At 34.1% G+C, this 72,089-nt stretch overlaps 2 protein-coding genes across 2 annotated transcripts; one reads left to right on the top strand and one right to left on the bottom strand.

Annotated features, from left to right (window-relative positions):
* Positions 1–19,919: 19,919 nt before the first annotated feature.
* LOC121267595 lies at positions 19,920–22,048 on the top strand. The gene is made up of 2 exons (XM_041171542.1): positions 19,920–20,227; positions 20,440–22,048. Exons 1-2 carry the CDS (start codon positions 20,103–20,105, stop codon positions 21,794–21,796), a joined length of 1,482 nt encoding a protein of 493 aa, XP_041027476.1. The 5' UTR covers positions 19,920–20,102; the 3' UTR covers positions 21,797–22,048.
* A 1,642-nt stretch (positions 22,049–23,690) lies between these two features.
* On the bottom strand, positions 23,691–44,136 carry LOC121267594 (probable E3 ubiquitin-protein ligase LOG2). The gene is made up of 3 exons (XM_041171541.1): positions 43,161–44,136; positions 24,601–25,096; positions 23,691–24,016 (listed from the first exon to the last, which is right to left on the bottom strand). Exons 1-3 carry the CDS (start codon positions 43,652–43,654, stop codon positions 23,900–23,902), a joined length of 1,107 nt encoding a protein of 368 aa, XP_041027475.1. The 5' UTR covers positions 43,655–44,136; the 3' UTR covers positions 23,691–23,899.
* Between the last annotated feature and the right edge of the window lie 27,953 nt (positions 44,137–72,089).

Here is a 72,089-nt window from a genome sequence, read left to right as displayed (position 1 = left end):
TATTGCAAAAATTAAAAATATGTTGTGTACCGTTCAAACGGGTCATTACTCATTCAAACAAATATTGCTATCCACTCAAACTTAAAATTAACCGTTCGAACGTTATACACATTTTGGTTTGAATGGTAAAATAAACAGATTGAACACTTTCACGGACGTTCAAACAATAACTGGGTCAAGCTCAGCAATGGCTGGGTCGACTCAGCCATTGTTAAAAATGAAAGGAATTGGTGGATTCCTTTCGTTCTTCTACAAATCACAACAATACAAGGCTGGAATGAGCATAAAGGCATCCCGACCTTGTTTTTTCGGCCACCTACGATGGCCAAACGGTGTTTTGAAAAAAAAAAAATCAAAACCTATTTGCAACCCCAATTATATCGAAATACTAATCTATTTACATGTAAAATAATATTAAATCGAAAGCTATATGACATATCTGTTGCGGGTTCGAGATTGGTGGTTGAAGATGACGTTGACGATGACGTGTGGTAGCTCTCTTGTTGGGTTGCAGTGGAGAGGAAATTGGAAATGTTCAAACGGCGCTAGGTTTGACCCCCCACCCCCAACCTATTATACCCTCGATAGCAATCGAATGTGTATTATTATGTTTGAACATCTTCTAAAAATAATTTACCCATTCGGACATACACTTATCACGTTCAAACGGGCCAAAAACATTTAATTAGTTATTCTTATATATCATATGAATATACTATCTATATCATTTATATTTGTGAATATACTTATATAAATATACTATAAATATTTATATATTATATACATACTAGATAGTATATACTATATAATTATACTATATATACAAACATTTAATATATATAAATATACCTATATAAATAGTACTAGTCCAATATGTATGAAAGAATATTTCTGCTCTTTGTGATGTTTGATAGCTTCTTTTGTTAATAGTTGTATCGATTCATAATTATTATTTAAACTAATAGTTTTTTCTACTGTTTTAATAGTATAATTAGTAAAAAATGATAATTTAGAAGAAAAAGTAGAATATTTATATATTTGATTTTTTGGAACATTAGGAATTGTCCAATCTTGTAAATTTATTTCTATATTATTATACTGTAATCTTCTTGGTTGATGTTATCAAGTTCTATGTGGACACTAGTAGTGGATTCATTAGGTTTGAATAAAGAATTCATTGAGACAGGATTTAAAACAAAGATTTCCTATATCCAAAGAGAAATAAGTAAATTAAGGACTTAAGAGAACACCACCGGAACCACCCTTAAAGCCTTATAAATTTTTACTTTTTTTTTTATAAAGCAAGGATACTCAAATGTATTCTTACATTTTTTAATTTCTTTTCTTAAGAAGTTGCAATGATCCTCTCATTCTTCTATTGATGCCTGTCTACTTTGATATATATGATATTTAGACATCATTAATGTATAGTCTTGTCTCATTAATTGTTGTTGTCTCTTAAGATCTTTTATATTATTCATCAGATTTTCTAATTCAAGCCTTAAATTATAATCCAAACATTTTAAATCATAAAGATCACGAGAACCAACATTATGAGCATAATAGTAATCCATTATAAAATATATCATTCAAAATAAAACAGCAAAATAACAATAAAATATCAATATAATAGGCAAGATAACAAAATAATTATACTATATATACAAACATTTAATATATATAAATGTACTTATATAAATATAGTATATATACCTATATTAAGTCCATAATTATATTATGATATACTATGCTAATAATAGTTTAATGATAATAATAGATACCAAAGAATATTTCAAATAAGATTATATGAAGGAATAAAATAATCAGAAAATATTAGTATTTTTCTCGACTTTTACAAAAATAGAAAGGGACTATACTCAAGAAAAATATTATGAGTATTTAGAAAAAATACAAATTAATTTACATTTCTTTACATGGTTTGAGATCTATAAATCAAATCAATTGTCTACTATAAACATGATTACTAATCAATTGATTAAAGAAGAAAATAATCAAATTGTTTATGAAGAATACCCCATTTTAAAGCCATCAAATTCAATAAAAAAAAAATACTCAAATATTGGCTTTACAAATAAAAAAAATATAATAATTCAGTAGAAGTTAAAAACATTGATAATATAATCCAACAAAATAATTACACCAGTTTATATCTAAACACCATGAGTAAACAATTAGAAAGAATTGAAGTCCAAATATCTCCTATTAATCCTACTATTAAAGAAGCGAAAGAAACCCCCCATGAGATCCCATCTCATCTAAAAACTATTTTTTCTAAAAAAATAAAAATGATTTATTAGAATAAATCTCTAATAAATTAGAAAAATTAACTATTAGTAATACCATATCTGCCTCAAAACAACCCCATATTAATGTATTAAGTAAGACCGACTCACATATATTATCTGATTCTGAAATTAGTAATATTGAAAACCAACTTAAAAATTTAGATTTACAAATAAATAAGATTAGAGGAGATCATGTTAATAGTTTTTCAGTTAGGGATTCTAAACATCATTTTTTTATTACTCATAATTTGTATTCGAGGCCTACTCCACCAGATATGCAATTCGAAGAAAGAGAACATATAGTAAGATCTGCTTTTGCACCAGATGTATTATATGAATAGAATATAAATGGATTATCTGAGTATGAAATATTAAACCATTTCCAAGAAATGATTATTGTAGCTAACGTCTATAAAAGTAATAGAAAAATTGATCACCAAGTAGCACACATTATTATTACAGGCTTTGCTGGCTAATTAAAAGGCTGGTGGGATCATTACATTTCAAATGAACAAAAGACACAAGTATTAACTGAATATAAACATGATAAAAACATGCAAGTGATTAAAACAGAAAATGGTTTACCGTTATAAGATGCTGTAAATACTTTAATATATATGTATTAATCAAACACTTTAATATAGTATATACTAATATACTATATACCATACTAACACTAACACTAATACTAATACCAAACTATACTATACTGATATACACTATACTATAATAATACTAATACTACTACTACTTATGTATACTTATATACATATATAATAATTATATTATTATATACTATACTTATATAAGTATACTATAAATTGGGTCTTATATATATACTTACTATATAGATTATACTTATGTATACTTATGACAGTGTTATATATAAATACTATATAGTATAAATATACTATATCTCTTATATATTAAAAGCAGCTATCTAAATGAACAGGAATGAATAGTGATCTATGGTTGACACTTTTTTTCCACCAAGACCCCTGGTGGTTGGGTCTTATTATAGTTTTGTCCTTTTATGTTTTACTTTCCACATGTGCACTTTTGTTAGATACAGTAATTACATTTTCTATCTGAAAGAACATGAATGAATAGTAATTTATGTTTGACACTTTTTTCCATCAATGCCCCTGGTGGTTGGGTCTTATTACGATTACATCCTTACTTTTATGTTTTACTTTCCGCATGTGCACTTTTGTCAGCTACAGTAATTACATTTTTACCCTTGGTTCATGTGTTATATGATTTCTTTCTTCCGCTGCTACCTTGTTTGATTGAATATTATTACACTTTTGCCCCTTATTGGTGCGTAATGCCTGATCGACTTCTCTCATATATTTTGTTTATGTCTCCAATTCTATTCATTTCTTCTTCATACAATGTCGTCTCGTCCCTGTATGATCGAATATTACTCTGTATTTTTTGTGTCCCTCATTTGTTTCCATGATTTCTTTTGTTCTTTCAGTGACGATTTTGGTTCTTGTTTGTTGGGTCTCGCGGATCCGGTTGGTCTTACTGTTTCGTGGTGTGATGTTGTCAGCTGAAGGGATGTTTTGGCCTGTTGATAGAAGGGATGGAGAGTAGAATCGTGTGTTGTGGTTTTTGAGCATCGATTGCGGAGCTTTGAGACTCGGGTGCCGAAGAGGAAGAAAGAATTTATGTCGTGTGTGGTGTTTGAGGGTTGTTCTTCTTTGTCTTGGTCGCTGGTATGCTTTTCTAGATCTTCTTGTGGTTTTATTTCTGCATCTTTTTTTTTAATATTTCTGCACCTTCATTTGGTTTCTGCATCTTCTTCTTCTTTTTTTGTTATATAAACATTTCTGCATCTTCTTTTGGCCAGCTGTGATTTCAACTCTTTGAGCAAGTTTCTTTAATTTTGGTCGTCAGTTGTTGTCTTTTTTCTGGTTGTTTATTTTCATTTTTTTCCTGGTTGTGGGTTATTTTCGTTGGTTTCAAACTTTTTTGAGATTCTGGCTGTAAATAGCCTTAAGCTTCTTGGCCTTCTGGGAATCCCATCAGCAAAATCTAGAAGATGATGAAAAATAAATACCCCACAATTTGGTTAGGGATTTCTTTGTAAATCTTTGTTTGATCGGGTTAGGATCCTTCCACTATTTTTTTTCCATGAGTTAACTTAATCTATTGAAAATTTATAATATAAAAACTATCAAAAAGTAAAAACTTTATGATCATCTCATTGTTTGGATATTTATAAAAAAATTATTAGGCCTTCTTTTTTCCAAAACCTTTTATTTCAGGATGTTTCTTCTTGTTTTGCTAATGAATGTTGATTCAAAATTTTGGATCCTAACTTTTTTTTTTTCCCCCACGGGTTAACTTAATCTATTAAAAATTTATGATATAAAAACTGCCAAAAAGTAAATACTTTATGATCACCTCTTTTCTTGGATAGTTATAAAAAAAAAATATCAGGCCTTTTTTTCAAGGCGTTTTACTTTAGGGTGTTTGTTCTTGTTTTGCTATTGTTGTTATTTTTTTTTCCAGAAAGTAAAAGAAAAATATAATGATAGTGTATTATAAATTTAAGAGTGCAAGAGATTACCCTTTCATTATGTGGTTGTAGTATTGCTTCAACAACTTCCTCAATAGTATTGTCATGCCAATACTGTTTTATTTAAAACTATTTTATTCAAAAAATAACATCTATCTTGTATAAAGCCATAACCATAAAACCTAACAAAGCTGAAGAAAATTTGGAATCCAAGGCTCACAATCTTACAAATTACATCATCTTATTTGTTTGGTCGTGAGCGATGCCATGAGGTTCCAATTTAAGTAGACAAAATGTGTTTTAGTGAATCATTAGGATGAACCTAGATTACGTAATTTCAAATTAACACTAAAATATTTCATCATTTGTGCAAAAAAGCAAAGAGACCCGGTTGGAAAGCAATTGCAATTTTATGCCAAGTGATTGTTGATGATAATAATGATGGTTCATTTTTGTCTCATGGAAACAACTCTTTCAGAGACATGCTTTTTTTAAATTCCTGTTGTTTTTCCCTTGCTTTGACACTAGAGATTGAGAGACAAAAACAAGTGATGCTACATCAGCAGATATTAGGATAAAGGTCTTACGAAGCATTTCTTTTACACTTGAATCGATGAGAAAAGACATAAACATGTTTCATTTAATAGAACATGATGTTTCTTTTTATGAGAACAAAATTGAATATAGAGAAATAAACAATGAGTTTGCAGTCTTGATACCAGAGGAAGTTCTTTTGGCTTCAACGACTCTTGATCTTGAACAACAGCATGCAAATGAATCAATTTTGCTGAAAGTCCTTCAAAATGAGTCTACTACATTTTTTTATTGACAGTCTTGGCGGAACAAGGAAGACATTCCTATATAAAGCACTCCTCACTATAGTGAGATCAAGAAACTTAATTACACTTGCAACTGTATCATCTAGTATTACTACTTCTATTTTACTTAGAGGTCGAACAACACATTCAAATTTCAAAATTCCATTAGATCTTGACAAACATAGTACTTGTAGTGTAAGCAAACAATGTGTTCTTGTCAAATTGTTACGTTTTGAGAGGTTAGTCATATGGGACGAAGCACCTATGTCTAGAAAAGAATATATAGAAGCATTGGATAAAATGTCACGGAATATAACTAATTCAAGATTGCCATTTGGTTGAAAAGTTATTGTATTTGGTGGGGATTTTTGTCAAATCTTATCTGTAATTCGTAAAGGCACAAGACAATAACAGATTGATGCCAATTTAGTATCATCATACTTGTGGTCCACTCTAAGTAAGATTAGATTGAGTGAAAATATATGAACACGATTCAATCCAAATTTCTTAAATTATTTACTTCAACTCGGGAATGGAACAACACCAATCACAATTGAGAACAAGATAAAATTTCCAATGAAATGTTTATTCCTTACAAAAATGATGCAAAGTTTTTAAATAATCTAATCGATGCGGTCTTTCAGGATATTGGGAGTTATTTAGAAAACTTATCCGAAATGACAAATCGAGCTATCTTAACACCAAAAAACAATTCTATCGTTGAGATAAAATATCTTGACACCAAAGAGCAATGTTCATTCAAAGATTTCCTAGTGAAGTTACACAATACTATAGTTTCAACAAAACAATTTATGCATCAGAGTAAGGCATTATGGAAATTTTTTAAACATATTGACACCGAATGAACTTTCACCCCAAGAATTGTAACTAAAAAAAATTGTCCTATCATGTTACTCATAAATGTAAATCCTTCAGAAAGCTTGTGCAATGGAACGCGCTTAATTTGTCACAACTTTGAACAAAATGTCATTGATGCTGAAATTGCAGTTGGTCACTATCGTGGGAAAAGAGTTTATACCAAGGATTCATTTCTTGCCAAATACAGATGAAAATTTGGTTTTTTTTCATTTAAAAAAACACAATTTCCTATCAAACTAAGCTTTGCGATGACAATAAATAAGACACAAGGGTAGAAATTAGATTTTGTTGGTGTATACTTGCCTCAACCTGTATCTTGTCATGGGCAAGTTTATGTGGCATTGTCAAGAGCCAAAACTTCTACTTCAATAAAAGTTCTTATAAAACTAAAATCAACTAATGACTCGAAAGAAACTCAAACAAATAATATTATTAATAGAGAATTACTAACACTAGCATATGCATCATGAACTTCCGTGAGTAATGTAATTCCAATAGATGTCTTTGTTTGAATACAATATATTTTTCCATTGTGTATCTTTTTCAACTTCTTATTTTTTAATTTATTAAAATTTTTTCGTCTAAATTCAATTGTTTATACTAATATCTTTTTTTTTCATACATGGGTAGCCTTCAACATGCCGACTATCCATACATCAATCAAGGGCATTACTCCAGTACAAGAAATTGAAAAATCAAGATGATTGTTTCAGACAAATCTCTCAAACGTACTACACAACATTCACTGGCAAAATATCAAAATATAACATTGATAGATCCCGAGGTAATACATTGACATCATTATTATATTTGAAAAAACACACTTAATGTTTATATTGTATTCTTTTACATGATATGTCCAAAATAAATATATTTTGTCCTTACAAAATACATTCATTCTAACTATATTATCAAATTAAATCTTATTCATTGAGTATGCTTCCTATTCAATATTTATATATTTATATACTTCGTTGGACATTCACCCATTAAAGAAGCATTTTACAATTTATGGTGGTAGAGGACAAGCTTGAATGTGTTTATTCCAGAAGCCAATGGGTCTTGCATACAAGCTCTATCTCTTCCTTTTTGAATTTCATTTGGAAACAATTCCTTTTGCCCAACACAATTGGAAAAGTAATTTGATTTGTAAGGTTCTCATATTGTGTAGTAATTTCATCAGTAATTTCACCTAATCTGAGTCATTGAAAAATGACATATTCTTGTTCAAAGACTAGAAAATCTAGCTTGAGTTTAGTGCAGAAACTATTTGGTGTTGTCCTAATAGGGTAGTAACAGAGTCAATACACTATAGCTAGGGTTGACTTTCTAATTAATAATGCTCAAAACATAAAAGTTCTCTATAGAAGAAGATAATAGCACAAAATAATAATAAAAAAAATGTATTCATTACATACAACATAAATGTATTGGTATTAAAGTTTAATAGCTTAGAACATAACAAACTATTTCATTTTAGACAGATTTCTATGCATATTATGAAACATTCATCAATTCATTTGAAATTATGTTTTTACTATAAGAAATAGGAAAAGTTCAAAATGAGCATAATTGTTTGAATAACAAAATAGAGCCTCCAGTCAAGGCATCAGTGTAAACTGAAGTGTAAGTTCAAAATTAGTTTGTACATGACTCACCCAAAACAAACAAGATTATATAGTTCAAACTGTCCAGAACACCAGATTCTAAGGAGTCTTCTCCTTTCCCACCCCCTTTATCACTTCTTATTATGTGTTTCTTCTTTTGTTCACCATAAAGGAGTGAAAATCAGTCCAAATCATCAGATCTAGTATTTCATAAAATGTTTAAACTTCAGGACCACTCCAAATCATCAAATTTAGTATCATCAGAGCTCTATATTATACACCTAACCAAGACACACATATCTTTGATTAGATTTTCTTACATTTCATCATATTTAGAATTCATATTTCTTTGCTAAAATGAATTGCTAACTTGTTTTTAGTTATATTGATGGAAAAGGAATGTACCTTTAATATCATTGAACTTGCTCCGATATTCCATTCCTGAAAATTTCTTGAAACCAACTTCTTCCTAGAACTAACTTCTCACAAACTTATGTTTCCCACATTGGTTCCAAATGAAAAATTATATTACAAAATACTCATCAATTTATGCTAAAAATAAGGCATTATGAAGGATTTTTTAAGCACATTGACACCAAATGGACCCCATAAATTATTACTAAGAAAAATTGCTCTTATCATGTTACTCAAAAATGTGAATCCTTCATTAAGGCCTATGCAATTGAACACGCTTTATTTGCCACAACTTATAATGAAATGTCATTGATGCTAAAATTGTAGTTGGTCATCACGGTGGGAAAAAAGTTTTCATACCAATGATTCATTTCTTGCCAAATATAGATGAAAATATTAGTTTTCCATTCAAAAGAGCACATGTTGGTGTCTACTTGCCTCAACCTGTATTCTGTCATATTGGAAACTTTATGTGACATTGTCAAGAGCCAAGACTTCGACTTCAATAAAAGTTCTTATAAAGATCAGTATCAACTAATAACAGTGAATAAACTCAAACAAATGATATTGTTTATAGAGAATTACTAACACTGGCATATGCATCATGAACTTCCATGAGTAATCTATTTCCAATATGTGCCTATGATTGAATACAAATTATTTTTCCATTGTGTATCTTTCTCAATTTCCTATTTTTTAATTTATTAAAATTGTTTCATCTAAATTCAATTTTTTATGCTAATATCTTTTTTTTCTTCATGCATGGACATCCTTCAACATGTGGACCGTCCATACATCAATCAAGGGTATTATTCCAAGTACAAGAAATTGAAAAATCAAGAAGATTGTGTCAGACAAATCTCCTGAACATACTTCACAACATTCACCGGCAAAATATCGAAATCTAATATTGATAGACTCCGAGGTAATACATTGACATCATTATCATATTTGGAAAACACATTTAATGTTTATATTGTATTCTTTTACATGATATGTCCAAAATAAATATGTTTTGTCATTACAAAATGCATTCATTCTAACTATATTCTCAAATTAAATCCTATTAATTGAGTATACTTCCTATTCAAATGAAGTTGTCGTCTATTTTCAAAATTTCTATCTATTAAACTAATGGTTTTAAAATACATTAATTTCCCACTAATTTTTTGTTTTAAGCTATCTTAATAATTGAAGTTCAAATGATTCATTATTAGGTGATCTCAAAATGCATATCGTGGTTACATATGTTTGGAAAAATAATGATATATCATCTTTACATTATATAAAATCATAGCATAAAAGTGGTGATATATTTGAATTCCAAAACTAGTTGATAATTAAATAATGAAAAACTGGCATGTTCCTAATTTTCATTCTACATTTTTGTAGTATTTATTTGGTGATCTATATCATATCTATTTATTTATTTTAAAACTTATAGAATTTTAAAAAGATAGATGGAGGATATTTTTTCTTTATCAAATAGATTCATCCACCATACCCTTCTAAAAGTAACTTACCTTAGAATTAGACCTCTTAAATCATGACACATGTTCTCCAATAGACACAAAAAAATAACCTCTATGCCAATCATACTCATACTGCATGACACATCCACACATATTCACTTCCCATCATACTCATACTGCATACTCATACTTATATTCATACTTCCTATCATATTTTGAGTATGCAATATACACATGTCCAATATCCACTTTCCATCATACTCATACTCATACTCATACTTATACTTCCCATCATACCCATACTTAACTTGAAGGAAATAATTGAAATTCTAAAATTTATTCAATTCAGGGCTTAACGTGCCTAGTTTGAAGAACTACTCATGTTTGTATTCGATTCATTGTTTGGAAATCTGGATTTATGAAATTGGAGATGTAATGACTTATATATTCGTTGAATTTTCTTGTTGGGTTGTTAATATTGATATGGTAGTGAACTATTGTTTTGGCATTATAATGTATTTTGCATAGGTCTTTTTTAACCTGTATTTTAGTTCTTCGATGGTCTAACTTTGCTTTTAAAATTAATTAATTTGGCTTTCCCTAATTGGTTCTAGAGAAACTTGAAAAATGAGAAGAGCATAGTTTTTAAATCTTCTAAGCTGTGTTATTTGATGTCTTTTTTTCTTTCTTTATTATTTTCATATTTATTTTAGCTTTCCACGTCGTGATTTGTTGTTTGTTACTTATGATTGTGTGTTGAATCACTTCAAACTTTTAAAGAATTTATTATGTTATGTCCATGAAATGTTGGTTAATTTTACTACTGCAGAATATTTTTTATTTCTGTTCTGGTTGAATTTCATTGAAAAGTTTACCTATTGAAAAGGTTTAATAATGAGCATATGATAGGCCTAAATGGTGGAGTATTAGATAGGAAGAAATGTAGGGGAGAGTTTAAGGAAATAGCAAGACAATGCATGCACATATTGTGAGTTTAAACTATGTAGAATTTTCTATTGTGTGTCTGCTTTGTGTCTTCTGTTTTGGAGCTTTTGAAGGGTTCTTATTATGATTCCAGTTATAAGAATGTGAACATCTTAACATTTTAATATTAGCCTTCAAACTAAAAAAAATTAGAGGATAAGTGAAGAGAAAACAGAAGGTAAAACTTTTTAGTGATTCATGGTTCTGTTGCTGCAGATCTTGTTTGGATCCGTTCTTATAATGTATCTCCATTCTTTTGTTTAAATTTTCCATCCGTCTCCTTCTATTTTTGGATAACACAAATCTTCTAAACTAAATTACTTTCTACTATGTGGGACCCTGTCTAGGTTACATAATTCTTTTATGACCCCATTGCTCCTTCAAATTATAGATTGCTCCACTTTATGTATTGGAAAAATTATTATGAGATCTAAGCAATACTTTTATATTTATTCATCATACTTTATATGTTCTATATTAACATGCTCCTAAATCTTTGATAACCATGCTTCAACACCAAATTCATTTCATGCATGAACATTTACTATATATCCAAAACGTTATAGCATTATGTTCAAACAAAAAATGGATCACACAACTGGGTGTAGACATAGATCAACTTCAAAAGCAGCGCCACAAAAAATTCACTGTTCTCTCTATAAATGCTTGAAAGAGGAGAACACACTACCTCTAGATGCATAATCCCCAAAACTTTTTAACCGACATTTCAATAATGAAGAAAACAATTCTATTATATTTAGTCGTTTAAGAAACAAAATGTAGTATGAATTTGAAACATGATCCTTTATTTCCCAAACTTGCTTGGACCTATGGTTTGTTTTTATTGCTATTTAAATTAGTAGTTTCTAATTGGAATGAGCTATATTATCCTCGTAGACCTTGTCATTAAATTTTCTTTTTCTACACTGGATATTTATATTTTAGAACAATTTATTTTAATGTAATACAGGGCAAACGTGCCTTGCACATAGCCCCATTGCTAGTACTATATATAAGTATATAGTATACTATATATGAGAAATTATATAGATTATATATGTTCGAACGATATAATTCTATGTTCAAATAGACATATATATCATTTGAACCCCTCAAACTATGCTGGCACCAATGAGAAGCAGTGGCAGGATTATTTTCCGCCAAGTGAGGTACATATAAACACGTTTGAATGGTTTGTAAGTGGTGTTCGAACGGTTGTACGCTGAATCGTTCCAAGTGGGAGAAATTTTCAGCCTACATTATTTTCGTGTTCGAATTTAAATACGTTCAAACGCAAAAATAGAAAATAAGACGTCCAGAACTACATAAACCTCTCTCACACGATGTAATTTCAAAACTAGCAAGAGACAAAAAGAGAGAGATAAAGTGATAGAGAGAGAGAGAGCGAGCGAGAGAAGGTGAGCAAGAGAGGGTGCTATTGAAATGGTTCTTGAAGTTTTTTGTTTCTCTTCTATTTGGTAAGATTTTTAAAGTGTTATCTTTCACTTGATTATTTGTTTTTGTAATATTTTGTTTGTCATCCATCCAAAAAGTCTTTTAGTATTTACTAATTGTGGTGTAGGTGAGTTGTGGTGAATATTGTTGTTTGGATGTGCTATTAAGGTAAATATTTACAAATTATTTGTTTTGTTTGATGTGAAAATATGGAAATATATATTGTTGTTTGGATTTGTGATGCATATTATGAAAAATCTATCACTTTTGCATGCTCCCGAAATGGTTTTTGATGAAAAACACGAACCTATGTTGATTCTGGAAACTGGACATATATCGTTTAAAGGCTATATAGTAACGTTTGAATGGTACTTGTTACCGTTCGAAAAATGAACATATGTTCAAACGGCAACCGGTATTAATAAATTTAGGAAAATAAGTTTAAACTTAGAAACATATATATTTTTTAAATTTAAAATAACTAACAATATAACAATACGTTAATTACTAACTATTAATCCATTACCATATCATGAAATGAGCAAAGATCTAAAAACTACAAAATTTTTCATATATATAAGAAATAATAATTATTTTCCATATATTAGTTGAAAAAACAAAATTTACATTAATAAATTTAGAAAAATTAATTTAAAACTTAGAAACAAATATATTTCTTAATTTTAAAATAACTAACAATATTTTATACGATGATTAATAACTATTAATCCATTGCGTATCTTGAAATGGGCAAAGATCTAGAAATTATAAAACTTTTCATATATATAAGAAATAATAATTAATTAGGATCCTAGTACTAGCTGAAAAAACAAAATTTACATTAATAAATTTAGAAGAGTGAATGGTCTACTGAAACTGATACGAATAATTGATGTATTTTGTGTTCACATAACACTTTTATGAAAAATCTTTTATGTGATGTATGTATCAGTGTTTTGAAATCATGTCACCCGAGAGAAAGGAGGTTATCATCCCATCTCTACCCATGCCTAGCTTTTCAACTGACTCACCACTGAGATTAACTCTCCAGACCAAGGTAAAAATTGGATATAATATTGTTTCAACTGAGATAAATCACACATAAGCATGCTAAATTCTAACTATTATTTCTTTCATGTGTACTATAAATATAATTTTTTTAGAGCTAAATGTACAATCTAGTCAAGGCCGAGGCATTATTAGAGGTGTGACATTGGAAAAATATCGTAAAGTTGGTAAGATTAAGGTTAACATTCATGACGATCATATTGGAGGTAAATGAGAACCTTCTTATGTGGGTACTCTTACAGAACTTATGCACTTTTAGCTACGAGTTCATGACATAAAGTTTCCCAAGATGTTAAATAGCTTATTAAGAAACGTTGTTTACTAATTACTTAATTCATTTATCAAATTATTTAATGTCTATGCAAAATATAGAATATGCAACGTATTTGTATGTGAGTCTTATTTTTTCAATGATGATTTCGATCCAAATTTTGGTCGGAGGGAGGAGCGCAAGATTGTTGATGAACTTATGTGTAATGCATTCCGGAAATATAAGGTCAGATGTCATGAGTATTATAATATGTTTAAGAACAAGGAGGACGCATGCCAAAATCCTTTTTAGGATGCTCGATCTTCAGATTGAGAGAAATTTTGTAATATGTTTAAAGTAAATAAATAACTTGTTTTACATGTCATGGTTTATTATTTCACTTGCTAATATTTACAACTTTTATTCAGGAGCTAAGTAGTAAGTTCTATAATAATAATAATAATAATAATAATAAAAGATCGAACTTGAAAATTCATCACTATGCAGGCTCAAGATTTTTCCATCCCCTCTTGAAGAAGTTGGAAAGTTTATTTTTTACTCAAGTTTATTGTTTGTTGATTTCTAATGATTTTATATCTATAAAATATTTTTCGTGTAGCAAGACTCAAATAGAAATTATGATTTGACAAAATTATATGTTATATTACATACTAATTGTAATGGAGAGTGGACTCATCCTGATACCCGTGAAAATTATGTAAGTATTATTATCTGTGTTAATTAAACTTATTTATATATTTGTGGTAATATTAATTATTTCTCTTATGTGTAGGAAAAAATGGTTGTCGACCTGCTTGCTGAATCTGTAACTGATCAAAATTCCACAACAATTGATGTGAAAATTTTTACTAAAGTTCTGGGTCCATGTTCAAGCTATTTGAAGAGTTGGATTGTTGCGTCAAGCCTTCTAGCTCGTACTCATTGTCCAATAATGCCTCTAACACTTCTAGAGCATTAGAGGAAGCGAGGTTAGAGATCGAATAATTGAGGACAAACCAACATAAGTTAGCGGCCCAACGAATTGACTTGGAGATGCGATTGTAACCATAAGAAGAGCAACAAGCGAAGTTTAGGAGAAAATTGGAACTCCAAATGCAGATACTTATATAACAATTCAGGCCTTCAAGCAACTAATTTAATTTATAAATAAGATTTTTATCTGTCTTTTGTATTTTGAAAAGTACTATTTTATTTTAGTTGGTTTGAATTTATTAGACTACTTTTATATTTGTTGAACATGTACTAATGTATTTTAAGATGTTATTTATGTGTATTATGCTTATTATTAATGGGTTGAAAAAAATATTATGCTGCTCGAACGCAAAAAAAAAATTCAAACAGTTAATAAGTGCCAACCATTCGAATGGTGTAATAAAGACATTTGAACGTAATACATAAATTGCGTTCGAACAACCATCGAGCAAATCAAACATTACATAACCGTTCGAATAATATACTAAACGTTCAAACAAAATTGAATAGTAAAATGTTTGAACCTCAAAATTGAAGTTCGAACTATCAACTACATACTTCGAACCGAATTTATTCAATCGAACAAATAATCTAACCCGTTCGAACTTTTCGATTGTTTGAACGTCTAAATTTGACCGTTTGATTGCCTTTTTAAGAAGAAATATAATCGTCCCAAAAATAAAATTTCGTTCGAATGCTATTGAATGGTTTTCTCCAATTTCCTCCCAAAAAACCTTTGGGATGGTGATATTGGGACAAATTTGCTACATTTTTTTTCTTCCCAAAAATTACTTCGGGAAGAAACAGCAACTTTTTTGGAAGAAAATTTTCGTCCCAAACAAATCAAACTATTGTAGTAGTATTATCAGATACTCTCAGATATTTTCTTTCTAAACAACACTCAAATACAAAAAAAAAAAAAAAATCAAATATTTAACATTTTTATATAGTCATTATAACTTTCGCAAACTTCCAAGCATAACACACAAAACAATTCAACTTTCAAATTTTAAAATAAAATTTATATAATTAAACATTTTTTTTAGTTTTATATTATTTTTATTCAACTTTTTCTCTCTCATTTCTTAAAATCTAATAAAACATCTTAATTCAAATCATTTCACTATTATTTACTACTTTTAAGTGTCCAGACAAGTCCTTAATCTATTAATACTATATTCACATCAGGTGATTTAACATAATTTAAATGACTTTTTATAAATATCAAAAGTCACAAAAAAATGATAGATCAATTAGTTTTCACAAGTCATAAGTTGGTTTAAGAAAAAGGATAAGGGAGGGATTGAAATGGGAATTATTTCCATAAAAAATCAGCCATAAAATCTTCCTTTCGATTCTAATATAAGAATGCAAAACAAGTCTTATTCTATAAATTATAGTTAATAGATATTCAAATTTTATTTTCTTATCAAATTTTATTTTTTATTTTTTAGAGAAGCGGTACCAGATCATTTTATTTATATACTCTCGCTTTTGGTAGAGAAATATCGTATACAAAACAAGAAAATGTCTTGGAGATTACATATGAAATCCCGTAACCAAATCCTTTACAAAACATTATATCGCTATTGGACTATGTACAAAAGATGTATCATAGAAGAAGAGAAATTATATTTGCAGTTATAGAGTGGGCAAACTTCGAGCAATCTCTTTGAAAAAAAGTGAGTAAATATGGAATTCACATAAAAAAAAAAAATCTTTTAATAGTAGACCCATCTTTTTTTCAAAAAGATTGCGTAGCACATACGCATTTAACGACTGTATCTAGCATTATTAAAAAGAACATAACAAGAAAAAGCAAGTTTAATGTCTCAATTGAAGTAAACAAAATCCATACAAAACCCAACTTAAATACTGAATATTAATGATCTAATGGGGAGGGGAGAGGGGGGGGGGGGGGGGGGGGGGGGGGCTGTGTGAACCAATGTTTTGAATACCGTACCGGACGTCGTACCGGTCAAGGCACTGGAACGAAATATTTCGGTACCGGTACCGTTTCGGGATAGTCGATATATGAATAAATTATATATATATAAATATATATAAAAATTATATTCTAAAATAATAGTCTATATATAAATAAATTATATATAAATACATATATATATATAAATTATAAATTATAAATAATCTAGTCTGAATTGAGGGTTAAAAAATAAGCTTGTAGTTTGAAAAAATGAAAAGAAAAAAAAAAAAAACACAGGCCGAAATTCAGGCTGGTACGACCGGTACCGGCCGGTATTTTGGCCGATACGGAACAGGTATAGTACCTGTACCGGCCGGACGGCCGGTACGATACGAAATTTAAAACACTGGTGTGAACTCCAGTTCCACAAGATCAATTCTAACTTTGTCCTTGTGGTTGAGATTGAGAGAAAAAATAAAAAGTCAAATAAAATAATATTAGCATGTATTGGTTGTTTTTTGCATAAAAAGTGTTCATTTTACACATTGAAACAGTTTTTAAGTTATTAATGTGCTAATATTCTTACTTGTGGGTTGCAATTATTCGATAAACAATCCATTGGGTTAGATGTAAATAAATAATACCCTAGAAGATTATAATAAGAAGTTTTATCCTCGTATGCCTCAAGAAATTTGAATGACATGTATTGAATTGACATATGATAAAACTATATATAGATACAAAAAAGTATGCTGTAAAAACAAGACTTAAGAGAGAAAAAGAAAATTGCTTGGAGAAAAAGAAAATTGCTTGGGTTTACTCAATCAATGTAAGTTAAAAAAAAAAAAAAAAAAGAATACGTTGAGAGTACTTTGGTATGTTTGACTGTCAAACCCATCTCAACTATCTCAAACTAATTATTAGCGGAGACTCACAATTTTTTAAATTTATCATAAAAAGTTACACATCATCTCAATTTGATTTATATATTTAAACACATATATCAACCTGTTTCATATATTCAAACACATCTTAATAAGACCTACAAAACACTAATATTATTCATGATCAACTCATATGATCTGAAATTATTTCAACACTCAAATGGATATGGATGGTTCATAGGAAGTTAGGAAGAATGATGGATATTGGGTTATTAGGAATAGGGCGGATGTCACTTGTATTAATGGTACCTAATGATGTAAACGTGTCGAGAAATTATACAATCATTTATACAATTATATTTTAAATGAACATTTTTGTAAAATAGCTTATGAAAGTAATTCTATTTTACCTAAATATCATTATTTTATAGAGTAATACTATACACCATACTCTTATTCTATTTTGATCATACTAAGTAGTATGTGACACATTCATCACCATTAGATGATAAAGAAGCATGTAATAAATGATTATTTAATAGTGATAAATGTGTCACATCATATTTAATGGGATGAAAGTAGAATTGTAGTATGGTGTCTATAATTTTCTTATTTTAAAACATGATTATAAAAAAGTTGTAAAAGAAAATTTGCACATTGTTATAAATACATGCATGAATTTGGTGGTTGACCATTTAGCCACCTCTTAGAATTCTAGTTTATACTTTATTCAAGTATAAATTCTTGGAATTCCTAAATTTATGAATGTATCTTATTAATTTATTAATCACAATTTCATATTAATTATCCTTCTATGTCTATAAAATGGTGTCTTGAGCATCATTTGTACATTCTAAGAAATTTAAAACAAATAATATTAAGCTCCGGAAGAACTAGTTTTACGTTACAATTTTCCAACTCTCATGCTACTTTTAGGCCTTGTTTGAGTAATGAGATATTCTAATATATTCTCAAAACTTTTTATAATTTCCTCTTCAAACATCACTAAAAAACGAAGGATAAAAGATAATGATAGGCTTACTATCTCCTACCACCCGTTCACTACTCACTTTATTTTTTTTTTAATCTTTTGTTATTATTATTTTTTTTAATGGTTAAGGAAGTGACTACTAGTAAAATTGTATATATATTTTTTAATTTTTTCTTATGATTAAAGATGTTAAAAAAATACTTAAAATAAAATAACAAAAAAAGAAGATTTTCAAATACACTACTGAGTAATGAACGGGTGGTAGGAGGTAGTAAACATGTCATTATCTAAAAAATAAAACACCTTTAAATTTCAACTTTTTAACTTTTCCATTTAATCTTTATCCAAATACAAAATGCTCCGTTTAGATTGCAAGATACTCTCATCTCATTCCATCTCATCTCAACATCTAAATACGACATAATTTTAAATTTTTAAATTTTCATATAATTATTATAATTTTTTTAAATTTTTAAATAAAATACAAAAAATAAGATAAATGTCTACTGAGACCCTTTTCTTTTTCTTTTTTATTTTTTAACTTAGTGATTAAGTAAATATTTCTTTTAATGATGTTTTAAATTTTTTTAAATGTTTAAGAATATAAAAAAAAGTGTATGAAAAAAAGGCATTTAGTCTTATCAGGGGACATTTTGTCTGGCTACATCCTCAGTGTAGCACGAATTTGAAAAAAAAAAATAATTTTTTTAAATTTTAAAATAAAAATAATATTTTAAGAATATTTTAATTCTATAATATCTTTATTCAAAATTTTCTCTCCTTCTATAAAATTCTATAAGATATCTTGATTCAAATTATTTAATTATTATTTACAAATTATTTTACTTCTATTCACATATCAATTCATCGCTATTTGACATAATATATTATGAAAAATTTAGCCAGATCATTTGGATCAATTAGCAACACTTTAGTTTCTTATTATGAAAATCAAAGATCAAATCTCTCCTGTCATGTATAAAAAAGAAATATGTTATGAAAAATTTTATTTATCATATCTATGCGATACATTTTTTTTATTATTTTTTATTATTTTTTTCTTTTATAAGATATATGGCATATAAATAATGAGTAGAGGATTTTAATTTATTTAAGAAAGAATATATATAAAAAAAAAAAATGTAATATACAGTGTGCATGAATAATGATTAGCAAGTTGATATAATTACTGACGTCCCAGTTGGCTCCACGCGGTTTCTGTCGGAATGCCGAGAAATAATTGAGACTCCTACGTCAAAAATATGACACGTGTACAGTCAAGCTCAAAAGTACTTTCCAGCCTACTGCCCAGTCACCAGTGCCCTCCACCGACAGCCACTTCGATAATATAGTCCCGAGGCTCACTCTCACTTTCAACTGAAACACTGAATGGAACTCTAGTTCCCAATTTTTCTATCCAACAGTTCTTTAATTTAGGTTTCTGAAAGTACTCCACAGCCGAATCCCCATTGCACAGAATATAACGTGATTGATTAAATGTAGATGTAATGTAGAATTCTCTTGCTAATGCTTCGTTTCGAGATGGGTCAGACCTGGTTCGAGCCAATGCTGCCGAGGGTTCCGAGGAGGCTCTGGTTAGGGTTCCAAAAATCAATGGGTGTCCTCGTGGGTGGGAATCACACCTCCTCCAGGTTTTGCACTCGTTAATTGCCTCTCTCTATTGATCTCTCGATCTCATTTCGGCTTATTACCTCTCAAAGTTGCATTCTATTACTCTTGAGTTTTGTCACATCTTCAAGACTTGCTCTTCGATTTACTCAAGGATCGGGACAATCTAAAACTCCTCGCATCTCATGGATTTGAAGGCCGTGAGATTTCAGATCCTTCATGGGTCTATAGCGAGGCGCGTGCTTTATCGATCTCTCGCAATCGCCTCAGCTATTTCGATCATTCCCATGCTGTACGTTTTATCTTGTTCCGATTTGGGAACGTTTGCTTCCGTGGCCTCCAGTGTCTGTGCCACGAGTCCGGGCTTCGCAATTGCGAGTATGGGTCCGGGCACATATTGGTTTCGTACCCAGCTCCTGAATCCCATTTGGGGCTCATTTCAATCGGTGCACTGCAAGGAAAATGTGAATTTGACCGTTAATGTGGTTAGAGAGCTTGTGGATAAGAACTTATTGAAATATAATGCTAAAGCTCTCTTTGTTGGAGATGGACCGGCCTTTGCCGTGTTGGCATTGCGAGATCTGGGGTTCTCCAATGCCTGCGGTGTTTATGGGCACCGCTTTTTCTCGCTTAATCGGAAACAGTTTGTTCATGAGCTTGACTACATGGACAATTCATTTGATTTCGTGTTGTCCAGGGACGTAGACTTGGTTTCTGTCCCTGCATTGCTTGTGCTCGAAATTGAGCGGGTTCTTAGCCCAGGTGGGATTGGTGCCATGCTTGTGGGTGCTAGTGGTTCGGCCCCAAATGGCTTGATTAGGTCTGCCACCCCAGTTTCATCCTTGCTGAAAAGTTCCACTGTCGTGCATGTTGGTTATGTGCACAACTTTACTCTGGTTGTCTTCAAGAAAAGAATCGAAAATGCCAGTTATTTCAAGCAGTATTGCCTTCCTTCTGACTGCCTGTCTTTGACAAATAATAAGCCTTTCATGGACCAAATTGAGCCCCTTGTGGAAAAAAAATCAATGGGATTTGAGAACTGGTATTCTTATTTGCCCAAGCTTATGAATATTGGTTATAGGAAGCGATTAGTCTATATTGATATTGGGGCAAGGGTGCATCTACACTCTAATATTATAAATTGGTTCCTGCCCTCCTATCCTATTGATAGCAAAGCATTCAATGTTTATTTTGTTAACCATAACACTTCAGTGCTGTTATCCTATGTCAAAAAACCTGGTATCACCTTTGTATATCATCCTGGCTTGGCTGGAAACAGGGCTTCAGCTGATCTTAGTTCTGATGAAGATGTTGATCCGCCTTTGCAAAATGAAGGGTTTGATTTTCTTTCCTGGTTTCAAGAAACAGTGCAATATGCAGATTTTGTGGTTCTAAAGATGAACTCAGGTAAGGTGGAAAGGAAATTCTTGTTGGAGTTATTTGAAAGTGGAGCAATATGCTTCGTAGATGAGATGTTCCTTCATTGTGAAGAGGGAGGAGATGGTGAAGGTGCATTGAAGGGAGACTGCATGGACCTCTTCAAGGGCCTTAGAAGCCGTGGTGTCTTTGTCCATCAGTGGTGGGGTGACTAAGCATGGTGAAATCTTGGTTTCATGTATTTTGTTTGAACCGTCTTCATTCTAGTTCTGCTGTTTTTGTATGTTGTTCGAGTTTGTTGTTTAGGATGTATGAACATCCAATTGCCTTGTGGTTGGGCATTTAAGCTAAATAATCAACCACATATGCTAGTGTTCGAGTCTGTCGTTAGGATGTATGAACATCCGAATTGCCTTGTGGTTGGCAACCATATGCATTTCTAGTTAATCAGGAAATTTGTTGTGCGTTCTTGTGTCTTCACCTTCATTATTTCATTCGAACTCATTTCGATAATTCTTGTAGCTGCTTTCAAGCTAGGCTACAATTGCGAAATATACAACTTCAAAATTTTTATTTGTTTGAATATGTAAATAAATCGTGAATACGGTCCAAGCCCAACTTTATGTTGAGACTTGGTAAGGTATGGATTTTACCTGGAAGAGCCTGAATAGGATTCGCAGCCTTCGGTTGGTTTGTACCGCAAAGGTCATGAATCATGATCGTGCAGGATTCAATCACATTAATCTCACAATAAGTTTAAGGGACAGTATTTTCAACGGCCCCTCAAGTCTTTTGCGGCACGAAGTAATGATTTCACGTACGAGAAATCACTCGCGGACAGACAAGAGGTGTTGATAATGGAGCTTTAGGCCTCGTTTGGTTACACAATTTAAATGAGATAAGATATTTTATTGAATGTTAAATAAAATATTATTATAATATAATTTTGTAATATTATTTTTATTTTAAGATTTAAAAAAGTTGAATTATTTATTGTACTTTATGTGAGAGTTTAAAAAAATTGTAATAATAAGATGAGATAGTTTTGTGCATTTAAACCGGGCCTTACTGCCTGGCTTTCGGCCTTCTTGATCCAACTTCATTACTCTTAGACACTACTGACTGCTTGCGCTTATTCAGGATATCCTCCTTTCTGAAAGCATTTCTACTACTCAAGGGAGGAAAGCCTGATTTGGAATCTTTTTTTCACATACTTTTTGCCCAAATGAGAGATCCATTCTTAGGGAAATATTCGTCAATCGAGGATGTCCTCCGGCTAAAGCACCAAAACAAATAGTTAGGTAATAGAGTGCCACAAGGATAAAAGATCAAAAGGATTAACAAATTCTCGAGCAGCACAGGAAATGGGCCTTTTGTCCCTCGGTTTAGCTCATCAGCTTAGCCCTGCATCCTTCTCTCCAGTACAAATGAGAATCTTTCTTCCTGCCTTTCCAGCTCTCATTTTAGCTTATATTTCTTCTATCATCGGGGATGGTAGGAAGTAAGGGCCGATACTTTTGTAAATTGATGTTATTTTACAAAAATATCCCAATTTTAAAACATAATTGTGTTAAACATGATGAGTTTATCGTTTCCATAAACAATTACATCATATCAAATACTACAAATTGGATGCGCTCCTGGATCACTTTCAGTTCCATGACTGGGTCCTGTTTGGATTCAGAGATGAGTTAAGATGAGTTGAGAGTTTGTAAATAGTAATGAGATTTGTAAGTTAAAATTTGCAAATAGTAGTCACCTCTAAATCCAAACCGGCCCATGATTAATGCATTTTTTGAACTAAGCCATGGATTGCTCTTCTACTTCTATGCTTAATCTCTTTTCACATTCCCCAAGGATCTCAAAATCTCCCCCAGAAATCAAATGTTTGTAGCTTTTATTGCCGTATCACACAGCAACTAGAGTTTGTAACGGCAGCTACTCATCCCATTTTGCATTGGGGATGGACACAATTTGTATAATTGTATCTAATAATATGCAATTTATTCCCTCTCTTTTTCTATAAAGACTTCAGACCTACCAATGACTCACGAAATGCTACCGTACCTGCAGACAATGTGACTACTAAATAAACTTCACAAGACAAAGTTCGATAGAACACGAGCAGCAAACATGTATTTTATATCCCTCCCAAGGAATTGCCACAAAGCACTAATCCAAGCCAGACGAAATGTAATGCCAGCATATCACTACCAGAAACTAATCAAATATACGTTCTTTCCAGGTTATTACAACAGAAAATATGCAGAAGACAAAAAAAGAAGGTTATATACAGTATTGTAGTGGCGGAATACCTTTCATTCATCAAATCCATTGTTGACCTTTATTTCCAAAAGCCTCTCAACTGGTTGTCTGCATATCGGGCACCGGTTTGTCTGCAACCTCAAAACCTTTGCACATCCACTGCACATACACTGCCACATGGAAAGAGACCCAACCAATATTACATCAAGACCATGCTATTAAGTAACTCTGTAGGTTCATGCTTTGCAAATGAACAACAGACAGCGATAGAATGGATGCACCTAGTATTGTAGCCCATTCACTCATATTTACCTTGGTAACATTATGAGCCAAATTCACGCAATTGCATTGGTAACCAAGAAATCAGCAGTTCACAATATATATACATATATGGTAAAAAATTTTGAGATGGAATCAAGACATGCAATTGCGAGACATGGCAAACAACTTACAGCAAACAAGGGTCGAAATCAATTCCTGCACAACATTTTTGTTTCCTTGTTCTTTTATTTATTCATTTATTTCTGGTGTGGGTGGTTTAGTAGGGAAGGTTTAGATAGTTGACTTTCTAGAACAGCCCCCAAACTTAAAATGACCAAAAACACAAGCAGCCAAATATAAGGTGCCATGATTAGCTGGAATTTGCAACCTGTGTACAAGGAAGTTGGAACTAATATGGGCAGCTTGATTCTAAATTTCTACTGCAGCGATAATCTAATCACAGATTCAGATAAAATAACAAGAGGCTAATTACCATATGGCGGCAAGGTAGAACAGTTGTGTCCCGCAGCTCCGACAGGCAGATTACACATTCTTTTCCTGGGTCATTCCCATCCAAGTCACCCTCAACGGAATTCCCAATACCATATATCTCCTGCAGCTCATACCTCATTCCATTGACCCAAAGGATCTGCTTCACCACCCTCACCTGGTATTCACCTTTTTCCTTTTCAAGCACTGCGTGAGTTATCTGGGAGTTGGTAGTTGGAGGTATTGCGTTTCCATCTGTACCATTCTTGTTAACTGAGGTTGCCTCTGCTTTAACTGCCAAAGGATAGATGTTCATGTCACCCACTTTCAGAATGTCTGTCTCCTCAAATATTGAGAAGTTAATTCCAGTTCCAGAGGGCTGCCTGAACTTCTGACCCAGACCTTGTTGGAAATGTACTGTCACAGGTGCAATTAGGTTTTCCTTCATTGGTGTCAGGTTGCAGTCCTCACTTTCTTTTGCAAAGAAGATAATGCTAATGCTGTAGAGCAAAGCCAATGAAAATTTAAAGACAACAATGATTTAAGAAAAACAAAAAATAATAATAATAATAAAAATAATAATAATAAAGATCTGGAATGTGGAAACCCCTATAACAAACAAAGACAACATTTGAAGATCCCAATAAATTTGACAAACCAAAAATTAAGAGTCTGGTTATAAATAAAAAAAATGCCCATAACAAAGAAGATAATACACACACACACACACACACACACACACACACACACACACACACAACACAAGTGATGCCTCCTAGCAGATGAAACGGTAGATTGGACATAGAAAAACAGAACTGCAAGCAAAATATCCCACTTGGTAATATCGCAAAATATCCTGCTTGGTAATATCAGATGGATAAATTAGACTAACAATATTTTGCTTTCAGTTTTGATAAGCAGCAACATAAACCACAAAATAATGAAAGATGAATAGAACCATTGATGCACCACAACAATATTTTGCTTTCTACAGTCCAAAATACAGCCTAAGATCTTCATATGATCATTTTGTATTTGCTTTAGACATGTTTAGCATCCAACTGAGCAACATCAATTGCTTTTCAATAATTAAAACAAGTACCACAAATCTTCACTACAAAAAATGAATAACTACAGAGGCAAACTCCTCAGTCCTCACTGTCATCATTCAAGCCTTCCTGACTTCTCTGTTGTTGACAATTTCAATTGGAAATAAGATTTGATCAATGATTAGATTGATTCCAAAAGTTTCTCATTACTCTCCCTGTGTTCAAACCCACTGCAGCCTTATCGGGACTTTTCATCAATTCAATGGCCCATGTGACACCTGAACTTTCCATCAAAGATTACTAAACCATCTCAATCAGCTCTCTACCTGTTTAAACTTTATTGTAGCTTCTCTAAACCTTCTTCACCCAATGCAGTCTCATTACTCCAGGTGTCTCTGGACAAAGTTGTAAGAAAACCGACCTAATCTTTAACTCCAGCTCCTCCCTCATTATAAAAGCAGATGAGCTACTTTCAACCATAGAGGAATAGGGTTGGAAACACATTAAATGAGAAAGTAAACTTGAGACATGCAGTAACTATAGTTCTTAAAATGTTATCCTTAGCCAACATCTTGTGATGCACAAATAAAATGGAACTAACTCCCCCATGCTTTCACATGTTTTCTGTTTAATACCCGTTTATTTTTGGCAGATTCGAGATGTGTTTTAAAGCGTCTTAGACTCAAGACCAGATTTCCTTCTCGGTAAATTTATTTGATAATTTTTAAACAGAAATTACTGACTTGTACTAGCAATTGATTGAATGTCCATTGAGTCAATAGAAAATTGTAAGAGACGCAAAGAAAAATCAATAATAAGAATACGAATAACAAGAGCGGAAACCCCACCAAGAGCTAGAACAGGCAGAAACTGGAGGAATCCCAGCCAAATGGAGGCTCCCCCCTACCCGGCCCCCAAATACACACAATGCAAAGTGGATCCCCCACGTGTACAATTTTCTATAGGAATGCAAATTCATGTATAGTATATTGCATGTGTACAGGAAGCTTTAGTGGTTGATCTATAGGAATCCTCCAAAGGCTCCCCTCAATGTAACATTAATTTTTTCAGAGCATAGGAAGTTGATGCAGTCACAAAAAACTTTTAATCTCTAGTACTCTACTAGATCATGTCTTGGAGGTGTAGATAAGACCCTTTGAATCCTTCCAAGAAGAGGAAGTTTGCCGTTCGTTCATTCTAGTAGGTATTTACTTCCTTTGGATCCTTCCAAAAGAAGGCCGTTCACTGTTCGTTCTTTCTATCAGGACTTTACTTCTCAGAATAGTAACAATTTTCCTTAAGGGGTATTTGAACGACTAAGGCACCTGTAAGAGTAGCTTTGTTTTTGCCTAGAAAGCCTTCTTAGGGAAGATCCTGTAACACCCCATTCCCTTAGGATAGAGATATTACCAACATTTAAAACATAATGCCCGGTAGAGAGATTCATATCCTGAATTACCTCATTTATTGAAATTCATCAAAACATTAAAACTGAACTGAACATGATTGTTTTGGAAACTGAACGAAATATAACGAAACATAACTAATCCTATGCATGACCTAAAAGAAATCTAATTCTGGTGATAAAATCACTTATTCAGCCCTAAGTCTTGGTACTAGATCTACTCCTGGCCATTCCGCTCTTCATCATCATAGACATCATCTGCGAGAATCAGACATGGAAGAAACAAGAAACACACAAAAATAATGAGTTGAATACTCAGTAAGTAGTACGTCGTATCGTAAAAATATGGTCCTTGCCTAACATACAATTCATCTCTAGGATGCCCTTACGAACATGCACACAACTTCATGGATTTCAATCAAATACGTAACATGATTTTCTGGAAGACTTTACATACATATATCGTCACAGATTTACATGGCATACATTTTCATTATTAACATAAGCGGGAGCATATATAATCAAAACATGTCATTGTGAATGCATAACGTCCAAGTTATCTTGTATTAACATGGAGTGAAACACGCTTGAGTCCGTGTTTCACTTAACTTGCATAACATGGAGGGAAACACGCTTGAGTCCGTGTTTCACCTAACTTGCATAACATGGAGTGAAACACGCTTAGAGTCCGTGTTTCACCTAACTTGCATAACATGGAGTGAAACACGCTTGAGTCCGTGTTTCACCTAACTTGCATAACATGGAGTGAAACACGCTTGAGTCCGTGTTTCACTAAACTTGCATATCATGAAGTGAAACACGCTTGAGTCCGTGTTTCACTAAACTTGTGGTTAACCACGCTTGAGTCCGTGGTACCGTTACATTTCTTATCTTTCTTAATGCATGGGATTTGCTTCATGAACATCTCTAACATGGCATAATCTTGTACATGGTATAGCGTAACATGACATGGCATGGCATATTCTTGTACATGACATATTCTTGTATGATTTAGCATGGCATATCTTTGTACATGGCATATTCTCGTATGATTTAGCATGGCATACTCTTGTATACTTTAGCATGGCATGGTGTAACGTGATATTACATAACATGCTATGAAGGTTCTAAGACGATCCAAGGCATACATGGTTTAAGTATTACACGAACATGGTATATGTACAATCTAAGCATTTCTTGGACATGGCTTGCATAATCTGACTATTACATGGCATACTTGACTTTGAACTACAACTTCAACATTTCATGTCTTTCATGTGAATTTAGTAACATTAAATCAATCAACAATAAATTCATTCACTCAAGTATAATCTCATATTTCATCAAGATTGTAAAGTAACTAACCTTGACTTGCCTCTTAGTGTAGCGTAGTTAGCAATCATAAGCACATCACATTTTTTTTATACATAACAATAATATGTATACATAACAATAAGAACAATCATATTCACAGTACGCGTGCATTTGTACGATCATACTATTTACCTCTTAGCGCTGCTTCCTGATTTCCAATTTGTAGCGCGTTACCTAAACGAGGTTCTAGACGTTAATAACTTCCTAGCAAAACGTGTCGTAATACTCTACGTAATTAAATACGTATAAGAAATTTAACTACTAATAGACTCCAACAAATGCTTTGAAATCTTTTCTTTTTTTTTTTTTTTAAAAAATCTTTTATAAAACTTGTGTCTAAATGCTGAATTTATTCAATTAGATAAAGCCCATGTAAAGGTAGTGTATTTCTGAGAAATATACTATCTGACTGACTTAAGGCTCCAAGAAGTCGAGGCTCAGGGAATTACATCCTCACGGTCAGTCAGATAGTATATTTCTCAGAAATACACTACCTTTACATGGGCTTTATCTAATTGAATAAATTCAGCATTACAAGGCATGCATGGAATTACCGAATTAAAGAGGCTTTTTGGGAACTGAAGCACACGGGATAAAACAAGAAGAAGGAAGGAAAAGAAAGAAAAGAAAGAAAAGAAAGAAAAAAAAAGAAAAGAACGAGAAAGAAAGGAAAATAAAACACAAGGAGCAGACGTGAAACAGAGGCTTACGGGAGAAAGAGGCCGCGCGATGCTCACGAGGGAGAGCAGAGTGCGTCGGCGGCTCTAGGTGGCTGAAAGCGACCGGCGACGAGACTGGGGGGCCCCTATGGTGGTGCGACACCGAGAGAGGGAGAGAGAGAGAAACAGCGAGAGTTTAGAGAGATATGGGTTTGAAACTCAAACAACCGAAAGGGAGGGAGGTGGCGCGCGGCGGCAGGGGCTTACCTGAGGGGGTGGTTTCGACGGGGTTGAGTTGGCCGGCGTTTTCTGGCGCCGTGGGTAGGGCTCGGACGTCCCGGGGTGGACGACGATGGTTGGGCAGAGGTAAGGTTTAAGCGGGAGGGTTGTTTCTCTTGATTTAACACTGTGTGAATCACAGAGGCTTGAGGGTCTTTTTATAGGCAATGGGAGGAAGCGACGTGGAGAGATTGGTTGAGTTCTGAAATTGCCTAAATTTTAGGAACTTATTCTCACGTGGATACCGTTTCTGAGAGAGTTTGAAAGGTTTGATTGGAGTTGCTCAAACTCTGGAAACCGAAACTAGCATGGGGACTAAGTGGATAGCATATTCGAAGTTTCTTTTAAAAAGGAAAGGAAACATTCAATCGATATATCTGTTACCACAAAAATAAAATCTAAAATAGATAAATAAATATAAAGAAATTAAAATACCGATAATTGAATAAGTAAGATACTAGTTTTAACCCTAAATTTAGACCCGTATGTTACAATCTCCCCTCCTTAAAAGAAATCTCGTCCTCGAGATAACGTACCTTAGTCGAATAAATAAGGATATTTGATCCTCATGTCCTCTTCTAGCTCCCAGGTGGCCTCTTTTTCCGTGTGGTTGCTCCAAAGTACTTTGACCATCGGAATGGTCTTCTTGCGGAGTGCTTGAGCTTTTTGTGCAAGAACCCCGATTGGAAATTCCTCATAAGTCAGATCCTCGCGAACTTGAAGAGGCTCGTACTCAAGTACATGTGTGGGGTCTGGAACATACTCTCGAAGCAAAGAGACATGGAAAACATCGTGAATAGCCGATAACTGAGGTGGAAGGGCTAACCTGTAAGCTGCAGCTCCGATCCTTTCTAGTATCTCGAAAGGACCTAAATATCTTGGACTTAGCTTGCCTTTCTTACCGAATCGCATGATTCCCTTCATTGGTGCCACTTTCAAGAATACTTTGCTTCCTTCCTCAAATTGCAAGTCTCGCCGTCTCTGATTCGCATACTTTTTCTGTCGCTCTTGTGCAATGGCAAGTTTCTTCCGGATAACTGCTATTTTCTCATGCATATCTTGGATAACCTCCTGACCCAAGGTTCTACGTTCTCCCACTTCGTCCCAATAGAGAGGTGACCGGCACTTGCGGCCGTAAAGAACTTCATATGGTGCAGCCTGAATGCTCTCCTGGTAACTATTATTGTACGCAAATTCTATCAAGGGTAAGTATTTAATCCAGCTACTCTTGAAGTCTAACATGCAGGCTCTAAGCATATCCTCCAATATCTGTATTGTCCTTTCTGACTGTCCATCAGTTTGAGGGTGGAAGGCTGTACTATAAGTCAACTGTCCCTAACTCTTTCTGTACACTCCTCCAAAAAGTCGAAGTGAAACGAGTGTCCCTGTCCGACACAATCTTAGAGGGAATTCCGTGCAATCTAACGATTTCGCGTACATACAGTTCCGCTAATCTGTCTGTAGAGTACGTCATCTGAATCGGAATGAAGTGAGCTGTCTTTGACAACCTATCGACAATTACCCAAGCTGCATCCTGTCCACCTGGTGCCTTAGGAAAACCCGACACAAAATCCATACCAATTTCGTCCCATGTCCAAACCGGTATAGGGAGCGGGTGTAAAAGTCCGGAAGGCCTCTGATGTTCTGCCTTGACTTGCTGGCAAGTTAAACACTGAGCCACATAGCTGGCTATCTCGCGCTTCATACCGCTCCACCAGAACTGTTGCTTCAAATCTCTATACATCTTAGTACTACCTGGGTGAACAGTGTAGAGTGAGCGGTGAGCCTCTCTCAAGATTACATCTCTGATTTCCTTAACATTTGGAATGCATACTCTTCCCTTGAGCCTTAAGGTGCCATCCCCGGATATAGTAAATTCGGGCCTTCTTCCTTCTTGGACTTCTCCTCTGATCTTCGCTAAGTCTGAATCAGTAGATTGGGCAGCCTTTATTTGGTCCATCAGCGTTGATCCCAAAGTCAAACTACTCAACCGTGCTTGTGAATCCATAACCATCTCTATCCCTGCCCGTTCCATATCTAATAAAATATGCTTCTGTGGGGTATACATAGTAGCAAGGGTACCGGAGGAGGACTTCCGGCTTAGAGCATCTGCCACTACATTAGCTTTACCCGGATGGTAGTTGATGTTGCAGTCGTAATCTTTCAAAAGTTCTAACCATCTGCGTTGTCTCATATTCAAGTCCCTTTGAGTAAAGAAATACTTTAGGCTCTTATGGTCTGTATAAATCTCGCACTTCTCCCCATAGAGGTAGTGTCTCCATAACTTTAAGGCGAACACCACTGCTGCAAGTTCCAAATCATGTGTCGGATAATTCTCTTCGTAACTTTTGAGTTGTCTTGAGGCATAAGCGATAACCTTCCCATGCTGCATCAAGACACAACCCAATCCCTGGAGGGAGGCATCGCTGTAAATAACAAATCCTGTATTGCCTGAGGGAACCGTGAGTACAGGAGCTGTCACTAATCTTTTCTTCAACTCTTGAAAGCTTCTTTCACAGTCTTCTGTCCACAAAAACTTCTCATTTTTCCTAGTCAGCTTAGTCATCGGTGCTGCAATACTGGAGAACCCCTCAACAAACCTCCTATAATATCCTGCCAGTCCTAAGAAGCTTCTGACTTCACTCACATTGGTTGGCTTGGCCCATTTCACAACCGCTTCAACTTTCGACGGATCTACTGCAATTCCTTCTTTTGACACAACATGACCCAAGAAGGTAATCTCTTGCAACCAGAAATCACACTTCTTGAATTTCGCAAACAACTGCTCCTTTCTTAAGATCTGCAACACAACTTTTAAGTGGTACTCATGGTCTGCTTGGCTTTTGGAGTATATAAGAATGTCGTCGATGAAGACTACAACAAACTGATCGACATACTCCCGGAACACTTTGTTCATCATGCCCATGAAGGCGGCGGGAGCGTTCGTCAAACCGAATGGCATGACTAAAAACTCATAGTGCCCATAGCGCGTTCTAAACGCCGTCTTCGAAATATCTTCCGGCTTAATCTTAAGTTGGTGATAGCCCGATCGCAGATCAATCTTGGAGAAAACTTGGGCCCCTGCAACTGGTCAAAAAGATCGTCAATCCTGGGTAGTGGGTACTTGTTTTTAATAGTCACCCGGTTTAATTCTCGGTAGTCAATACAGAGTCGCATAGAACCATCTTTCTTTTTCACAAACAGGACCGGTGCGCCCCATGGTGATACGCTAGGGCGAATATAACCCTTCTCCAACAACTCTTGTAATTGTCCTTTAAGCTCCTTCAACTCGACTGGAGCCATCCGATATGGTGCCTTTGATATAGGTGCCGTTCCTGGTAGGATATCGATTGAAAAGTTAACCTCTCGATCCGGAGGCATCCCTGGAAGGTCCTCTGGAAACACATCCGGAAATTCCTTGACTATAGGGATATCTTCAAGCTTCGGTCCCTCAGCAGGTGGTGCTACTAGACTAACCAGGAATCCTGACCCTCCTTGTCTTAGTAACTTCGTTGCTTGCAAGGCTGATATTAATAGAGGTGGGGCAACTCCTCTCCCTGCACAAAATCTGAATTCCTCCTCGCCCGGGGGTTTGAAAACCACTTCCTTTTTAAAACAATCAACACAAGCGTGGTTTCGAGACAACCAATCCATTCCCAAGATTATGTCAAATCCCAGCATCTCAAAAATCACTAAGTCTGCTGGGAGAAGTCTCCCATTAATTTTTATGGGACAGTTCCTAAGCATGGTATCACAAACTATATGTTCACCAGTAGGTGTTGCAACAGACAGTGCACACTCAAGACTCTCTGGTACTCTTTCATTCCAACAAACAAAGGTACGTGCTATAAAAGAGTGTGTGGCACCCGAGTCGAATAGAATGGTAGCATAACGGGAGAATAATAGAATGGTACCTGTAACCACATCACTAGCCGTCTCTGCGTCCCCTGGGGTAAGGGCAAACACTCTAGCTGGTGCGGTAGACCGCTGACCATTCTTTGCAGCTGGAGGCGGCGCGTTCCTTGGGCAGTCTCGGGCCATATGGTTTGGTTGCCCACATTTGAAGCAGGCATTCTGGCCTACTAGGCAATTTCCCTGATGCCTCTTCCCGCAGGTCTGGCAGACTGGATTCGTCGCAAGGCTCTGAGGTAAACGTGGCTGGTAGCTGGGAGTAGGCTTCTTGTTTCTATTGGGCTCAGGTAGGGATTGTTGGCGCTTTCTCTGGTTGAAAAGTTCTGCATTTGCTCTCATGTCTTCTTCAACCAGGGTAGCTCGTGTGACCAAGTCGGTGAAATTACGGATCCTCAAGGGTATCAGGCGACTACGAATTCTCGGTTGCAAGCCCCTTTCAAATTTTTCACATTTCTTTTCCTCGTCTGGAACTAGATAACTAGCAAACCGCGATAATGCCACAAATGTCGCGGTATAACGTTCCACCGTCATGGTTCCCTGCACTAGGTCGAGAAACTGCCTAGCTTTTGCTTCACGGAGTGCGGGGGAAAAATATCGATCTAGGAATGCTCGTTTGAAACGGTCCCAAGTAATGGATACCCCATCATTAAGTTCGAGCAGTAGAAGTTCCCTTGTGGAGGTCCACCATTCATCAGCTTCATCTGCCAGCATATAAGTGGCAAACTCCACTTTCTGTTCATCCGTACAAAACAGAGCCCTGAAAATCTTCTCAATTCTTTTGATCCAGCTTTCTGCATCAAGTGCTTCTGCTCTACCGTCAAAAGTCGGAGGATGCTGCTGTGTAAACTGGTTTAGGGTACAACCGCCCCTAGGATTCTTGGCTACCAAGCCTTCTTCGTCAACAAAATACCGGAGAAGTCTGGTAGCAGCAGCAGCTATCACCTCTGGTTCATTAGGTGGAGGTTCCGAGGAACCTTCAGGTTGCACGTTACGCCTAGCCGGTGCCATGATCTAACAACACCAATCATTCAATAAGCAAGTAATAATTCAATCATTCAATAAGCAAGTAATAATTTAATCATTCAATCAAGCAAAACAAACCAACAACATCAATCATGATAGTAGATAACTTCTTTTGAACTTCGAGCTGGCCAAGAGTCATCCTAGGTATTTTCTATACTAGAATCATATCTCCTAAAGTCTACAGAATCTCTTAACCTGGCTCTGATACCAATTGTAACACCCCATTCCCTTAGGATAGAGATATTACCAACATTTAAAACATAATGCCCGGTAGAGAGATTCATATCCTGAATTACCTCATTTATTGAAATTCATCAAAACATTAAAACTGAACTGAACATGATTGTTTTGGAAACTGAACGAAATATAACGAAACATAACTAATCCTATGCATGACCTAAAAGAAATCTAATTCTGGTGATAAAATCACTTATTCAGCCCTAAGTCTTGGTACTAGATCTACTCCTGGCCATTCCGCTCTTCATCATCATAGACATCATCTGCGAGAATCAGACATGGAAGAAACAAGAAACACACAAAAATAATGAGTTGAATACTCAGTAAGTAGTACGTCGTATCGTAAAAATATGGTCCTTGCCTAACATACAATTCATCTCTAGGATGCCCTTACGAACATGCACACAACTTCATGGATTTCAATCAAATACGTAACATGATTTTCTGGAAGACTTTACATACATATATCGTCACAGATTTACATGGCATACATTTTCATTATTAACATAAGCGGGAGCATATATAATCAAAACATGTCATTGTGAATGCATAACGTCCAAGTTATCTTGTATTAACATGGAGTGAAACACGCTTGAGTCCGTGTTTCACTTAACTTGCATAACATGGAGGGAAACACGCTTGAGTCCGTGTTTCACTTAACTTGCATAACATGGAGTGAAACACGCTTGAGTCCGTGTTTCACCTAACTTGCATAACATGGAGTGAAACACGCTTAGAGTCCGTGTTTCACCTAACTTGCATAACATGGAGTGAAACACGCTTGAGTCCGTGTTTCACCTAACTTGCATAACATGGAGTGAAACACGCTTGAGTCCGTGTTTCACTAAACTTGCATATCATGAAGTGAAACACGCTTGAGTCCGTGTTTCACTAAACTTGTGGTTAACCACGCTTGAGTCCGTGGTACCGTTACATTTCTTATCTTTCTTAATGCATGGGATTTGCTTCATGAACATCTCTAACATGGCATAATCTTGTACATGGTATAGCGTAACATGACATGGCATGGCATATTCTTGTACATGACATATTCTTGTATGATTTAGCATGGCATATCTTTGTACATGGCATATTCTCGTATGATTTAGCATGGCATACTCTTGTATACTTTAGCATGGCATGGTGTAACGTGATATTACATAACATGCTATGAAGGTTCTAAGACGATCCAAGGCATACATGGTTTAAGTATTACACGAACATGGTATATGTACAATCTAAGCATTTCTTGGACATGGCTTGCATAATCTGACTATTACATGGCATACTTGACTTTGAACTACAACTTCAACATTTCATGTCTTTCATGTGAATTTAGTAACATTAAATCAATCAACAATAAATTCATTCACTCAAGTATAATCTCATATTTCATCAAGATTGTAAAGTAACTAACCTTGACTTGCCTCTTAGTGTAGCGTAGTTAGCAATCATAAGCACATCACATTTTTTTTATACATAACAATAATATGTATACATAACAATAAGAACAATCATATTCACAGTACGCGTGCATTTGTACGATCATACTATTTACCTCTTAGCGCTGCTTCCTGATTTCCAATTTGTAGCGCGTTACCTAAACGAGGTTCTAGACGTTAATAACTTCCTAGCAAAACGTGTCGTAATACTCTACGTAATTAAATACGTATAAGAAATTTAACTACTAATAGACTCCAACAAATGCTTTGAAATCTTTTCTTTTTTTTTTTTTTTAAAAAATCTTTTATAAAACTTGTGTCTAAATGCTGAATTTATTCAATTAGATAAAGCCCATGTAAAGGTAGTGTATTTCTGAGAAATATACTATCTGACTGACTTAAGGCTCCAAGAAGTCGAGGCTCAGGGAATTACATCCTCACGGTCACAAGGCATGCATGGAATTACCGAATTAAAGAGGCTTTTTGGGAACTGAAGCACACGGGATAAAACAAGAAGAAGGAAGGAAAAGAAAGAAAAGAAAGAAAAGAAAGAAAAAAAAAGAAAAGAACGAGAAAGAAAGGAAAATAAAACACAAGGAGCAGACGTGAAACAGAGGCTTACGGGAGAAAGAGGCCGCGCGATGCTCACGAGGGAGAGCAGAGTGCGTCGGCGGCTCTAGGTGGCTGAAAGCGACCGGCGACGAGACTGGGGGGCCCCTATGGTGGTGCGACACCGAGAGAGGGAGAGAGAGAGAAACAGCGAGAGTTTAGAGAGATATGGGTTTGAAACTCAAACAACCGAAAGGGAGGGAGGTGGCGCGCGGCGGCAGGGGCTTACCTGAGGGGGTGGTTTCGACGGGGTTGAGTTGGCCGGCATTTTCTGGCGCCGTGGGTAGGGCTCGGACGTCCCGGGGTGGACGACGATGGTTGGGCAGAGGTAAGGTTTAAGCGGGAGGGTTGTTTCTCTTGATTTAACACTGTGTGAATCACAGAGGCTTGAGGGTCTTTTTATAGGCAATGGGAGGAAACGACGTGGAGAGATTGGTTGAGTTCTGAAATTGCCTAAATTTTAGGAACTTATTCTCACGTGGATACCGTTTCTGAGAGAGTTTGAAAGGTTTGATTGGAGTTGCTCAAACTCTGGAAACCGAAACTAGCATGGGGACTAAGTGGATAGCATATTCGAAGTTTCTTTTAAAAAGGAAAGGAAACATTCAATCGATATATCTGTTACCACAAAAATAAAATCTAAAATAGATAAATAAATATAAAGAAATTAAAATACCGATAATTGAATAAGTAAGATACTAGTTTTAACCCTAAATTTAGACCCGTATGTTACAGATCCTCACTACGGAAAACCTACGAAAATGCCCTATCTTTATGGCTGACTGGTGTTGTAAGTGCATAAAGAGTGTGAAATCTGTAAACCACCTTTTACTCCATTTCGAGATAGCCAAAGCTTTGTGGAATGACTTCTTTGGTAGAGTGGGGTTGGTTTGGGTTATGCCTAGAAGGTAATAGACCTTCTAGCAAACTGAGCAAATTGGAGATTGTGGAAGATGGCGCCAAATCTGTCCATTGTGGTGTATTTGGAGTGAAAGGAATAACATAAATTTTGAAGACCACGAGCAGACAACGGATGATCTTAAGATTTTCTTCTTCATCACTCTATTTCTTTGAGTAGCTATAGACTTTAATGGCTAAGTTTTCATAATTTGCTTGTAACTTTTTCTATTTATAATTAGGTGTTTTGCTTGAATGAGTATGTCCTATCTACTTGGGCTATGTCTTTTACCTTTTTCAATAAAATCTTCCATTACTTATATTTAAAAAAATTAAACTGGTCAAGAATCTCAATCCAAAATTAATAGAGGATGATATGAAAGAAAACTCTGGTATTGGAAAACACGGGTTTTCTTCTCAATTTCCCTATACAGAAATAAATGCAGCCTGTTATAAAATAATAATATTAACAGTAAGTAGTAATTATAACAACCATAATCATAAACATTACATTAGGATTATAACTGATGTATGTAGATTGACAGATTCATCCCCATAAAATTAGTTTCTATATGCAAGTATGTTTGATAGAGTCATAAATGGTTATAGGACCCTGCGAGACACTAAGATTCCAATTTCCAGTGGTTCAATTGTCCAATTGGTCCAAGTGAAAATTTACAATTGGCATATTTAAATGTTTTTTAAGGAAATGGAAAAATTTTGCATTCTAGATCCAAGGATACTCATAGAAACTAAGGGTCATTCCAGGCAATGTACTAAAATAAGAACACAAAATTGCAACTAACGTAGTGTCAATCCACACATCTGTAATCGTTTTATCATTTCTAAAAGAATATGCAGCCCATCCACTCTTCCACCAATAATAGTCACAGAATATCTTTCCACTCCTCACTAAACCCCTTCAGCAGACCAGATTCCTCATTCAGCTATCTTCCAATAAACATACGACAAGTTTAATGCTAAAGAAAACTGGATAAAAGGTCTTAGCATACCTCTGATATAGAAGTTGATTAACCTTACACTAGATTGTATAAAGGATACAGGAAAAGAAAAGCTATATGGAGGATTGGTCCATGCTAAGTCAAACCTAGGGAACATGGCACAAAGAGCTTCCTTCTTCAGTGTGCCTAATTCCATTGAAATTGTATCCAAAGAATACAAATCCTGCAGAGAAATTATACTCTAGGTACCATTTGATTCTCAAAACAGACAAACCCCCTGAATCTCTTAATGTAACCTCAGCAACAGTGCTTCAGAAAAAACAAAAGTGATGCCTCCTAGCAGATGAAACGGTAGATTGGACATAGAAAAACAGAACTGCAAGCAAAATATCCCACTTGGTAATATCGCAAAATATCCTGCTTGGTAACATCAGATGGATAAATTAGACTAACAATATTTTGCTTTCAGTTTTGATAAGCAGCAACATAAACCACAAAATAATGAAAGATGAATAGAACCATTGATGCACCACAACAATATTTTGCTTTCTACAGTCCAAAATACAGCCTAAGATTTCATATGATCATTCTGTATTTGCTTTAGACATGTTTAGCATCCAACTGAGCAACATCAATTGCTTTTCAATAATTAAAACGAGTACCACAAATCTTCACTACTTAAAATGAATAACTACAGAAGCAAACTCCTCAGTCCTCATTGTCATCATTCAAGCCTTCCTGACTTCTCTGTTGTTGACAATTTCAACTGGATACGATTTGATCAATGATTAGATTGATTCCAAAATGATTGTATCAATGATTGTAGTGATTCCAAAAGTTTCTCATTACTCTCCCAGTGTTCAAACCCACTGCAGCCTTATCGGGACTTTTCATCAATTCAATGGCCCATATGTGACACCTGAACTTTCCATCAAAGATTACTAAACCATCTCAATCAGCTCTCTACCTGTTTAAACTTTATTGTAGCTTCTCTAAACCTTCTTCACCCAATGCAGTCTCATTACTCCAGGTGTCTCTGGACAAAGTTGTAAGAAAACCGACCTAATCTTCAACTCCAACTCCTCCCTCATTATAAAAGCAGATGAGCTACTTTCAACCACAGAGGAAAAGGGTTGGAAACACATTAAATGAGAAAGTAAACTTGAGACATGCAGTAACTATAGTTCTTAAAATGTTATCCTTATTTTCTACCACTATAGCCAACATCTTGCAATTCACAAATAAAATGGAACTAACTCCCCAATGCTTTCACATGTTTTCTGTTTAATACCCGATTATTTTTGGCAGATTCGAGATGTGTTTTAAAGCGTCTTAGATTCAAGACCAGATTTCCCTCTCGCTAAATTTATTTGATAATTTTTAAACAGAAATTACTGACTTGTACTAACAATTGATTGAAGGTCCATTGAGTCAATAGAAAATTGTAAAAGACGCAAAGAAAAATCAATAATAAGAATATGATTAACAAGAGCGGAAACCCCACCAAGAGCTAGAACAGGCAGAAACTGGAGGAATCCCTGCCAAATGGGGGCCTCCCCCCTACCCGGCACCCAAATACACACAATGCAAAGTGGATCCCCCACCCTGTGCAGCAATACCATGGGGGTGGGGAATACAGGGGTGACCTATAAGAGGTGGTTGATCCCCTTGTGCAGAGGTTCTTTCCCCCCTTTGGATGCAATGGCACAAGGTGGATGACCCACCCTGAATGGGGTGGTCCGCAACCTATGAAAATCTCTCCAAATCTAGCCTTCGCCAAGGGGCTACCAGTGAGTGGGGATTCTGAACCAATTTTTTCTCTCTTAATTATTTTTCACTTCTATTTTTAATGAAATCACTCTTAACTATTAGAACAAGTCTATTTGGGATGGTCTATTGAGAAAATTAAGCACAGTTTAGTTGGAAGAGGATTTATTTGTCTAAAGGTAACAAGATTACCTTGATAAGAATACTCCATCCAATTTGCTCACATATGTCCTATCCTTGTTTCCCCTCTCCACTAGCATGGTCGAACGAATATAGAAGCTACAACAAGACCTTTTATGGAATGGAATAGGTGAAGACTTAAATTCCATCTAGTAAGTTGGGATAAGCTGTGCTCTCCAATGTCTGGGGGAGAGGAGTTCGAAACTTGTTGTTCAACTGAGCCATACTAGGGAAATGGTGGTGGCATAATCAATATGAGAAGGTGGCCTGGTAGAAAGTTGTAGTGTGATGTGTTGATATATCCCTGCATGTGTATAAGATCAAAGACCCTCACTTTGTCTAGACCACAGTAGAAGTAGTCCTAGAATCCAAATTTGGTTGTGCTTGGGGTGAGTGTTGTTCTAATGAGGTACATGGACCATAAGTGGTGAGGCTGGGGAAAAACATTAGAAGAGGATTTGTGGTCTTTTCTAGTCATGTTAGACTTGAGGTAGGTGATAACTCTAGGATTAATTTTGGCATGATTTATGGTTGAGATAGGGCCCTCAAGGAAACTTTTGCAGAAGTGTATAGTATTGCACATGTACAGGAAGCTTTAGTGGTTGATCTATAGGAATTCTCCAGAGGCTCCCCTCAATGTAACATTAATTTTTTCAGAGCGTAGGAAGTTGATGCAGTCACAAAAAAATTTTAATCTCTAGCACTCTACTAGATCATGTCTTGGAGGTGTAGATAAGACCCTTTGAATTCTTCCAAGAAGAGGAAGTTTGCCGTTTGTTCAATCTAGAAGGTATTTACTTCCTTTGGATCCTTCCAAAAAGAGGCCGTACACTGTTCGTTCTTTCTATCAGGACTTTACTTCTCAAAATAGTAACAATTTTCCTTGAAGGGCTATTTGAACGACTAAGGCACCTGTAAGAGTAGCTTTGTTTTTGCCTAGAGAGCCTTCTTAGGGAAGATCCTCACCACGGAAAACCTAAGAAAATGCCCTATCATTATGGCTGACTGGTGTTGTAAGTGCATAAAGAGTGTGAAATCTGTAAACCACCTTTTAGTCCATTTCGAGATCGCCAGAGCTTTGTGGAATGACTTCTTTGGTAGAGTGGGGTTGGTTTGGGTTATGCCTAGAAGGGTAATAGACCTTCTAGCAAACTGAGCAAATTGGAGATTGAGGAAGATGGTGCCAAATCTGTCCGTTGTGGTGTATTTGGAGTGAAAGGAATGACATAAATTTTGAAGACCACGAGCAGACAAATGATGATCTTAAGATTTTCTTCTTCATCACTCTATTTCTTTGAGTAGCTATAGACTTTAATGGCTAAGTTTTCATAATTTGCTTGTAACTTTTTCTATTTATAATTAGGTGTTTTGCTTGAATGAGTATGTCCTATCTACTTGGGCTATGTCTTTTACCTTTTTCAATAAAATCTTCCATTACTTATATTTAAAAAAATTAAACTGGTCAAGAATCTCAATCCAAAATTAATAGAGGATGATATGAAAGAAAACTCTGGTATTGGAAAACACGGGTTTTCTTCTCAATTTCCCTATATAGAAATAAATGCAGCCTGTTATAAAATAATAATATTAACAGTTAAGTAGTAATTATAATAACCATAATCATAAACATTACATTAGGATATAACTGATGTATGTAGATTGACAGATTCATCCGCATAAAATTAGTTTCTATATGCAACTATGTTTGATAGAGTCAAAGATGGTTAGAGGACCCTGCGAGACGCTTACAAGATTCCAATTTCCAGTGGTTCAATTGTCCAATTGGTCCAAGTGAAAATTTACAATTGGCATATTTAAATGTTTTTTTAAGGAAATGGAAAAACTTTGCATTCTAGATCCACGGATACTCATAGAAACTAAGGGTCATTCCAGACAATGTACTAAAATAAGAACACAAAATTGCAACTAACGTAGTGCCAATCCACACATCTGTAATCGTTTTATCATTTCTAAAAGAATATGCAGCCCATCCACTCTTCCACCAATAATCCTGCAGAGAAATTATACTCTAGGTACCATTTGATTCTCAAAACAGACAAACCCCCTGAATCTCTTAATGGAACCTCAGCAACAGTGCTTCAGAAAAAAGAAAATCTCAGACTCACCTAATTCTGGTAAATCACAAAGTTCTCCAAACTACTCACAAATCCATAAATCTCTGCATGGAGAGACATAGCAAGGGCCCATACCATCTCTGTTTCATCAAGAGAACGCTTTATTTAATTCATCGAAGCATCAAATTAGTATTTTTTTTTTCCACAAATAGAATCAAATCAATTAATTTAGATCTTCAAAATATTAAATAAACAGAAAACTATATATTTATGCATAAAATTGAGACTATAGGTTATAAAATAGAAATCCAATCCCCAACCGCAGAGTATAATCTCCCCACACAGACTGACCGGGTAATAGATTAAAACTATTACCAGATAATCTTCCCACTTGCCGAGGGCCCGTGCACCTCGGAATTAGTCAGGATGCTATTCTCGGACACTCGATGCCAATAAAAAAAAAATGATTAAAATTAAGCAGCGAATCCTAATGCAACGCATTAAACAAACAAATAATAATGGTTGAAAAATATTTCAAAATATTATAGAGACGAATCACAATCTATAATGCAACAACCTCATGCTTTCTATAAATTTCAGACACCACACTATGTTTAAAAATAAAAAATAAATTTCAGACACCACATAAGAGCAAGGTGGAATATTTCAATATCACCAAGAAAAAGCTATATACCTGCCGGCAACAGTGGCATCGAATGTGAAGCATACGAGGAAATGCTCAGGGTTTTCCTCGTCCGGCTCGATCCTCAAAGTCTCTTTCTTGAGATTAACATCGTTCCTTATAGTAACTGCCTTCTGGTGCTCGATATGGAGCGCCGGAGGAGGCATGACCGGTCCACAAGGGTACCTCCCGCCGACCCAATTGGCGTGTGCCTGAGCCGGGTCTACTTGAAGATGGGGATTAGAATGAGGCCCATGGTCGTAGGAGGCAGGTAGAGGCATCGGCATAGCCGGTGGAGGTACATAATAGCCAGGATACTGGTTGTAAGGATGGGGAGTATTGTTGGGGTTAGGGTACTGTGAATGATAGGGCGTGGCGGCGGCGATTACGTACCGATTGACGGGGATTTCCGGCTGCGGTGGTACCACAGGAGGAGGGGGCTGGTGGCTCCGACGGCTCTCTTGCCTTCGACGGCCGTTCACACCGCTACTCCAGATGTTTCCCATGGAATTTTCGTTCCCAAATCCCGAGGATCCAAACAGAACACGCCGAGAGAAATCCTAGAAATCTTCCCACCCTGTCTTCATCTCATGGAAACGAAGAGGATCCACATGTCATAACGAGATGCACGTATGCATGCAATGGTTGAGAATTGTGCTTTCGTTTCTGCTTTGTCCGTGACTATTGCGGGAAAAACTTGGGGGTTTGTGCAAACGGAAGAAATGAAAGGGAGGAAGGAATCAAACACCACCTGAAGGTTTAAAGCGATAAACAAAATGCAAAGGGGGAAAAAGCTAAATAAAGAGGAAGGAGAGGAACATAGACGTAAAGGAGAGGCGAGGGGGAGGAACGGAGGACCGAGGAACAGAAACTTTTATATGATGGTTGGTGTGATGGGAATTGCGCAAATCTCCACCCAAAACAGTTTCATGAGTGACGCAGACTCGGTGCACGAGTTCGGACGCATTTAGTAGATGTTTGCTTTCGGAAAATGATAGGGATCCAAAGCGATGGAGCATCACGCTAAAACCTTTTTTTTTTTTTTTTTTTTTTTTAGTGATTAAGAAAATGTTGTTTAATAATATTATAAATTTTTTTTAAAATATTTAAAGGTGTTAAAAAATTATGTGAAAAACATTAAAAAAAAAACTATTTTTAAATATTTTTTTACATCATTTTTTAACACTTTTAAATATTTAAAAAAAAAAGAAGAAAATTCACAATATTATTAAACATTATTTTCTTAATCATTGCGTAAAAAAAATAAAAAATAAAAATTGGAGCAGGATGCTCCAGCGGGATCCCTAATATTATCCTTATTTTTTTCTCGAATAATTTCGAAGCATGCAAACCACAAATTCTAGTGATTTTCACTCAATTTCTCAAAATTCAAAAAATCTTGCTCAAAATTTTTTTATCATCTCTCATGTCAACATATTTTTATTTCTTTAATTAAAATAATATTTAAAAAAACTAAATGAGGTTAGCAAAATTTGAATGTTCAATTCTGTAAATTTGAATGCAACATATGGATTAGCGAAAATGCAAGAGGATACCTCTCAAATGCAAAAAAAAATAAGCAAACCTGTAGGAGAAAAGTCTAGTGAAGCAGCAGGAGTTATGTCTTGAGGGCCTTTCTCAGGAAGCAACAGCAATAAGTGGTCGAGGCCCATGGGAGCCACTAGACAAGTATCTTCAACCCAAATTGATGAAAAATGTAAGAAATGATTGTACTACTATTACGATGAGGAATGGAGCCTAGTCCATAACTGCAGGAATCCAATGATTTATTTTCTACGAGCTAATGAAGAAGAGTTAGTGGAGGAAGAATGCAACCAACGAGGTGATTATGTGGAAAAGGTTGAGGAAAACAAATTGGAGATAAGGTGGAGGAACTCGAGATATCATTTGCTGCAATTTCTGGCACACCACAATTAGTACAATGAGACTAGTGGGCAATGTTAAGGGGGAACAACTGTTGATTTTGGTGGATTCAAGCAGCTCAAATAACTTCATAGATTCATTTTTTGTTCCAAAACTGAAGCTGCCAGTGGATCCTTTTGTTACCTTGAAAGTTAAGGTCGCTAATAGGCAATGTTTGAGGAGTGGTGGAGTGTGCAATGATGTAAAGTTAATGGTGAAAGGTACCTCGTTTCAACCCTTTCTTTATTTACTTGACCTAGTTGGTTGTGATGTTGTGCTTGGAGTTCAATGGTTAGAGACATTGGGCTCCATGACTTGGGATTTTTCTAAGTTGATGAGTTTTATGCATGATGGGAAGTTTGATTGAATTACAAGGGTTAAGGTTAAAAGCATTGGTGGTGGAGGATAGCCACAAGATGTTCAAGGCTATTGTGTCTGAGGGGAATGAAATTTTGTTTCAGATTATGTCTGTTGAAGTGAATGGGCAAGGGTGAGAAATTATGGAGGGTGATGTAACACAGTTGCTGGAAAAGTTTCATGGAGTTTTTAATGAGCCACGGGGGTTGCCCCCACCCCGTAATCACGACCACCAAATAACCCTTAAGGAAGGCACCAAACCAATCACTAATAGACCCTATAGATACTCCTATTACCAAAAAACAAATATCGAAAAAATAGTGGCTGAGTTACTGAAATTAGGAGTGATAAGGCCCAGTTCCAGCCCTTTTCTCTTCTCCGATTTTGTTGGTTCGCAAGGCTGATAGAAGTTGGAAGCTTTGTGTTGAATACAAGGCATTAAATAAGGAAACTGTGAAGGCGAAATTTCCTATTCCAATGATCGATGAGTTGCTTGATGAATTATTTGGCTCGATATTTTTTTCAAACTTGATTTAATGTCGGGTTATCACCAAGTCAAGGTAGTATCTAAGGACATACCTAAGATGGCCTTTCTGACTCATGAAGGGCATTATGAGTTTTTGGTTATACCTTTTGGCCTAACCAATGCCCCGGCCACCTTCTAAGAGTTGATGAAAGACATTTTTAAACCCTATCTGCAAAAGTTTGTACTCGTATTTTTTGACGACATTTTAGTATACAACAGGTCACGGGATGAGCACGTGGGACACCTAAGGCAGGTTTTATCTATGCTACAACAACACTATTTGTATGCTAAGAGGTCCAAATATCGGTTCACGTTAAGGGAAATTGATTGTTTGGGTCACGTAATTAGTGCTTAAGGTGTAAGGGCGGATATTTCTAAAATTGCTACTATGTTGAAATGGCCGGAGCCTAAGAATGTGAAATCTCTTAGAGGATTCCTATGGCTCACGGGGTATTATCGGAAGTTCATAAGAAGCTATGGTCTTATTGATGCCCCTTTCACTTTATTGCTTAGAAAGAATTCTTTTTCATAGAACTCAGAGGCCAAGAAGGTGTTTGAGGGTCTAAAAAATGCGGTATCTCAACCACCGATTTTAAGGCTGCCAAATAGTCATTCACTATTGAGTATGATGCATGTGGTATAGGGCTTGGTGCCACGTTGATGCAATCTTGACAGCCTATTGCATATTTGAGTCGAGTGCTTAAGGGGAAGGCCTTATTGTTATCTACGTACGAAAAAGAGTTGCCAACTCTTTTGACGGTTGTGCAAAAGTGGAGACCCTTTCTCCTTGGGCAGTCTTCCGTAGTTAAAACTTACCAACAAGCTCTGAAATTCTTGCTTGAGCAGTAGGTGGGGATAGAAAATAATAGAAATGGGTGGCGAAATTAATGGGTTTTTTTTTTTTCTTTAGAAAGAGTTAAGGCCACCTGTCCAAGAGCGACCCTTCTCCAATTTTTAACTCTCACTTGTGGCGGAGGAAAACCATGGTTATAGATCAAGTATCTGGGAATTACAAAAAAGGCCAAGCCAAAGCAGAAACAAAAGCAATAAAACACAAGCAACAAAATAAAAAAAACCGAACATAACTAAAACTAAGCGATAGCATCCCGGAATAGTCCATGCGAATAAGCCCTCGCAGCACTCGGGGAGTCTTTGTCAAATGGGAAAAAACCGAATCAACACCAGAAGCCCCTTGCTTCGCCAACCAATCTACAACTTTATTTCCCTCACGAAAAACATGATGAACCAAACAATTCATGGTACTCATGATGTCAAGAATTTCCTTCCAAAAATCCTCCAGGTACCATACCCCACATCTTTTACTCCTCCACCAAGAAATGACAATCATAGAATCAAGTTCAATTTCTACATAATTGAGAGATAAAGATTTACAAATCTGGAGCCTGTGAATGAGAGCTAAAAGCTCTGTCTGGTTATTAGAACCTGTGCCAATGAAAGAAGAAAATGCATGTATTAAAGTACTATGATCATTTCGAATAATCCCACCCACACCTGAGGTGCCCGGGTTACCCAAACTACTACCATCTGTGTTCAGTTTAACCCAACCAGCTTGTGGACGCTGCCAAGCAATAGCTTTGCATCGCCGTATAGGAGGGAGCGCAAGCTGGACATTCAAGCTCTCTAGTACCTATAAATTAAAATGAGAAATATGAGAACTATTATGCATATCACGACAAATAAGACTAATCCACTGACGAACAGAATGAATAACATCAAAGAAAGATTCAAAGCGTCCCTCCATGCGCGCCAAACAACGCCTACGCCAAATTCTCCAAGTAAGGATAGGCGGAATAATCTCCACAAATATGCCAACTTAAGATGATGCTTTCGCACGACAAAACCAAGTCTGCACCGTGTCTTTCCAATTGCGGCCAATCAGAATACCAAAGATAGCTCCAAAAAATGCCAAACTGCATTGGCAATATCACTTGCAAACAAAACATGATTTTCATAGTGACCGTTAGCACCACAATCACAACGAGAAACAAGATGAATGCCAATACGGCGAAGATGATGATCCACACTCAAGGCCATATTCCAAGCTTTCCACATATTGATGGACATTTTAAGAGGAAGATTCTTATGCCACATCCAAGAATGCCCTTCAAGGGGAAGGAAAATAAGGTGGTCGATGCCCTTTCTCAAAGGGAAGAAGAGCTAGAGGAGTCCTCCATTTACGCCATAATTTCATTTCCCACCCCATTATGGATTGAGGAGTTAAAAAAGAATTACCAAGAGTTCATTGAATTAACTGAAATCTTGCAGCAACTACACTCCAACCAAAATGTTCCTAAGGGCTTCTCATTACTGTAGGGTTTGATTTAAAAAAAGAAAAAAAAAAGGAGAATTGTTGTAGCTCATGACTCGAAATTTAAAAAGAAGATTTTGTAATTATGTGCACCATAATCCCTAGGCAAGTTGGTCGGGTTATTTGAAGACATATCAGAGGGCTAAGGGGGACTTTTACTGGAGAGACATGAAAAGGGATATAAAAAAAATTAGTGAAGGAGTGTGACATTTGTCAATCTATGAAGTATGAGATCTCACACCCCGCATGGCTCCTCCAACCCCTACCAATTCCACAATAACCCTGGTTTGACATTTCATTCGATTTCATTGAAGGACTATCTGAGTGAAAAGGGTTTAAGTGTTATTTTTCTGGTTGTGGACCGTTTCATTAAGTATGCCCATTTCATGGCGTTAGCTCACCCTTACATTGCCCAAGTGGTGGCTGAGAAGTTTATGGAATTGGTGTTCAAACTCCATGAATTTCCTAAGTCTGTGGTGTCAGATAGGGATCCTATTTTTTTGAGTTCATTTTGGAGGGCTTTATTCCAGCCTCACTGGTCCTCATTGGACTACAATACATCATACCACCCGCAGATGGATGGTCAAACAGAAGCTGTGAACAAGTGCATCAAAGGTTATCTAAGGTGTTATGTTGGGGTTAAGCCCAAACTTTGGTCACAGTGGCTGACTATAGCTGAGTGGTGGTATAATGCGACCTACCACATAGCTACTAAGATGACACCCTTCAAAGCTACTTACGGTTACCCACCCCCAACCCTCCTTTCCTACATTCCTGGTACCATCTCTAATGGAGCAGTTGGCCTACTATTACGTAGCAGAGATCAAGTAATCAATTTGTTAAAGCAGAACCTAACAGAAACCCAACAGAAAGAGAGTTTGATGAGGGAGAGTGGGCTTACCTGAAGCTCCAACCAAATCGACAAAAAGTCTTAGCTTTGAGGCATAACATGAAGCTGGCCTCCAGGTACTATGGGTCATTCCAGATTGAAGAGAAGATAGGCTTGGTAGCGTATCGCCTAAGGCTGCCTGAGTCCTCCCGGATCCATGTGACATTTCACATTTCTTGTCTCAAGCATAAGTTGGAATCCGAGATTCAAGTGATTCCAACTTTACCTACCACAAATCAGCAAGGAGAGACACAACCTAAGCTGGAACAGATCCGAGAACGTTGTATGAAAAGGCAAGGAGATCACACCATTATCGAGGTATTAGTAAAATGGGTTGGGCTACGAGAAGAGGAGAGCAGCTGGGAACTTTTATGGAGGCTTAAAGCCCTTTACTCACACCTTGTGGGCAAGGTGCTTTGAAGGAAGGAAAATTGTTAGGGACCTATTGGTGCTGGAAGTAAACCTAAGGAAGAAGATGAAGTTTGAAGTGAAGGGAACTAAGATGAGATTGTGCAAAGGGAAGTGAAGAAGGGAAACTGGGAACGATGTCGTTTGCCTTATTAAAGGGTAATGAAAGGTTGAATAAAATGGATCATTTTGTTGAAGAAGTGGTTTGTAGTTTAGTGTAGTGTAGGAACAGATCGTTTTAATGAGTCCATAGTTTAGTGAGTTTGTAATACACAGCGTTTGGGATTAAAGACATCAAACTCTGCATTTTGGTCTACTTTAATTTCCTTTGGCAATTTGTGAGTCAATTTTCCATTTCTCAAGAGAGTTTGTTATGGAGAGGAACAACCATAAGGGGAGGGACATACTGAGAGGGGGAGGAATCTGGAAATTTTTGAGAAGTTTAGAATTGTATGGAGGTTGAATTTCCCTCAAATAAATTCCTTATCAATACAGTGTGACTCTTATGAGCTTTTTCACAAACACTTGTCATCCCTGTGTTCGCACTTTATTACCGCATAGTTATTCATCAACCATTGTATCCCTGGCTATTTCATCACCAACACAAGAGAATTCTAACAGGTTGCCATCCCATGGCCTAGCCACCATGGGATGGCCACATAAGGAACCCACTATCCAAACCTACAAATTTTCTATCTAAACATATTCAAGTGAAACCTATAATTTTTGTAAAAATATATAAAATTTCATTTCCTGGCTTATTCATTGAAGATGTTTGACTCGAATATGTTTTTATAAATATATAAGCTATATATTTATTAATTTTATAGAATTATTTTAAACTTCATAATGAGAACACCATGTGAGTTTCAAATGATTTGAATAAATTTTCTCTTATTTTAAATTTATCGGATTTCTCGTTGGATTTATTTTATGATTTTTAAGTTGTGAAAGTTATTTTGATGTGCTTTCTTGATATTAATTATTGTTTGCATTTAAATTGCTCTTTGCTTTAATTTATTTTATTGTTGGACTTTAATTATTTTATTTTATTAATATTGAGTTGTAGTGTTTTTATTTGGCTCTTATATATTTTTATTGTGCCTTTTTCTTTTGTTGGACTCTTCTTTTTCCGGACTGGGCCTGTTTGAGTGTGTTTTAATTTTCCTTTGGGCCCAACCCATTTAGTCCCCAGCCCAACTCGTGAGCCTTCAACCCCGTCCACTAAATCCCCACAAACGGTGTCATTTGGTCCAGCCCTTAGGCCTTCTTCATTTCTTCTTTTCTTCTCCTGTGCGTCGTTGCTTCTCCACCTCCTTTCCATTTCAGTTTTCAGCCCCTTCTTCAATTCGTGTGCTGCTGCTTCTCTTTTTCTCCTGCTTCATTTTATGTTGTTTCTTTCCTCTATTTTTCATTGGGATGTCATCTGCTGCATTCCTTCTTCCTCCCCATCTTATTTTTGGTTCTTCCCCTCTGCAAGTCAGCAAACGCCGTCACTCATTTCTCCACTTTCGGCTGGTAATGGTTCCATTTCCATCTCTTTAATTTTTGGTTTCTCTTTTGCTGTAAAACTGTGCAGATCTCTTCCTCTTTAGCATTTATTTTTTATCTGTTTTTCTCTCCATTTACAGGTCTGTCCGTGAGCATCCATTGTTGTACTTTCTTTTAATTTTTTCTTACTAATTTTGTGGTTCATACTTGTGATTTATTCCCATTGCATTCCCTTTTGTTTGGTCTTTCATTGCTTTGTTTTGCCTTTTTTTGCCGTGCCCTATTTTATCCATAAAAGCCGTGAACTTCACTCGTTTTCTTGGTATTTTTTGTGTTTGTCATGAGTCCCATGTTCCAGCCATTATCTTCTAGATTTATTTCAGTTAATCAACCCTTTTATTCCGAAAATATCACTTCAAAATTCCCTTGTTTTCGAAACCCTTTTTCATCCCAAACTTTGTGATATTGGTGATTTTAGTTCGAGCTCGCCTTTGGCGTTAAACCGGGTGTTCGTGTGCTTGATCTTTCAAAAATTGCCTTTAAGCATCGTAAGTAATTTTTCAAATAATTTCTTGAGATTTAAATATACTTTTGTACTAACAAATCTTTTGAAATTTGGTTGGTATTTCAGATATTTTTAAATATTAGTATTTATTGAGTTTCATAATTATCATAATACTTGTTCGATCGATTAAGTGGATATTGATGGTTTGATGGTATTTTAAGGTTATGAGAATTTTTGGTTTTGAGGAATTAAAATAGATTATTTTAGAAGCTTAGGTTTAAATATTGAAATACCTATTTGATTGAAAAATACGGGAGTTACGTGATTATGTTATAGGTGATGATTTTTTTTGTTCGGCATTTTTAAGGAAAATTCTGAAAAGCTAAGAAATTCAGGTAAGCGGGGTTCCTATGCTAGACTTTGCATAAAAATAAAATGAACTGAGATCAATTTTGAAAATGTGTTGTTGTGTTATGCAAATAAATGTTAAACGACCTCAGTTATTTATTTTGCATTGCTCATGAGATTTTGTATAAGAATGAAATATTTTCTAGCATGACTGGTATAGACATGAGCTTATTTTTGGCATTATGTTATTGAACTAAAAAAAATGAGCAAATATGAAAACTGATAACTTTTGCATGTGACGTGAAGATATTTTGAATCAGTTTTGGAAAATGTGAAATGATATGAATTTTAGTAATCTGTTTTGATGATGTGGCATCTAAAAAACTTTTGACATGACTTTCTGATTCTGTTCTGACTCTGATTCTGATTCTGTTCTGACTCTGATTCTAATTATGTTATGACTCTGATTCTGATTATGTTCTGACTCTAATTCTAATTATGTTTCGACTTTGATACTGATTCTATTCCGACTCTGATTCTAATTCTGTTTCGACTCTGATTCTGATTCTGTTCTGACTCTAATTCTGATTCTGATTCTGTTCTAACTCTGATTCTGATTATGTTCTGACTCTAATTCTGATTCTAATATGGCGATTCTAATTCTATTTTGCTCTGATATGTGGCCTTGTAGCGGGATATAATAGTGACCTTTGACCCTATCATGGGATACAATAGTGACCTCTGGCCCTGTCACGGGATACAATAGTGACCTATGGCCCTGTCACGAGATACAATAGTGACCTATGACCCTGTCACGAGATACAATAGTGACCTCTGGCCCTGTCACAAGATACAATAGTGACTTTTAGCTCTGTCATGGGAAATAATAGTGGCCTCTGGCCCGCCACAAGATATAATGGTAGTTTTCTATTCTGAGTGCAATCGCTTTGACATTTATGGTGATTTATGTTCTGCTTGACTTTCCGTATAATGCACAACCTTACCACAGGGGTTTAATATGGTCTTTGTTCTGATATGACAAGATAAGATAAGGATGTTCAGTTATGCTCTGCCAAATGGAATTTTGAATAAGAATGTTTTCTGAGAGTTTCGCTCTTATATTTTTGGTAACATGTTTCAATTTTACATTCTGAAAACAAGTATTCTAACTCTACATTCTGAAAGAAAATATTTTGTTTAACATTCCAAATTTGGATAAATGCTAATATTTACATACTAGTATATGTTTTCTGCTTACTGAGTTGTTAATAACTCACCCACTTATCTCTACAATATTTTTCAGATGATTTGAATATTTCAGCTGAGGATCAAGAATGAAAGCAGGGAACCCATAAGATTGTTATGTGGAGGGGCAAGTAGTGCTGAATTTCTAGAGACTACTATTTAGAAGATTAATTTGTTCTATCGATTTAGTTAGTGAGATGCTGACATTTTTATTGAAGCCTTAAGGAGTTGATCTATTTGTTAGATTATTATTTTGATGATCGTGTAGAAATATTTTTATGTATTTTTGGTGGTAATAGATGTATCTATATTTATGGAGTTCTTTTGAAATTAAAGGAGGTTATGTTTATGGAGCCTTTCAGAATATCCTTTTATATTGTGGAAGATGATTTTAGATAACAGGTAGTAACTCTCCAACCTCTTCGGGACCGGGGCATTACAACATGGCTATCAAAAGGCATAAAAGAGTTTAGAGCATTGGCATCTAGCTCCCTATACGTTCTTCTTTCCAAATTTTGGGATGCAGTTCGGGAAAAATTTGCATTTTGTCCTCCTATCTGATTCCCTACTTTAGGATTTATGTTTAAGCGTGTTACTGTGGTTCCACGTGTACATCCCCTTTCACATTTTTAATTATTTTCTCATGTCCCTCTCTCTCTCTCTCTCTCTCTTCCCCTCATGCATTCACTGTCCCTCGTGCCCTAGTTGCTATCGGCTCTCTCTCGCACTCATCCATCGACAACAGCCCCTCTAACATTTTTCACAATAGATAACCATTTCATTCTCTCACAAACTCACACACGCACACACACATTCCTTGTCTCTCATGCAATCAGTTCTGAGAGAAATTTTGTGCTCAATTTTGTTTGTGCTCTACCATTTTTGGTCTTTGTAACTCCATTGTTGAATCTTGAGATAGATCTCGAAAGCCCTAGCCCACTACAACAAAATGTTTTCTATGTATGCTTCTCTAGGGTTTCTACAATGGCAATTTTTGCACAAGTTTAGGGGAAAAAATTGTAAAATCAATGACCAACCCATCACAAAATATTGCTTATTTGATTTGTATTTTGTGAAATTTATGTATTCTGCTATTCAATCTAGCTTTGTCATTTCATTGTGTTATGAATTTGACATGCTTATGCTTTGTGTTTTGTGAAATTTATGGCTTCTGTTATTCACTCATTTTTTTTATTTGTGTTTTGTGAAATTTATGGCTTCTGTTATTCAATCTAGCTTTGCCATTTCAGTGTGCCACAAATTTGACATGCTTATGCTTTGTTTCACTCAGTGACCAACCCATACAAATTCACTGCTTGTTTGATTTCTGTTTTATGAAACTTATGTGTTTTGTTATTCAATCTAACTTTGTGATTTCAATGTGGTACAAATTTGACATGCATATGCTTTCTTTCACTGTCAGTGACCAAGCCATTTGATTCTACTGCTTCTTTGATTTCTGTTTTGTGAAATTGAAGTCTAATTTATTCAATCTAGCTTGCCATTTGATTTCTATGAAGAATTTCACATGCAACTCTAATGTGCTTTGTTTCACTGTCAGTTACCTTGCCATATTGATTGTAATGCTTGTTTGATTTCTGTTTTGTGTAATTATTGTGTAATTTATACAATCTAGCTTGCCATTTCACTAGCTTGGAGATAAGAAGTTTTTCAAGGTTAAGGCTTCAAGAGGATGAAAATAGTGGTAATGCACTAGAGATAAGGAGAGTGAAGGAGGAACTGAACCTGCTGCTGGAAAAAGAGGATCTGAGGTGGCGTCAGAGGGCAAAGACTAATTGGTACAAGCTTGGAGATAGAAATACAAAGTATTTCCATGCTTGTGCCAATCAAAGGAAAAAAAAGAATTTGATTAGAAAAGTGATGAATGAAAGTAATAGGAGAGTTATTGGGCATGAAGAAATTGAGCAAACCTTCAGGAGGTATTTTATGAATCTCTTTTAGACAAACAATCCAAACAAAGAGGAGATAAAGGACTGCAATGGAGGCATTGAAGCAAAGGTTACCCCAGATATGAATGTTTGGATCTCGAGGAGCTTTTCAAGGAAGGAGGTGGAAGAGGCAGTAAAGCAAATGGGACCTCTAAAGTCCTCGGGTCCAGATGGATTTGGAGCTTGTTTTTTCCAAAACCATTGGAAGGTAGTAGCTGAAGAAGTGTGCCAGACAACCTTATTTGTTTTAAATGGTAACTCTATGGATTCTGCTTTTAATTATACTTTCATTGCTTTGATTCCAAAAGTGAAAGACCCTAAGTTGGTCAGTGATTTTAGACCAATTAGTCTTTGTAATGTCATATATAAAATTGTGTCAAAAGCAATCAACAACAAATTCAAGAAAGTGTTATCAACTATCATTTCTCCCACTCAAAGTGCCTTTCTTCCTGGGAGAATGATTAGTGACAACATTATGATAGCTTATGAAATGCTCCATTCAATGAAAACAAGGAAGAAGGGGAGGGTGGGAAGTATGGCCATCAAGTTGGACATGTCCAAGACCTATGATCGAGTGGAATGGAAGTTCTTAGAGGCAGTAATGACTAGACTTGGTTTTTGTGAGAGATGGGTGAAACTTATTATGAAATGTGTATGTTCAGTAACCTTCTCGATGTTGATTAATGGAAAGGTTGGTCACATTTTTAAGCCTTCAAGGGGGTTAAGGCAGGGTGACCTTTTGTCACCTTACCTTTTCATCCTTTGTGCTGAGGGGTTGAGCTCGATGCTTGATTGCTATGAGAAACAGAATCTGATTAGAGGTGTGCAAGTGACTCGAGGGGGGACAAGTATCAATCATCTACTCTTTGCAGATAATTGTATTCTGTTTGGAAGAGCCAAGTTGGAAGAATGGGATAAGTTTCAAGAGCTGTTAAACAAATTTGAAAAAGCCTCAGGACAATTTCTGAACAAAGGGAAGACTTCTGTTTTTTTCAGTAGTAATACCAATGAGGAGGAAAAGCGAAGGATTATGGGGGCTGGGGCTTTTGTGGCTTGTGGTAGTTATGAGAGATATTTAGGTCTTCTAGCTCTGGTAGGAAGATCTAAATACAACTCTTTTAGAGTATTAAAAGATAGGGTCTGGCAGAGGATTTCCAGCTGGAAAAACAGCTTCCTTTCACAAGCTAGAAAATAAGTGTTGATAAAGGCTATGCTACAATCCATCCATACTTATACCATGAGTGTGTTCAAGCTTCTTGTGAAGTTGTGTAAGGACATGAATGGGTTATTTTCTAAATTCTGGTGGAGGAAGCAGCACATGGAGGGGGGTATCCAATGGAAGAAATGGGAATCATTGGGACTGCAAAAAGGAAAGAGAGGCCTGGGTTTTAGGGACTTGGAGAGCTTTAATTTAGCTCTATTAGCAAAGCAGGGATGGAGGCTTCTTAAACATTCTGATTCTCTAGCAATCGTGGTCTTTAAGGAAAAGTATTTTGGGCAATCAAGTTTTTTGGAGGCAAAGCTTGGCAGTCAACCCTCTTTCATTTGGAGAAGCATTTGGTCAGCAAGAGATTTGCTTCTTGAGGGATTAAGGTGGAGAGTGGGGGAATGGTAGTAAGATTCAAATATGGGGCTCTAAATGGATGCCAACACCCTCATCCTTTTCAGTCCAGTCACCAGTGTCTGTGCTGAGGGAAGATGTAAAGGTGGAATAGTTTATTGATAAACAGAATAGGGTATGGGATGAAGGTAGAGTGAGAGCCATTTTCTCAAGAAAAGAGGCTGAGCAAATTCTTAATATTCCCTTGGGTAGAGGGATTGCACAGGATAAAATAATATGGGGTCCATCAAAGAAAGGGGCTTTTACTGTCAGTAGTGCATACTATCTACAACTTGAAAGATTTAGAAACAGTAGAGGTTCAAGCTCAGATGCAGAAATGGAAGATAAGAGATGGAGGAATATTTGGGATTTAGAAGTCCCTAGAGTGGTCAAGATGTTCTTATGGAAAGCAGCAAGTAATTTGCTTCCCACAAAGAAAAATTTATTTAAAAGGAAGGTTGTGTAGGATCCAAGTTGTCCCATTTGTAATGCAGAAGAAGAAACAGTTATGCATGCTCTTTGAGAGTGTAAAGCAGCAAACGATATATGGGCTGATGAAAGAAGCATAGTACAGAAATAGAGCTGTAAGGAGGCAGATTTTCTACAGTTGTGGGAGAAATTGATGGCAAGTCTGAACATGTTACAGCTTGAAGAGATGGCAGTCCTTTTTAGAAAAGTGTGGTTTAGGAGGAACGAATGTGTTTTTGAGGAGAAGCTTTCTTGTCCTAAGAAATTCTTTACTTCAGCTTTGGCAGGGGTTGAAGAGTACAGGAATGCTCAAAGGGTACAAAGGCAGGATGTTCATCCATCAAGTGCAGACGGGAACAGACATAATTGGCAGTTACCAGAGGCTGATTGCATGAAGGTTAACTGGGATGCATCTTTAGATTTAAAGAGAAAGCGAATGGGAGTGAGAATTATGATTAGAGAGGAGAAAGGAGAGGCATTGGTAGCTGTTTGTGATCAGAGGAAGCATGTGCAGGATCCATTAGTGGCAGAATGCCATGCACTTTGGAAGGCTTTGGAGTTGTGTAATGAGTTGAACATTCAAAAGGTTATGTTTGAAGGACATGCAAAGGCTATTGTTTCAGCAGTTAACAGTGAGGAGGAGGATCTGCCCAGTGTTGGTTTTATAGTTGATGATATACGTTCAGTGTTCAGAAATAGACCAGATTGGTCTTTACATTTTGCTTATAGAGAAAAAAATACAGTGGCTCATACATTAGCTAAGGAAGCTTTGAAGCTAGAAGAAGCTAATATATGGATTGAAGAAATTCCAGGTTTTATTGTGAATTGCTTGGAAAAAGATAAACTTTGTATTACTTAAAGTTTGTTTAATGAAGTTTTGAGGTTTATTTTCAAAAAATAAAAAAGTTTGCCATTTCACTCTATGTGTAATTTAAGATGCTAATATAGTAGTTAAAATCAATGGGCCCCATTTTCCTCTATTGCTTGTGAAATTCATGTTTTGTGTACTTTCTTGGGTTTATTCAATCTAGCTCTACATGTATGATTCTATGAAGATTTTCACATGCTTATGTGCTTGGATTTTCACATGATTTTGTTTCCTGTTTGGATAAATGTTTTGTAATATATTCATGTACTGTTCTTGCCATTTTTTTCTAAGAATAAGTTTGGTAACTTTTTTCTAAACTCAGAGTTAAAAATTGTAACTTTTGTGAATTGTGAATTTTGGTAACTTTTTCTATATTTAGAGTTAACAATCGATAAGGAAACAAGATTACAAATTTTACTCATATTTGCTTCCTTGTTTTTTGTTTGGGCAAGCTCGCACTTGTTTTTACTCTCCTATTGATGTGATGGTTGGCTTCAACAGTTGTTAGCTTTCTGGTTCTTATTGTTGATTCCTTATTTACTTTTTCTCATTGTCATTGCTTTGTTCTTTGCAGTTTTAATTCTAGATATGTAGATGCTGTCGTTGGGCCTGTATGTATAATGTAGTTAGGTTGTGATGATGGTTAAACTGAATATGATAAATGTGTAAAATCATAACTTCTGTGAGTAGGGTGAGCTCGATATAGTAAGGTAACCCGGATGGTCATTTTTTATTGAAAGTTTTACAAATGCAAACGTTTTTGAAGTTTTTCTCCAATTATTAGTACATAATCTTCTCTGTGTCAAACTTGCAAAATAGAATCAAACAGAAAATAATTAGCAAAGTTGGGCAAAAGATTAAATAAAATAGTAAGTGCAGGAGATTGAAACCAGTGGATGGATATACCTTGTCTTGCTCAGTCATTCCACTTTGATTCAACCCTTCCACTTGATCTAGCTTCTCACAAAATTTGTTAGTCCATTTTTGAATTTCCGACCACCAATGTATTAAGGATCCAAGAGTCTAGTTCGTTGTACTTTATTTATACTAATTGAAGTATAAACTAATTTTCTCTCAAAGTTGGGCATGTTTTTTATCGATTCCTTGGATGACATCTACTAGTATTCAACCGTGTTGAGATAAGTAGTTTGTCTTCTTCTTGGGTAAAGTTTGTACCTCTTACTATTTTTTGGCAAAGGAATCTCTAATTGGGGTTGGGGTGGAGAATCCTCCACCATCACAGAGTGTTGAGTTTAACTTAAGTAAGTGTGGTCAGTGTTAGGGTCTTCATTGAGGAAGTTTGTAAAGAATATATGTTTATGATCTTATGATTCTATCAGGTTATGCTGATTATAGACAGTGAACAGTGGATTCAAACATGTTAGAAGCAATGTTTTGAATACTGTACCAGATGCCGTACTGGTCAAGGCACTGGAACGAAATATTTCGATACCGGTACCGTTTCGTGTATCGTTTTGGGATAGTCGATATATGAATAAATTATATATATAAATATATGTATATAAATTATATTTCAAAATAATAGTCTATATATGAATAAATTATATATAAATACATATATATAAATTATAAATAGCCTAATCTTAATTGGAGGTCAAAAAATGAGCTTGTAGTGTAAAAAAATGAAAAAAAAAATTAAAACCGAAATATCGGCCGGTACAGGCCGAAATATTGGTCGGTACGGCCGGTATTTGGGCTGGTACAAAATATATATAGTACTTGTACCGGCCCAGTGGCCGGTACGGCAAATACCGGCCGGTACAGTACAGTATTAATAACAGTGGTTAGAAGCTCAAAAGCAACGAAGACAGGATATTGCAAACAGGATAAGGAAATGAATGGTGACATATAGGAAGTGACAATTTCCTCAATGGCTGTAACAATCAATTGCCAGTATTCATTGGTCATATGAAAAAATGAAACATTCTCATTTTATACGTAGGGGGTACTGCAAACCTTACAGAAACCATTGCTAGGAAATGCAGGATCAAGAAGGTCTTCAACTCGCCAACCCAGCAAAGTTTCCATCAAAAAATACTTTGATTATTGATATGCTGTCGGCTGAAATAGAAGCCGTGTCATCAATCTGATTTTCTTCAACCTTGCTAGTTGTTGGCTTCGCGAATCGGGACGTCACATTCTCAGTGGCAAATTGCTCTATCTTCTTTGAAGAGAAGAAAGATGATTTAAGTTGAAAAATATTATGAGTTTTACGTGTAAGAAAGTTTTGAGTTGGAATGAATTTAGTAATTGGAGAGTTGTGTGTTTGGATATTAGACTTAGTTTAAAATTAGACTGAACTTAACTGAGCTCAACTGAATTTAAGAACCAAACGCAACCTTAGAAGAAATTTCAAGTTGTATTCGCTCAATTGTACTCAGTGAAATGTTGTAAGTCATTTTATGAGCAATAAAGTATCTCTTTATTAATCTCTCAAAATCAGAGGAGAGAGTTTTTTTTTTTCGCTTTGATGATATAATTAAACTATTTAATGAAACTTTGTATAATGTGATATAATTATACAAAGACGCATTACGGCTGATTAGGTTTACTTTATATAATGAAACTTTGCTGGTTATTGTAATCAATGGTGATATAATTATACTATTTAAAATTTTATTTAACATCATATTAGTATTTATTTGAATTCTTGTAAAACTGAATAATTATATTAATCATGAGAAATTAAACCTATGTTTCATGAATTTAGATTTTCACGGCTTATTTATATAATGCCTAATTACTCTACTAATTTATAATTTGAAAGTGAAAGTATATTACGAGTGGACTTTGTTTTAGTTGGGTTTGAATTATTTTCAGCTTCGGTCGGGTGTGTTTAGTTGTTGAAATCAACTCAATTCATCTCAATTTATTTCAAATTAATCATTGAATGATGGGATCCACTACTTTTTCAAATTCTCACAAAAAAAATTAAACTCATTTTATCATATTTTATGCATTCAACCACATATCTCAAATTATTTACAATCAAATATATCTCAATAAGACTTATAAAATATTACTATTTATATATCAACCCAGACCATCTGATATTACTTCAACTTCTAATTACAACCTTTAAATGACCGAGTTTCTTGTGAGCTCGATATTTTTTTTAAGTGGGTTGACTCACAGATTTTGATTAATATGAGCTTAAATTTATCTACATTAATTTATGCATATTCATATATTTAGTTAGTTATAAACAATATTTATCTAAATTTAAAGAGTTACTATTTACTTCACAAAACATATTTTAATCATTATTTCTCTCTCCTCCTAGTCTCTCTCTCACAATCATTTTCTCTTCTCCTTCCTTCAACAACACAACAAATTTTCATCTGCACATTCATTTTATTATTATAATATATTATATATATTTTTCATTTTATTATATTTTTAATATAATATATAAAAAATTATATTTTTTATTATTACATTTGATATTAATGTCAAATGTATGTAGTGGATGCTAATTGTAAAATATATATAAAAAAAATTTGATTTTAGAAAAAAATTAATAATAATAATAAAATTATTATTTTGTCCCAAATATGTATAAATTAATGTGAAAATTTTGCTTGAATGGCAAAATGAATATGCAAAAGAGGTAATTTTGCATATGCATATGTATAGACCAATGCTAATATTCTTAAAGTATTTTATGGGTTTTGGTTTATATGTTGGTCTTGGGTTTATATTATTTCAAAAATTATTATAGGTGGGCTTAATTTATTTTCAATTAAACCAAAAAAAAAATTCTATTTTTAATACTAAAGAAAATATTTAAGGGCATAAATTATACTGCTAGCATTTTTTTTTTTTTTTTTAAACTTCAAACTTCATTTCAAATACCATCACTATGGCCTTCAACCATTACATTATTAAGGACAGGAACAGACACTACACTACTATGACCTACATCATTTACAATAGATTGTGTTGCAGCTATTACATTATAACAAAAACCTGATCTATGTCTATCAGCCATAACTTGAGCACTTATACCTGGGTTGATAAAATTAATATCAATAACCTGACAACTTTGGTAAAGTGGTTGTTGTGCTAGCATTAATTTATGATTTGATTGTAGTATTAAATTACAAGATTTTAATACTATGTATTTTTTTAGTCTATTTTATGAAACGACAACTTCCACCGTTATTTTTATTCAAAAATATCATTTTCTAATTATAATGTGAAAGTAAAAATATATTATTTGTATTTAATTATATCATAGTATTATTTAAATAATTATATGATATAATTTAATAAATTTTTGTATGGCACCTAATAATTTTAAATTATTCTCCTTCGTATTATTTGGTAAAGTAGAATATTATGACACGAAATGTTAATAACTTTAATACTTCGTATAGGACACGAGCTATGAAGTAAGATTCAAGAGGCAGCAGTAAGGATGTAAATTTAAACTGAAAAACCGATCCAGTTCGGTCCGGACTAGACTGGTTGGACCGGTCCGGGACCGATTCTTGTAATGTACATACCGGCCGGAACCGGTTCGGTTCCAGTTTTACGATTTTCCGGACCGCACCGTTGATAAAAAATATTTTATATATAAGTTTTATACAAAATTAATATTATACAAAATATTATATATATATATATATAAGTTTTATATATAATGTATAATTATATGTGAAATTTTTATATATAATATATATAATTATATATCATATATGAAATAATTTCATATTATAATTTATAAATTTTAACATAAAATGTTAATCTTAAATATGAACATTTGTAATTTGTTTGATCATATGCTATTAATATAATTATATATAAGATAATGTTATTATAAAATAAAAGTTTAATCTTAAAAATAAAAATTTAATTGATTATATATTATATAGCTATACTAATGTATAATTTATAACTAATACTAATATATAACTATACTAATAGTCTAATATTAATACTATTATATAGTCTAATAATTTATATAGTTATACTAATATATAAGTTTATAACTAATACTAATAGTCTAATATAGACTATAATTATACTTATATTAATATAGTTATACTAAATCACTATAAGTTTATTACTAATATTAATATATAGTTTATTACTAAAACTAATATATAACTATACTAATAGTCTAATATTAATACTATTATATAGTCTAATATATTAGACTATAGTATATTAAATGTATTACAAATATATATACATATATCAATATATATATTATATAGTCTATATATATTACAAATATAATATAGACTATAGTTATACTTATAATTAATATAGTTATACTAAATCACTAAAAGTTTATAACTAATACTAATATATAACTATACTAATAGTCTAATATTAATACTATTATGTAGTCTAATATATTATATAGCTATACTAATATATAAGTCTATAACTATTTAACTAATACTAATAGTCTAATATTAATAGTTAATAATATTATATAGTCTAATATATTATACTATAGTATATTAAATCAATTTTCCAAACCATCAAAAAAAATTTAATTATCATTTTGAAAAAACACATTCAATATTAACTCAATAGGAAACGGTGCCGTTTCCTCTATAACTAAATCCTAATTCTTAAAATCTTATTCTCTCATCTTATTTGCGTCTCTGCCTTGCGGCCTCGCCACTTCTCACTCTCGAGTCTCTCGTCTCTCAACTCTCAAGTTTCTCAACTCTCTCTTCTCTCAACTCTCTCGTCCGCTCACTCTCTCGTCTGCGTCTCTGCCTTACGGCCTCGCCTCTTCTCACTCTCTTGTCTCTCACTCTCTTTTCTCTCAACTCTCTCGTCCCTCACTCTATCTTCTCTCAAGTCTCAACTTTCTCAACCTCACTCTGTCTCTCTACCGAGTCTGCCCAGTGCCCCCTCAGAGGTTTTTTTTGTTTTTTTTGAAATTACATACTAGGCTTTTTGTGATATTAAGGTTTTTGAATTCGAAATTTAGGATTTTTTGTGATTGTGTTTATTATTGTGTTTGTGATATTAGGGTGATTGTGTTTGTAAAATTACTTTAAAATTATGATAGATAATATTTGTGATATTAGGGCTTTTTGAATCCGAAATTTACTTTGATAGGATTTTGTGATTGAGTTTGTGAAATTGTGTTTTGTGATTGAGTTTGTGAAATTACATTGATAGGATTTTGTAATTTTCTACTTGAGTAACATATGTGTCATGTTTAATGTTTATCAATTGGGGTTGAGGATTTGAATAAACTGTGAAGGTTTAACAATTAAACTAGTTTTTTTTTATAAACAGATTTTTAATGATAAACTGTCAACTTTCATTTCAAAAATTGGAAAACGTGACCAAACCGGACCGAAAATTTGTAATATTGAAAGTACCGGTTTATGAGAGTAATTAGTGCGTAATTAGTTTTTGAAAATGCAAAATTGGTACATACATATTTGGGCCTAGATTTTGTTCAAAATTGAACCAAACCAGACCGGTTACACCCCTAATTTTGTAATTTTTCTACTTGAATAACATCTGTGTCCTGTTTAGTATTTATTAATTGGGGTTGAGGATTTGAATTAATTGTGAAAGCTCAACAATTAAATCAGTTTTTTTTTATTTTTTTTTTATAAATAGATTTTTAATGATAAACTATCAAAATTTCATTTTAAAAAATTAGAAAACTGGACCGAACCGGACAGAAAACTGGTAAAACCGAAAGTACCAGTTTAAGAGGGTAACCGGTGCATAATTGGTTTTGAAAATGCAAAACTGACACATACCGGTTTGATCCTAAATTTTGTCCTAAACCAGACCGAACCAGACCGATTACTCCCCTAAGTAGTGGAATAAGATAAGTTAGCTTCTAACTTACTCTCAGTATTATTAAGTATGTGTGGGGGTAAGAAATCATTTCCATGTTTATTTATATTTAGTATGAATTGTTGATGATGATACAAAGTTACTCTATTTTTGTAAATGAGTCTGAATGAGTGAAAAATACAGTTTTAGTATGATTGTATTTGAGATGTTCATGATAGAATATGCCATGTCATGCCATTTATTACAATACATGCTATTTGATTACATGCCATGTCATTTATCACATGTTCATTCAACAAATTTTACAAATGTTTATAATTATAATTGAAAAACATGAAGAAAACAAAAAATGTAAAATTATTGAGCACATAACAAATCAAATGTTTCAAACTCATTATATTGAAATCATAATAGGACATGCATTGCTACACTTGTTATGAGATCACAAATTAGACACGTATATAATAATAATAATAATAATAATAATAATAATAATAATAATAATAATAATAATAATAAGAACGATAATAATAATAATAATTATTATTGTTATTATTATTATAAATAAATAAATAACATTATTTTTAATTATGTCATAAAAGTACTGGATATAATTGTTATTAGAATTAGGCATGTGCAAAAAGGGCCTTGGCCCGATCTGTCCGAAAGACCCGCATTTTTCAACCCGAACAAACACGGGTTCATCGGCTCAAAAGTTAATTACAGGTTTTATACCAACAACCCGTTGAATCCGTCTAAACCGAAAGAAAAACCCAGTCGAAGGAAGACTTGAAAATGAAAAAATCTGACTCGAAAATGAAGACTCGCGTTCGCCATCACCGCCTTCTATCATTGCAGAGGTGCGTTCTCTCTCTCTCTCTTTCTCTCGGTATGATTTGTGTTTTCTGCTGGGGATGTGTTTAGGACTTTGGGTCTGTTGCGGGATGAAGGGAGAGAACGTGGTGGGTGTGTCATTGTCGTTGTTTCCCGACTTCAAGCGAAGATGCGTGAGATCCTTCACATCCAAGGTGGGCAATGCGATGTTCTCATGGATTTGGAGCCCGATACCATGTATCTGGTATGGGTACCCTTTTGATCTCAAAGATCAGAGAGGAATACCCAAACCGAATGATGCTCACCTTCTTCATCTTCCCATCCTCGAAGGTCTCCGACACCATTGTTGAGCCTTACAACAATATTTATCCTCTCTCTCTCTCTGTTTGTTTCTTGAGAATTTTTTTTTCTCTTTTATTTTTCTCCTGTCGGTAGTGTGAGAAGAGAAAAATTGTCTATTACCGTTGTTGAGCCTTACAACACAACCATGTCTGAGAAACTATGAGGATGACGAGATATAGCTTTGGGAAGTTTTCGGGTTCCAGTATTTATCCCGTCTCTCTCTCTCTCTCTTTGTGTTTGTTTCTTGAGGAATTTTTTTTCTCTCTTTTATTTTTTTCCTGTCAGCAGTGTGAGAAGAGAAAAATTGTCTATTGTCTATTTGTATATTTGTCCTCACATATGTGATAAATTGATGTGCAAAAGTTGGATTTTTTTTTTTTTTGGGTAAATGTCGGGTCATACGGGTCCAACCCGATTCTATTTTATTTGGGTCGGGTCTATTTGGGTTGGCGCCTTAAATGGGGGTTCGGGTCGGTTCGGGTATAAACCCGGTTACTCTGGGTCGGGTTGCAGCCCTAATTAGAATGATAAAATGTATAAGTAGGCTATTCATTTGAAATTTTAAAAGGTATAACGGTTTTTTTTTCCAAATTAAAATAATATTAGTTTAAAAAGTGTCATTCAGTATGATTCATTATTATGAGAAATAATCTGAAGATAATATTTTGAAATGATATCTTATTGTAATAAAATATTATTTTTTAAATTTAAAGATAATATTATTATTCTTTTCAAATTTAGAATCACAATATCGATTTTAGAAAATAAAAGTATGTTCTTACCAAAATTATTTTTTAAAGGATAAAACGCGATTTTACTAATAATTTAAAATTGCATTACAAACATATTAATATGAAATGCATTATCACAAAAAATAAAATAGTGAATATGATAAATTAAAGAACAATTATAGACTAATGCACAAATTAGAGTCTAAAAATAATAATTGCTTTTTGTAAAATAAAAATATTATTAGTCCAATGACTATGATTTACTTTTATGAATTATTATGAAATATAATACGAAGATAATTGTTATTTTTTAAATAATATTATATACAAAGAATACTATTATTTTTAAAATTAGGAAGAAATATAAAAAAATCTGAAGTTGTTAATTTGTTCCACAAAAGCTCAATAAACCAAAATGTCAACTTAGATTATTTGTAGGTTCATTATTATTATTATTATTATTATTATATCCTAATTAATATTAGAATAATGGAAAATTTTAATGATTAATTAGAGGACAAAAATGTAATTGTGTGAGGGCAAAAACGTAATTGTGAAAATGGGGATAGTGTGAACTTAAACAAAATCCACTGTTCAAGAGGAATTAATATTAGAATAATAGGAGATTTAATTTATTTTTAATGATGAATTAGAGGACAAAAATGTAATTGTGCAATGTGAACTCAAAGAAAATAGGACAAAAATGTAATTGTGCAAACGAGGGTAAAAATGTAATTGTGCAATGTGAACTCAAAGAAAATAGGTTGAAAATGTAATTGTCTAAATGAGGGTTAAATAGTAATTGCCCAATGTAAAATCAAAGAAAATCCACAATTCCTGAGGGTATATATAGCCTCTTTTATTGTAGAATAGATTCGAGTATATGAATAATAAAATAAATCATAAGCTGTAGTTATTTTTTATTAATAAATACTTAAATATTGTTAAAAATATAATTCTATCCATAAGCTTTAGTCGATAATATATTATTGATATATAAGTCACCTTACTATATTATTTTATCCAATATAAACAAGAACAATTGACTATGGTAATGAGAAAGAAGATGCATGGATTGGTTGTCGGAATCGTGTATAATAAGCCATTATAATTGCATAGAAATGTTATAAATAAGCCTTACACCACACACCTCTATTTAATTAATATATAATTTATCATTTTAATTTTTTATTTAAACACACATATTTGAATATAAAGAAATAAAAATAAAAATGACAAATCATATATTGGTTATGTGAATGTGTGAGGTGTAAGATTTCTACGTATAATTTCTCATAATCGCAATATTTATGACAACTTCAATTAAAATAAAATAAATACGTATTATATGTGTATATATATAGGAAAATTCTATACACTATACTACTATTTTATTTTCATTCTATTAAGTATGATGTGATATATTATTATTATTAAATGATTATCTGTTGCATGCTTCTTTATCATTTAATAGTGATAAATATGTCACATATCATTTTAAAATGATTAAAATAAGATTAGAGTATAGTGTATAATATTACTCGCATATATATATATATACACACAAGTAACTATAGAGAGAAACAGACCTCAATCGAAAAAAAAAAGAGGAAAAAGGAATATTAAGTTTGTAGAAACTTCCACTTATTTGATGTTGGTCATTCGTTTGATACAACAAGTAAGCAAAAAGTCTACAGAATATTGAAAATAGAATAGGGGCCACTTTAACAAAATCAAAAGCCAAATAGTGGCTTTGACCACATGAATAAAGTAATGAAGAAGTATTTTTTAGTATTAGGAATGATTTAGATTTAGAGACGAGTTAAAATGTGTTAAGAAGTATTTATGTGAAAATTTAAAAAAATTATTTTGAAATTTAAAAAAGTTGAATTATTTATTATATTTTATATAGAAATTTAAAAAAGTTATAATGATGAGATGAGACGAATTGAGATGAGTTGAAGTGAGTTTTAAATATAAATAAGACCCACCTATAATAATCTATTTTTTATTATTAAATACATCATTAATATGAGACCCATTGTCCGGGCTTGTAATACTTTATGCCTAAAGCCTGTAGAATAGATGTGGCAGTGCGGGTATGTTTGAGAATTAAATTATTTTATTATTATTTATAAATAATTAAATACTATTCATAAACTATTTTCAAGGTGGAATCATACCTTAAGCCACTCAACAGGATCAACCTCGAGCGTACCCTGGGATACTCAACTCTCACCAAGGGTGTGGCCTCCTGTGGCCCCTTGGGCCAATGCAAAAGTGACTTCAGCAAGTCTGTCTAGAGCTTCTTGCAAGGCTGCAACTTTTCCTGAGAGTGAGCATCATGTCTTTACCACTGCCAAGGCAGGTGTCCGTGAAGAACAAGTTGATGGACCCTACAATCAACTAGAATGGGTTAACTCAAGGAACGGGCTTCCGGGTTCCGCAACTAATTAGTGCGGTGTCTTTTAAGAATGAGTTGACATGCTTCATAACTTCCTAGAGCTAATATATTTTGAGAATGAATCAACAGGCTCTACAACTAGCTAGTGCGAATCTCATTTGGACCAAGCCAATGTACTCCATAACCACCTAGTAGGGGTGTTACCCACGGCTACTCGTGGTCATGGTTATTTTTATAAATCCATGGCCACCCGTACTTCAAGAAGGAGGAGAAGAAAAAGTAGAAGAAGAACCAAGAAAGAAGAGGAGAAGAAAAGGATGATTGCGCCCCTACCCTGGTGAAAGGGAGTGAGACATCGATCGGGGGGTGGGAGAGAGATTGAGAGAGCCAAAGAGAAAAGAGAGAAAAAAGAAAGAAAAAGATGGCGCAGGGTGAGGGGATGGAGAGGGAGGGTTAGGTTTAAGTTAAACGGTTAAACCTGATTCCAAAACTATGTCATTTAATTTAAACCAAAAAAAAAAATGACATCATTTTAAGAAAACGTCAAGGTGTGCTACCGAACCCTCTAAACTAGTCATGGATGAAACATTTCTACAACCACAAATATTCTCAAAGGTAGGGCATTACCCTCTTTGACCACTCAGAATAGGCCGATAATTACATATTTCCACTCTACATCTTAGACTATAAGGTGGAAAAGAATTATAATTTAAATGTAAAGATATATTAAAGTCTTTTGAAAGTCTATTAACTATTAAGTAACGGTCCACATCAAATTTATTAATGTTGTGATATCTAGACCGCCAATCATAATTGTATTAGTCCTATTCAATCAGCAAGAGCCCCTGCAAACCTTAGGCTAAGGTCCTTAGATATTGAAAAGGCATTTAATTTTGAACTATACCATAAAATGCAATTTTTTTTTTAAAGGAACCATAATATGTAATTAAATGCGGTGGTGTAAAAGATATATCATTCAATATGAAAATAATAGTAACATTTTCTGCCAACAATGGATTAAGAAATCTAGAGAATTCTAACAAGCAAATCATAGTAGTCGTCGTATTGCACTGTCACACCTCAACAAAAGAAAAAGCACCAGAAATAGGGGAAGGAGGACCGTAATCTATTGGCACGATTTGCTTTGCTTTGTAATTAAATTATAAATCTATCTTACAAATCAAATTCTATCTCATCGAGTCATCAATACGGTAAAAGATGTGTCTTTGACTCTTCTATACCAACTTATAAATAAAGGGTAGTGCCGGCGTGTCATTAGGACAAATTTCATTTTTTATTTTTTTTACATTTTTTTAATATATTAAAATATTTTTAAAAAATAAAAAAATATATTAATACACTAATAGTCACTTTCTTAATTAGTAAGTAAAAGTAAAAAAAAAAAAATTTAAAAAATTAAATACATGAACGGTTAAAATCAGCAGATAAAATGAAACGGTATAATAATATTATTTATAAATAAAAGATTGTAATCTATGTACCAAAGTATTAAGAGAGAGAAGATCAAAGGGCTTATGAAGCATACATGTATTCTAGGAGTAATGTTCTTTAATTTATACAACTCATTGTGCTTTTTGACTTGAAACTACACATAGCTTATTAAAAGAATTTTAAAAATATATATTTAAAACAAAATGACACCTAAAAACACAAAAAGAGAAAGACTAGAGAAGTTTTTTTTAGACTAGAGAAGTTTTTTTTTTTTTTAATAAGAAAGACTAGAGAAGTTTTGGGAATGAGATGAGAAGAGAATTTTGTGAATAGTAGTAAAATTATTTGTGAATAGTAGTGAGATAGTTTGAGTTAAGTAGTTATTAGATTTTAGAAAAAGAGAGAGAAAAAGTTGAATAAAAAAATATTATAAAGTTAAAATATTGTTAGAATATTATTTTTAATATTATTTTTGTTTTAAAATTTAGAAAAATTGAATTATTTTTTGTTTTTATTTGAAAATTTGGAAAAATTATAATGATTAGTTTGAAAACATTTATATTTGAATTATATTTAAGAATGAAATGAGATGAGATGCGATGAGATGGAAAACTTTTTCCGAACATTTCTTAAAAACGAAATTATCTCATCTCATATAATTATTATAACTTTCTCAAACTCGCATACAAAATATAATAAACAATTCAACTTTTTTGAATTCTAAAATAAAAATAATATTATAATAATATTTTATTTAACTTTAAACAAAACATCTCATCTCATTTGAACTGCACAACCAAATAAGACTAAATTCTCTCGACCTTTTTATGTTTGGGGTTTTAGTTTTTTTTTAATAAGTCAGATAATAGGCAAAATTAATGATACAAATTAACAGATATAATAGCATTTCTCATAGTCAAGTGGATACGGTGAAAATATTCATAGACAATGATAGACTGTTTGTTTTGTTGTTGCATGAACGAAGCAGACCTTGTCCTTACACCGCCTTTCATAATTAGAGGAAATCCCCGCAACTTCTTCTATTATGATACCTGAGCCGAAAGTCTGAAACATTGACTTGATCATCGGCAAACAGTCATTTTTTCTTTTTTTAATTTTATTTTATTTTATCAAACATTTGACGTGGTTTTCCTTTTTGGTGAACTCACGCTGGAACAACATAGCAACGATCAGTTGTAGAAACACTCTTTGGCCAATTCAACTTGCCTCATGATTTTTTGCCTGAATCCACCGCCAACACAAATCAATATATATTCTTTTATTTTAATAAGTGCTTTTTTTTTATTTATTTATTTGGCCAATTCCAACCTATTAAGATTATAATTTCTCTCAATAAGAGTATTAGCATTGACTTGACTATCATATTCTTTAAATTTTAATTAATACGTAACTTTTTCATTTTTAACTAATCATTTAAAATTTGAAATCTACATTAGATTAG

The sequence above is a fragment of the Juglans microcarpa x Juglans regia genome, chromosome 5S, assembly GCF_004785595.1.
Source record: "Juglans microcarpa x Juglans regia isolate MS1-56 chromosome 5S, Jm3101_v1.0, whole genome shotgun sequence".
Classification (NCBI taxonomy): Eukaryota; Viridiplantae; Streptophyta; class Magnoliopsida; order Fagales; family Juglandaceae; genus Juglans; species Juglans microcarpa x Juglans regia.
Note: the sequence above shows the minus strand (reverse complement) of the source record. Positions and strands in the feature narration are given on the sequence as shown.

What these genes read in the sequence shown, in the direction of transcription:
- LOC121267594 (XM_041171541.1), bottom strand. Translation starts at nt 43,654, where the DNA reads ATGGGAAACATCTGGAGTAGCGGTGTGAACGGCCGTCGAAGGCAAGAG. An exon ending in GATGCCACTGTTGCCGGCAG is followed by an intron (nt 25,097 to 43,160) that starts GTATATAGCTTT and finishes TTTGCTCTACAG; the next exon opens with CATTAGCATTATCTTCTTTG. An exon ending in TTCTACCTTGCCGCCATATG is followed by an intron (nt 24,017 to 24,600) that starts GTAATTAGCCTC and finishes TCCATGTGGCAG; the next exon opens with TGTATGTGCAGTGGATGTGC.
- LOC121267595 (XM_041171542.1), top strand. Translation starts at nt 20,103, where the DNA reads ATGCTTCGTTTCGAGATGGGTCAGACCTGGTTCGAGCCAATGCTGCCG. An exon ending in GGGAATCACACCTCCTCCAG is followed by an intron (nt 20,228 to 20,439) that starts GTTTTGCACTCG and finishes GTCTATAGCGAG; the next exon opens with GCGCGTGCTTTATCGATCTC.